We start from the raw sequence: 72,089 nt of genomic DNA, 5'->3' as shown, positions 1-72,089 counted from the left end.
TCAGTTTTCTTTAGGGTCCAACTCTCACATCTATACACGACTACTGGAAAAACCATAGCTTTGCCTATAGGGACTTTTGTCGGCAAAGTGATGTCTCTGCTTTTTAGTGTGCTGTCTAAGTTTGTCATAGCTTATCTTCCAAGGAGCAAGCATCCATTAATTTCATAGCTGCAGTCACAGTCCACAGTGATTTCAGAGCTCAAGAAAATTGTCTGTCACTGTTTCCACTTTTCCCCATCTATTTTCCATGATGAACAGATAAATTCTCTTTCATTCTGAGAATGCATTGACATATACAGTGTACGCTAGCAATCCATAAATGTGCCATATGAACAGATCAGAACTTAAACTTGGAATTTTGAGAAATTTTTGAGAAAAACTAAAAAAATATTTTTATGTAGGTAACTTGATTTATAACATATACATTTCATGTGTACAGCATTATATTACTATTTCAAGGTGCTTACCTCCAAAAGTTTTATTTCCCTCTATCACTGTATACTTGATCCCTTTTACTCACTTCTCCCCTCCTCTTTGATAACCAGTACTCTCTTTTCCATGTGTTTGTTTTTGTTTCGCTTGTTAATTTTATTTATGTTTTCAAATAATTACCTTAGTTTTATTGATATTTTATATTGTCTTTTTAGTAATTTATTTGTGCTCTGATTTTATTTTATTTTTCAATTAACTTTAGATTTCACCTGTTCTTATTTTTCTTGTTACTTTAGTTTAAGGTTAGACTGTTTGAGATTTTCTTATTTCTCAAGGTAGGATTTTGTAGGTTGCCATCTTTGCCCCCCACTAGCTGCTTTTAAAATTGTCATTCACTTTTGACAATTTTAATTTGTGTGTCACAGAGAATTTTTTTTGCATCAAGGAACTAGATGTTAGCTTGCTGAATTTTTATATCCACTTTCTTTCCCAGATTTGGACATTCTCAGTTATTATTTGTTAAAATAAACCCTCTGCTCTTTTCCCCTCCCTTCTCCTTATAAGATACCCAGATATTCCCTTCCCTAAAAGTTTCAGAAAGACCTTGTAGATTTTTTTATTTTTTTTACTTCTTATTTATCTTTCTTCTACATGTATCCTTTCTAGCTTTCTCTTCAAGCTCTCTAATTCCCTTTTACACAATATGCTCTATTTCCAATGCTTTTAATGCATTCTTCATCTATTAGTTACTCAGTTCCAGAATTTCTGTTTGGCTTTAGATTTTTAATCTCTTCAATAAATGTTGCCATTTGTTCATTAATTTTATTCCAGTGCTCACTGAATTGCCCTTTTGAGTTTATTGGTCGCTTACTGAATTTCTTAATGACACATATTTTGAATTCCGTATCAGTTACACTGCAGTATTCTATGATTTTAAGTTTGGTGTCTGGAAAATTGTCATTTTCTTGCTGTGATACAGTGTTACTGTGGTTCTTCATGGTTCTTGCTGAATTACTTCTCTGCTGGTGATTTGAAGTTTCTATTGGCAGTTGGAGTTTTTCTCTTGTTTTCCAGCAGATGGTGCGATAGCATAAGGTTTTAGTTTCTCTTAGCTGTGCTGTCTTTGGTTGGAGAGGGACACTTTGCATCCACTACTGTCTTTGTAAGAGGTATGACTCCGTGTCTTTGCCATCACTTCTTGCCCTCTGGGGTTCTGGCTGTGTTGCTTCTGCCAGAGCCACTGTCAAACACCAGGATGGTGGGCTATATTCCCTTGCCTCTGGAATCCCCTGAGTTGCAGGCACAGTCTGCCACTGATTGTGGGGTAAGGAGGATCTTTGGAGGGGAGCCGGTGCTGTTCAGAAACCTCTACTGTACCTGTTGTTTTAAGGTTTGAAGGCTCCGCTACCGTGGATGGAGTTCAGGAGCCTGGGGGTGGGCATCTCAACATCTGAGCGAATGGGATCCCAGACCCCATTGCCACTGCTGCCCTAGTTATCTGTGGCTGTGGGTACCACAGAGGGTCGGCATGTGTGCTGCCTACCTTGATGCTCCTGGGTTCTCTAAAGCTGCGGGCTCAGCTGTCATGGTCAGAGGGACGAGACTGTAGGCACTTACTCCATTGTTCCCTTGGTTGTGTCTCCTCTGTGTGTTCCAATTCACCCATCTTTACAGGCACTGATGTGTGGAATTCTCCAACATCCTGGTGTGTTGTTTAGAGGAACCTTTGTTAAGCTGTGGTGTTTTTTTGTTGTTGTTGTTTTACTGTTCATATATTTAAGGAATAGAAAAAGGTGGCTTTCCACTCTATACACTGCTGACTTCACTCCTTGAGAAGAACTTCTCAAGTCAGTAAAGATGGAAGTAGAAAATTCATTTACAATTAATTCATAAAAACCACATCTTTTTAATGGAGTTTATAATACTGAATAATAGCACTGTTTGGGATAAAGTAAAAATCACCCAAGACTAGAGTTTGTCAACAAAGATCATGTAATAATGAAGCACTCACTCTATTTCAGCAACTCTACAGCCACATGAGGAAAAGCATCACAGATGTAGAAATGTACAATATAGTTTAACAATCACTATGTAGAAAAAATATATATAGAAACTATAAAGCACAGCTGTTGAGTAACTAACCCCATTTTTGTTGGTCATTCTCAAAAACACATTTGCACAGATACTCTAGAGTTGATTCCCTTTATATTAAGCCAATATAAGTCAAATTGCAAAAATATGTTAGAAGTTATTTCCTGAGATTTCTAACTAACCTCACTTAGATGTTGCACTATATTAATCCAGATCATATTGAATTTTATCTCTAATTCATCATGCTTAAATGAACCATCAGTTTCATATTTCAAAATATTTAGTTGATCATCAGTAAATGTATTTACATGCAGATGTTTTAATTGTGAATAAATTATCCTGATTAAAAAAAATATATATCCTATATATGTGACAGTAATAGTATTCTTGTGTAATAATTCATTTTTTATTAATATATTTATACCTTCATTCCAAAATATTTATTAGGCAGATATAATATTAAAAGCACTTTCTACAAGCTGAGTGCAAAAGTGTCCCTGAATTCTATGGAATTTAGGTGTAAAGGGTAAAGTGCACAAAATAAGACACAAATAAATGTGTATCAATGCATACTTTGAAAGAGATTTATTAAAAACTTACTTTAATGTAAGTGATGATGGAAAAATATCCATCTTTTGTTCCTACAATGCTTTGGCTTTGGTATGCTTTACTGAGTAATCAGTCCAAAGAGGCTGAGTTCAAATTCATTGAATTTATTCATGCAGTATTAAATTTACACAAATATCAACAGGATTTTGAGAAACAGAATGTGGCCATACTACAATGTTGACTTCAACTCTTCCTCTCACATTAAGTTGCTGAATATAGTAAATAAAAATAAGGATTGCACATAACAGTTAATGTAAGTATGCATCATATGTTACACGGGACATACCTATGTGAAAAACATTATTTGTTGTTTACCTGATATTCACATTTAAATAAACATCCTGTATTTTATCTGGTAAACTCATCCCCATAGTCTCCAAACTAAAGTAGCTGCACAAATCACATATCATTTGGTCCTACCTTAGGAATCCAGGTGAATTTCTTTTTAAGTTTTTCTTATCAATATTTACCTTGGTCCAATGCATTAATCTAGTATATGTCAGCAATGCATAGACTTTTCCTTGGACTATAAGAAAATCTAGGGAAGTTGTATCCTCTGTTCAAACCATGAACAGAAAATTAAGATTAACCTGAATGAATTCCATGGCCAAGGTAAAGAGCATTAATCACTTCAGCCAAAGAAAGGTAAAAGAGTAGAACTGTTTTGGAGAGATCTCCATATTTATTAAAGATTCTGTTGTGGTGCTTCTTTAAGTCTGTTATGACCATTCTTGAGGTGCAAGCTACCATGTTTTTCAAGGAAAGAAGGAAGTGAATGTCTGATTTCCAAACAAGAAATACAGACCCAGGAGTATTCATGATATCCCTGGAATGAGAGAATCAGTAAGTTTGGAGAATGCCTAAGTGTTAGTGTTAACCACTCAGTCGTGTCTGACTCTCTGCAATCATGTAGACTGTAGCCCGCCAGTATCCTCTGTCTGTGGGATTCTCCAGGCAAGAGTACTGGAGTGGGTTGCCACTTCCTTCTCTAGGTGATCTGCCAGATCCAGGGATAGAACCTGTGTCTCTCAAGTCTCCTGCATTGCAGGTGGATTCTTTACCACTAAGCCACTAGGGAAGCTCTGGAGAACCCGTAACGTGGCATCCAGTGATTCAGAAACATAGATTGGAAATACCTGACATGGGGCCTTCTAGACAGCTGATGGGCCTCAGAGGCCCCTGTTCAGTCAATAATGGAGTCTAGATCTTGGATTTAGAAAGCATGTGTACTTTGTACTGTTTGCTCACATATTCAGCAAGGCAATATTTGTTTGCCATGGAATGATATGCAAAGGAGTGATCAGACAGGTGTCTTGTAGATGTGCAGAAACTCAGGCCATCACCTCCTGTTTGTGAGAGACTCCTTGAGAAGGCTAGGTCATATCATGATCAGAACTGTCTGGTAGGGGACGAAATACTTAGTGGTCACTATAATTTGAGGTTCATGAAACACTGGAAAAATTTCTCCAGATGTTTTCCTTAGTAAGGGGCAATACACAAAGATTACTCATGCTCTCCCTCACCTGTTTCTGTCAGGGTCTAAGATATTTCCTCTCCATTGAAAAGTCTGTTGTTCCCTCTCCAAATCACTAAATTTATTTCTCATTCAAATAGCTAATTTTTCACAATCATCCCCTACTTACACCTACATTTGGTCTGAATAGATCAGTTATGATTATTTGGAAGGGCATTTCTATAAATCATTCAGAGATCCATTGTGACTAGTGTAGGAGGAGAACTCAGTGAGCGGTGCATTCAAGATGCTATTTTCATGATCTAAGACCATTCAATCCACCGAGAGAATCAGACGAAGAACCAGAATTATGTTTTGAATAATTATGAATCTTGTAAGGCCCCTTTAGGCCAGGCTGCCACTAGTAAAATGTAGCAACTAGTCCTGTTTGGGGATGCTGTTAAATAAAAGTGTGCTATTAAATACAGCCTGCTAGAACTGGACATAGAACAACAGACTGGTTCCAAATAGGAAAAGGAGTTCGTCAAGGCTGTATATTGTCACCCTGTTTATTTAACTTATATGCAGAGTACATCATGAGAAACGCTGGAATAGAAGAAACACAAACTGGAATCAAGATTGCCGGGAGAAACATCAATAACCTCAGATATGCAGATGACACCACCCTTATGGCAGAAAGTGAAGAGGAACTAAAAAGCCTCTTGATGAAAGTGAAAGTGGAGAGTGAAAAAGTTGGCTTAAAGCTCAACATTCAGAAAACGAACATCATGGCATCCGGTCCTATCACTTCATGGGAAATGATGGGGAAACAGTGGAAACAGTGTCAGATTTTATTTTTCTGGGCTCCAAAATCACTACAGATGGTGACTGCAGCCATGAAATTAAAAGACGCTTACTCCTTGGAAGGAAAGTTATGACGAACCTAGACAGCGTATTCAAAAGCAGAGACATTACTTTGCCAACAAAGGTCCATCTAGTCAAGGCTATGGTTTTTCCTGTGGTCATGTATGGATGTGAGTGTCGGACTGTGAAGAAGGCTGAGCGCCGAAGAATTGAGGCTTTTGAACTGTGGTGTTGGAGAAGACTCTTGAGAGTCCCTTGGACTGCAAGGAGATCCAACCAGTCCATTCTGAAGGAGATCAGCCCTGGGATCTCTTTGGAAGGAATGATGCTAAAGCTGAAACTCCAGTACTTTGGCCACCTCATGTGAAGAGTTGACTCATTGGAAAAGACTCTGATGCTGGGAGGGATTGGGGGCAGGAGGAGAAGGGGACGACAGAGGATGAGATGGCTGGATGGCATCACTGACTTGATGGACGTGAGTCTGAGTGAACTCCGGGAGTTGGTGATGGACAGGGAGGCCTGGCGTGCTGCGATTCATGGGGTCGCAAAGAGTCAGACATGACTGATGGACTGATCTGATCTGATCTGATCCTAGGCTGAAAATTTGGAATCCCAGACTTTAAAAACTGATTTAGATAACTCATCACCAATTTTGTTTTAATAAATAATTAGGAAGGAATCTGGAAATGAATTAGTTCTGTGGACATCCAAATTAAATGACTAGACTGCCTGACCTAGATATGTTAAGGGAGTTCACGTCAGGGTTCATTTTAGTTGCTTTTGAATCATGGAGCATGGCAGCTTCCTTGAAAACTTTGACCATGGTTATGTTGTTTTTTCAGTGAAAGGCATGCTCTGGTCAGATTGAAAGCAGCACTGGTTGCTGAAAGCATGACTTTTTCCTTTCAGGGTTATAATAATATGCCAGAGTTAACTGGTCAGACTGAACCAGTGACACTATAACCTAGAAAACAAGTCTGTAGCAATGAGTTCTAAGAAAGTGTAAGAAAGTTCTGATGAAGTTTTCTGTCATGACTCAAAAGGAACCATGTGCCATTAGTGTGGCCTCCAGAGCCACAGCAGGTGGCTCACAGATGAGAATCTCAGTGCTATATAAATAATTCTTAACTTCAGCCCTCCACCCCCCAAAAAACTTCCCCAGCCGTAATATTTAAATCAGACAAAAACTGAAGAGATGTTATAAAAATGTGACAGCAGGGGGGCGGTCCTAAGATGGTGAAGGGATAAGACAGGGTAACCACTTTCTCCCCCACAAATTCATCTAAAGATCATTTAAATGCTGAACAAATTCTACAAAACAACTTCTGAATGCTGGCAGAGGACACCAGGCACCCAGAAAGGCAACCCATTCTCTTTGAAAGGAGGTAGGACAAAATATAAAAGATAAAAAGAGAGACGAAAGAGTTAGGGATGGAGACCCGTCCCTGGGAGGGAGTCATAAAGGAGGAGAAATTTCCAAACACCAGGAAACCCTCTCACCAGCGGGTCTGTGGGGAGTTTCAGAATCTCAGAGGGCAACATAACCGGGAGAAAAAAAAAAAAAAAAAAAAACCCCACAGATTACGCACCTAACCCCAACTCTCAGTGGAGAAGTAGCCTAGATGCTTGCGTCCACCAGCAGCGAGTGGGCGCTGAACAGGGAGGTGCGGGCTGCATGCTTAGGGTAAAGACCAGACCAGAATGCCCTGAGGACAAGCTGAAGGAGCTAACATGAGATAGCAACCCAAACTGTGGGATAGCGAAAGAGAGAAAGGAAAAAAAGAGAGAGAAAGAGAGCAAGAGAGAAAACTTTCTCACGAAAAGCCCTAAGGCACAACCTGGCCCGCTCACAGAACAAAGGACTAAGCGAATACCAGAGGAGAACCAGCCAGCTGCGGACCAGCCCCTCCCCTCACTAGAGGCAGAGAGGCAGGCAGGTGACAGCCAGAGCCGGAAGGGAGGGTCAATCTCGGCTCCAGAGATGGCATCCTCCGCCAAACTGTGAGCAGGCTCCCAGTTGCTAACCAGTGTTTCTGGGATCCTGGATGGTCGACATCCACCAGGAGGGCCGCAGTCAGAGATCATCTATCTCCCTGCAGGAGACACACAGCACACCTGAGACAGCGCTCCAGCTGCACACCCAGGAAACTGAGCAGCTGGGACAGAGGAGGTGATAAGACACACTGCCACACCTGGGGAGTGTGCGCTCGCCAGGCACCTGGTCGCCTGAGCTGCTCAGACCTGCTAAGTCACTTCAGTCGTGTCCGACTCTGTGTGATCCCATAGATGGCAGCCCACCAGGCTCCCCCATCCCTGGGATTCTCCAGGCAAGAACACTGGAGTGAGTTGCCATTTCCTTCTCCAACGCATGAAAGTGAAAAGTGAAAGGGAAGTCGTTCAGTCGTGTCCAACTCTTCGCGACCCCATGGACTACAGCCTACCAAGCTCCTCCATCCATGGGATTTTCCAGGCAAGAGTACTGGAGTGGGGTGCCATCACCATCTTGGACCTGGGAAGGGCACAAAACGCAGGGCCCACTTTAGACAGTTCCCCTGCAGAGCAACCTGGAGCCTGAGCAGTGTAGACTGGGAAAGCACACACGCCATCAGTGGGGGCAAACCCAGTGTGGCCAGATACTGCGAGCACACGCCAGTGATAATTGTTTGCAGTGTTTCTCCCTCCCCACAGCACAGTTGAACAAGTGAGCCTAAATAAATGAGCAGCTTTGCCCCTTTGTGTCAGGGCGGAAATTAGACACTGAAGAGACTTGCAAACAGAGGAAGCCAAAATAAACAATGAAGAGGGAATAGCTTTGGAAGAGACAGGTGCAACAGATTAAAATCCCGAGGTTAGCATTGACTACATTGGAAGGGGCCTATAGACCTTGAGAAGAAGTATAAACTGGAACAATGAACTATCTGAAATGGAACTGACCCCACACTGCCCTCAACAACTCCAGAGAAATTCCTAGATATATTTTACTTTTAAATTTTAATTTCTTTAATTTTTAAGTTCTTTATTATGCCTTTAATTTTCATTTATAAAACATACCATTACCTTGCAAAGACAAGACCCTATTTTTAAAGCAAATTTCACATATATATATTTTATAATTTTTGTGATTTTTTTTAATATTGTATGTTTGAGAGTCTAAACTCTAGATTTTTAATCTTTGGTTTTGGTATTTGTTATCAATTTTGTACCTTTTAAGAATCCAATCTTCAGTACCCATTTTTACTTAGAAGTGTGATACTGGCTTGATTGCTCTCTCCCCTTTGACTCTCGTTTTTCTCCCTCAGGTCACCTCTATCTCCTCCCTCTCGCTTCTCTTCTGTACTTAACTCTGTGAATCTTTTCAGGTGTTTCAGGTTGTGGAGAACACTTACGGAACTGATTGTGGGCTAGATTGGTCTCTCTCCTTTTGACTCCCCCTCTTCTTCTCCTGGTAACCTCTATCTCCCTCATCCCTCTTCTCTTCTCCATGTAACTCTGTGAACCTCTCTGGGTGTTCCTCACTGTGGAGACTCATTTCACCATTAACCTAGATGTTTTATCATTGGTGCTATATGGATGGAGAAGTCTTGAGGCTACTCTAAGAATAAGACTGAAAGCCAGAGGCAGGAGGCTTAAATCCAAATCTTGAGAACCCAAGAAAACGTCTGATTCCAGGGAACATCAATCAACAAGAGCTCATCCAAAAGCCTCCGGAGAGAAGAGATCCAGCTCCACCAACCAGAACACCAACTCAAGCTTCCCTAACCAGGAAACCTTGACAAGCCACTCGTCTAACACCACCCACAGGCAGCAACCTCCACAATAAAGAGTATTCACAAACTTCCAGCATGCAGAAAGGCCATCCCAAACACAGCAATCTAAAGAAGATGAAAAGACAGAGAAATATTCAGCAGGTAAAGGAACATGATAAATGCCCACCAAACCAAACAAAAGAGGAGGCAATAGGGAGTCTACCTGAAAAAGAACTCAGAATAATGATAGTAAAAATTATCCAAAATCTTGAAAACAAAATGGAGTTATAAATAGTCTGGAGACAAGGATTGAGAAGATGCAAGAAATGTTTAACAAGGACCTAGAAGAAATAAAAAAGAGTCAATCAATAATGAATAATGCAATAACTGAGATCAAAAGCACTCTAGAGGGAACCAACAGTAGAATAACTGAGGCAGAAGATAGGATAGGTGAGGTGGAAGATAGAATGGTGGAAATAAACGAAGCAGAGAAGAAAAAAGAAAAAATAATTAAAAGAAATGAGGACAACCTCAGAGACCTCTGTGACAATGTTAAATGCCCCAACATTTGAATCATAGGTGTCCCAGAAGAAGAAGACAAGAAGAAAGCTCATGAGAAAATACTTGAGAAGATAATATTTGAAAACTTCCCCAAAAATGGGGAAGGAAATAGACATCCAAGTCCAAGAAACCCAGAGAGTCCCAAACTGGATAAATCCAAGGCAAAACACCTGAAGACACATATTAATCAAATTAATGAAGATCAAACACAAAGAACAAATATTAAAAGCAGCAAGGGAAAAACAACAAAAAACACACAAGGGGATTTCCATAAGGATAAAAGCTGATCTTTTGATAGAAACTCTTGAGGCCAGAAGGGAATGGCAGGACATACTTAAAATGAAGAAAGAGAAAAACCTACAACCCAGATTACTGTACCCAGCAAGGATCTCATTCAAATATGAAGGAGAAATCAAAAGCTTTACAGACAAGCAAAAGCTCAGAGAATTCAGCACCACCAAACTAGCTCTTCAACAAATGCTAAAGGATTGTCTCTAGACAGGAAACAGAAAAGATTTATAAACTCAAACCAAAATCAACAAAGTAAATGGCAATGGGATCATACTTATCAATAATTACCATAAATGTAAATGGGTTGAATGTCCCAACCAAAAGACAAAGACTGATTGAATGGATACAAAAACAAGACCCCTATATATGCTGTCTATAAGAGACCCACTTCAAAACAAGGGACGCATACAGACTGAAAGTGAAAGGCTGGAAAAAGATATTTCACGCAAATGGAGACCAAAAGAAAGCAGGAGTAGCAATACTCGTATCAGATAAAATAGACTTTGAAATAAAGGCCATGAAAAGAGACAAAGAAGGACACTACATGATGAACAAAGGATCAATCCAAGAAGATATAACAATTATAAACAAATATGCATGCAACATAGGAGCATTGCAACATGTAAGGCAAATGCTAACAGGTATGAAGGGGAAATTAACCATAACACAATAATAGTGGGAAACTTTATTACCCCACTCACATCTATGGATAGATCAACTAAACAGAAAATTAGCAAGGAAAAAAAACTTTAAATGATACAATGGACCAGTTAGACCTAATTAATATCTGTAGAACATTACACCTCAAAACAATGAATTTCACCTTTTTCTCAAGTGCACATGGAACCTTCTCCAGGATAGATCACATCCGGGCCATAAATATAGCCTTGGTAAATTCAGAAAGATTGAAATAATTTCAAGCATTTTTTCTAATCACAGTGTGGTAACATTAGATGTCAACTACGGGGTTGGGGGGGGGACTATTAAAAATACAAACATATGGAGGCTAAACAACATGCTTCTGAATAACCAACAAATAACAGAAGAAATCAAGAAAGAAATCAAACTTTGCATAGAAATGAATGAAAATGAAAACTCAACAACCCAAAACCTATGGGATTCAATAGAGGGGAAGGTTCATAGCAATATAAGCTTACTTCAAGAAACAGGAGAAAAATCAAATAAGTAACCTAATTCTATACCTAAAGCAACTATAAAAAGAAGAAATGAAGAACCCTAGGGTTAGTAAAAGGAAAGAAATCATAAAAATTAGGGCAGAAATAAATGAAAAAGAAACAAAGGAGACCATAGCAAAAATCAACAAAGCTAAAAGCTGGTTCTTTGAGAAGATAAATAAAATAGACAAACCATTAGTCAGACTCATCAAGAAAAAAAGGGAGAAGAATCAGATCAACAAAATTAGAAATGAAAATGGAGAAATCACAACAGGCAACACAGAAATACAAAGGATCATCAGAGACTACTATCAGCAACTACTTGCCAATAAAGTGGACAACTTGGAAGAAATGGATAAATCTTAGAAAAGTATAACTTTCCAAAACTGAATCAGGAAGAAATAGAAACTCTTAACAGACCCATAACAAGTACAGAAATCAAAACTGTAATCAGAAATCTTCCAACAAACAAAATCCCAGGACCAGATGACTTCACAGCTGAATTCTACCAAAAATTTAAAGAGCTAATACCTATCCTACTCACACTCTTTCAGAAAATTGAAGAGGAAGGTAAACTTCCAAATTCATTCTATGAGGACACCATCACCCTAATACCAAAACCTGACAAAGATGCCAAAAAAAAAAAAAAAAAAGAGAAAGAAAACTACAGGCCAATATCACTGATGAAGCTGGATACAAATATCCTTAACCAAATTCTAGCAAACAGAATCCAACAGCATATTAAAAAGATCATACATCATGACCAAGTGGGCTTTATCCCAGGGATGCAAGGATTCTTCAGTATTCTTAAGTGAATCAATGTGATACAGCACATTAACAAACTTAAAGATAAAAACCATATGATTATCTCAATAAATGCAGAGAAAGCCTTTGACAAATTTCAAAACCCATTTATGATAAAAACATCCAGAAAGCAGGCATAGAAGGAACATACCTCAACATAATAAAAGCCATATATGATAAATCCACAGCAAACATTATCCTCAATGGTGAAAAATTGAAAGCATTTCTCCTAATGTCAGGAACAAGACAAGGATGCCCACTCTCACCACTACTATTCAACATAGTTTTGGGAGTTTTAGCCACAGCAATCAGATAAGAAAAAGAAACAAAAGGAATCCAGATTGGAAAAGAAGAAGTAAAACTCTCACTGTTTGCAGATGACATGATCTGTCCTCTACATAGAAAACCCTAAAGACTCCACCAGAAAATTACTAGAGCTAATCAATGAATATAGTAAAGTTGCAGGATATAAAATTAACACACAGAAATCCCTTGCATTCCTATACACTAACAATGAGAAAATAGAAAGAGAAATTAAGGAAACAATTCCATTCACCATTGCAACAAAAAGAATAAAATACTTAGGAATAAATCTACCTAAAGAAACAAAAGATGTATATATAGAACACTATAAAACATTGATGAAAGAAATCAAAGATGACACAAATAGATGGAGAAATATGTTTCATGGATTGGAAGTATCAACATAGTGAAAATGAGTTTACTACCCAAAGCAATCTATAGATTCAATGCAATCCCTCTCAAGCTACCAATGGTGTTTTTCAGAGAACTAGAACAAATAATTTCACAATTTGTATACAAATACAAATACCAAAAAATACAAATAGCTAAAGAAATCTTGAGAAAGAATGAAACTGGAGGAATCAACCTGCCTGACTTCAGACTATTCTACAGAGCTACAGTCATCAAGACAGTGTGGTACTGGCACAAAGACAGAAACAGATCAATGGAACAAAATAGAAAGCCCAGAGAAAAATCCACACACCTATGGACACCTTATCTTTGACAAATGAGGCAAGAATATCCAATGGAGAAAAGATAATCTCTGTAACAAGTGGTGCTGGGAAAGCTGGTCAACCACTTTTAAAAGAATGAAAGTAGAACACTTTCTAACACTATACAAAAAATAAACTCAAAATGGATTAAAGATATAAATGTAAGACCAGAAACTATAAAACTCCTAGAGGAAAACATAGACAAAACACTCTCTGACATAAATCATAGCAGGATCCTCTATGACCCACCTCCCAGAGTAATGGAAATAAAAGGAAAAATAAACAAATGGGACATAATTAACAGATGGCTAAAAAACACATGAAAAGATGCCCAACATCACTCATTATCAGAGAAATGTAAATCAAAACCACAATGAGGTACCATCTCACACCGGCTAGAATGGCTGCTAACAAAAAGCCTACAAACAATAAATGCTGGAGAGGATGTGGAGAAAAAGACACCCTCTTACACTGTTGGTAGGAATGCAAACTAGTATAGCCACTGTAGAGAACAGTGTTGAGATTCCTTGAAAAACTTAAAACAGAACTGCCATATGACCCAGCAGTTCCACTGCTGGGTATACACAAAGAGGAAACCAGAATTGAAAGAGACAACCTGTACACCAATGTTCATCGCAGCACTGTTTACAGTAGCCAGGCATGGAAACAACCTAGATGTCCATCAGCAAATGAATGGATAAGAAAGCTGTGGTACATATACACAATGGACTATTACTCAGCTATTAAAAAGAGTGCATTTGAATCAGTTCTAATGAGGTGGATGAAACTGGAGCCTATTATACAGAGGGAAGTAAGTCAGACAGAAAATCACCAATACAGTATAAGTTCAGTTCAGTTGAGTCGCTCAGTCATGTCCGACTCTTTGCAACCCCATGAATCGCAGCATGCCAGGCCTCCCTGTCCATCACCTACTCCCAGAGTTCACTCAGACTCACGTCCATCAAGTCAGTGATGCTATCCAGCCATCTCATCCTCTGTCTTTCCCTTCTCCTCCTGCCCTCAATCCCTCCCAGCATCAGTCTTTTCCAATGAGTCAACTCTTCGCTTGAGGTGGCCAAAGTACTGGAGTTTCAGCTTTAGCATCAGTCCTTCCAAAGAAATCCCAGGGCTGATCTCCTTCAGAATGGACTGGTTGGATCTCCTTGCAGTCCAAGGGACTCTCAAGAGTCTTCTCCAACACCACAGTTCAAAATCCTCAATTCTTCGGCACTCAGCCTTCTTCACAGTCCAACTCTCACATCCATACATGACCACAGGAAAAACCATAGCCTTGACTAGATGGACCTTTGTTGGCAAAGTAATGTCTCTGCTTTTGAATATTCTATCTAGGTTGGTCATAACTTTCCTTCCAAGGAGTAAACGTATTTTAATTTCATGGCTGCAGTCACCATCTGTAGTGATTTTGGAGCCCAGAAAAATAAAGTCTGACACTGTTTCCACTGTTTCCCCATCTAATTCCCATGAAGTGATGGGACTGAATGCCATGACCTTAGTTTTCTGAATGTTGAGCTTTAAACCAACTTTTTCACTCTCCTCTTTCACTTTCCTCAAGAGACTTTTGAGTTCCTCTTCACTTTCTGCCATAAGGGTGGTGTCATCTGCATATCTGAGGTTATTGATATTTCTCCTAGCAATCTTGATTCCAGCTTGTGCTTCTTCCAGTCCAGCTTTTCTCATGATGTACTCTGCATATAAGTTAAATAAGCAGGGTGACAATACACAGCCTTGACATACTCCTTTTCCTATTTGGAACCAGTCTGTTGTTCCATGTCCAGTTCTAACTGTTGCTTCCTGACCTGCATACAGATTTCTCAAGAGACAGGTCAGGTAGTCTGGTATTCCCAACTCTTGAGGAATTTCCCACAGTTTATTGTGATCCACACAGTCAAAGGCTTTGGCATAGTCAATAAAACAGAAATCAATGTTTTTCTGGAACTGTCTTGCTTTTTCCATGATCCAGCGGACGTTGGCAATTTGATCTCTGGTTCCTCTGCCTTTTCTAAAACCAGCTTAAACATCAGGAAGTTCACAGTTCACATATTGCTGAAGCCTGGCTTGGAGAATTTTGAGCATTACTTTACTAGCATGTGAGATGAGTGCAATCGTGCAGTAGTTTGAGCATTCTTTGGCATTGCCTTTCTTTGATTAATGCATATATATGGAATTTAGAAAGGTGGTAACAATGACCCTATATGCAAGACAGCAAAGAGACACAGATGTGAAGAACAGACTTTTGGATTCAATGGGAGAAGGGGAGTGTGGGATGATTTATGAGAATAGTATTGAAACATGTATATTATCATATGTGAAATAGATCACCAGCCTAGGTTCGATGCATGAGACAGGGCACTCAGGGCTGGTGCACTGGGGTGACTCTGAGGGATATGACAGCGAGGGATGTGGGAGGGGGTTCAGGATGGGGAACACATGTACACCCATGGCTGATTCATGTGAATGTATGGCAAAAACCACCACAATATTGTAAAGTAATTAGCCTCCAATTAAAATAAATTAATTAATTAAAAAAAAATTTTAGAGACGTTGCCAAAAGCCCCTCTATAAGGGGTGCCCAAGTTTTCATTCCCACAAAATATATGAGAGTGGCTATTTCCCCATAAAAAAAAAAAAAAAAAAAAACATTGTGAGAGCAAAATGTTCCAGATTGAGACAGAGTTCTCAGACAAGTCAACTTTTGGCAGGAGTTGCAATTCTTAAATGTACTGTTAGATCTTCCATCAAAAAGTCTTTTATGTCCAGTTTGTAATTATAAGTTCCTCATGTATCTCTGGAGAAGGCAATGGCAACCCACTCCAGTACTCTTTCCTAGAAAATCCCATGGACGTAGGAGCCTGGTAGGCTGCAGTCCATGGGGTCGCTAAGAGTTGGGCACCACTGAGCGACTTCACTTTCACTTTTCACTTTTCACTTCCATGTATTGGAAAAGGTAATGGCAACCCACTCCAGTGTTCTTGCCTGGAGAATCCCAGGGACAGAGGAGCCTAGTGGGCTGCCGTCTATGGGGTTGCACAGAGTCGGACATGACTGAAGTGACTTAGCAGCAGCAGCATGTATCTCTAGTCAGAAGAGGCTAGCATTGGTGGGCCCAGATGTATGCTTAAATTAGAATGGATTGTTTACAGGTGAAGTGCCTGAGCTTGGGAAACCTGAACATTTTGCAATGCCAGTTAACATGCCAACTCCTTGGTCAGGAGGGAGACATTTTTCTTTTATCGTATAGTAAATATGCCTGTCCTTTGTGCCACAGAAACACACTATATCAATCATCCAAGATCATTTGCTATAAGATTTTTCTTGAAAAGATAGTTTGGTCCAAAGGCTTCCATGTTATGATAGAAACAAAGGTTAGCAAGATGTGAAGAAACATGACAGAGTTGTAGAGAATTATCTCCCAAAATGCCATTCTCGTGGTAACATGAATTCCATAGAATCAAGATTAAATGACTTATTAAACAGTTTATTGCTTCATAAATGTGTTGTCAGTATCTTGTTGCCCTGAGTATATTCATTATTTTCAGTATGCTTGCATATACCAGAATCTAACTCTGGGTCTCTTGTAAGGATTAAAATGCAAGTGGGTTGTAGTAGGTTCTTACTACAGCCTAAATTGTGACACTGAGAAAATAGAAAAGAAATTAAAGAAATGTATATATCAGCTTGGAACATGATATTACCTTGAAGGCTACTGCTTCAAAATAAATCATCACAGGCACACAGCAGATCACTGAGCAAGGGTATCCTTTCACAGTATTTCTGTGTAACTTGTTACAGTCAAGTTTTTCTGCCACTATTTTATACTCTTGGCCATTTTAAGCATATATACAGTTGTCCAGTATCTGAATTTCAAGTATGTGAGTTTTCACACTAGCCTTCTAATTTTATTTTGCTTCATATATCATAACAGTTTTATACTTTAAGCAAATATAGAAATTTGAAATATAGGTCTGAGAATTATTTAGAAATGAAAAAACTAAACTATTTGTGTGTTAAAATGATTTAATATGGGTTTTGTAGATAGGAATAAAGGGTGAGAGTGATACATTTCTTGTAAAAATTGAAAAATATTTTGATAACATTAACAATAGCTAATATTTATTTGGTAACCTTTAATGTTTTATGTACATTACTATGCATTTCCCATCTTAATTATTTACCACAACACTATAAATTAGCTATCATTTTTGTATTTTAAAAATGAATAAACTGGGTATATGCTGCTGCTGCTGCTAAATCGCTTCAGTCGTGTCTGACTCTGTGCGACCCCATAGACGGCAGCCCACCAGGCTCCCCCGTTCCTGGGATTTTCCAGGCAAGAACACTGGAGTGGGTTGCCATGTCCTTCTCCAATGCATGAAAGGGAAAAGTGAAAGTGAAGTCGCTCAGTCGTGTCCGACTGTTCGCTACCCCATGGTCTGCAGCTCTCCAACTGGGTATATAGTTAGATGCATTAAAAGATAAGATTAGTGGGAAGGTATATGGTCAAATGTATAGGTGAGTTGGGGGTAAGTGAATGTATGTGTAGGTTTGTAGACACGCAGATAAATGAATGGATGGCGACAAGGATGGATGGATGAATGCATAGGTTGGTGGGTGGATGGATGGGTGGGTGAATGGATGGGTGGATACTAGGGGAGTGGACCGGTGGATGAGTGGGTGGGTGGAAAGAAGGAAGAATAGAAGAACGGGAGAATGGAAGTCTGGGAGGGTGAACGGTGGGAGGCTGTGTGGGCACATAGATGGCAGGTGGGTGAGAGTAGATGGATAAATTGATTCTTCTCAAAGATGTTGTATCTTTAAATAAAGTTGCCAATTGGTGGTTCCCTAGCTGAGTACAACAACTAGCATGTCTTATTTGACTCACTCCATACTCTTAAACATTGGCTCTTAATCTTAGCTAAGCATTAGAATCAATTGGGGAACTTATAAAAATCCTCCTGCTCAGGCACCATCACCCACATCAATTGTGTCACATTCTCTGGGGATGATACCTGATGTCACTATTTTTTAAAATTCTCTCATGATTAGAATACAGCCAAACTTGAGAACCAATATAAATACAAAGGAAGAAAATAAAGTAAATGAAGAGATTAAAAGACTCTTCAAATATAGTTTTGTGTGACTCCAAAGTGAAAGTGAAAGTCATTCACTTCTGTCTGACTCTTTGCAACCCCATGGACTACAGGGACCATGGAATTCTCCAGGCCAGAATACTGGAGTGGGTAGCCGTTCCCTTCTCCAGGGGATCTTCCCAACCCAGGGATTGAACCCAGGTCTCCATCATTGCAGGCAGATTCAATACCAGCTGAGCCACCAGGGAAGCTCCTGATTCCAATATGTATGCTAGTACTGCTTTCATATATATACATACATATACATATACATATATATATATATATATACACACATATATACATATTTATAAATTTAAAAATATATGATTTCAGTAAATGTAAATATCATTTTAAAAATATTACTTAAATACATTTTATTTCATTCAATAGTTGATAATCAATTCTTCAAACATGATTTTCATGCCACATTAATCAACATTTATTTTCATTTTAATAAACAGAAAAATCATCCAACCTTAATAAAAATAAAAAAGAAAGGTAATTTCTAGAGTAACAATTATAAGAACAATTGCCATTTCAGTGATGCAGGGCTCAGAAGGAATCTTTAATGCACCTAAACCTTAACTACCAGAAACTGTGCTTCTCAGGTTAAGTATCAACACAGAGAATCTGATTTCCAAACATGGATCAAATATCCCTCTGCTTTTAACATCTGGGAAACTAGGAAACAGAGAGGAAACACAGATGCTAGGCAAGCACTTCTTTACTTTGATCAACATCCTCATTCAGAGAAAGGCTGAGTGTATATTCCAATAATGTCTGTTGTATAAATAGTCATGTAATATAGGGCAAACTGAGAATAAGTGAAAGAGCAAATATGGATATGATCAAAAGTATTCTATAAAAATGTAACAAATAGTTATTCTGAAATAAGAGTTTCAATTGTTATCTCTATTGGAGAAGGAAAAGGCAACCCACTACAGTTTTCTTGCCTGGAGAATCCCAGGGATGGTGAAGCCTGGTGGGCTGCCATCTATGGGGTCACACAGAGTCAGACACGACTGAAGTAACTTAGCAGCAGCAGCAACTATTGCAGGAAGACAAGATTGTTTTAAAAGTAATCTTGTAGTAAAAGAAATATGTCTACAGGCTGTATTCATAAAACCAGTACAGGTGATTAAAGGACTGAGTATCTATGATCTTAGGATGCCCTCATGCTGCCACTGAACCAACTGCAATGTCTACATTTCTATTTCAAAATAGAAGATTAAAAAAAACACACACACACACACACACACACACACAGTGGGCCAACTGACTTCAATGGAATTGTTTTGTATCTTGGATGATTAACTGTATCCTGATTTTTCAGATCTCCAAGTATAATCTGTGTCTGTCTGCTCATATAGACCTGAAATAAGTGGATTTTAAAATTTTTGGAAAAATCTTAAAAATTACTATCAAATATGTTGTTATAATCCTTGTATGAGTCAACTGAATTGAATGCTGATTTTAGGACCATACTATCTGGGTTCAGGTATTTTTTTCTTCTTTGCCAATATATTTGTTTGGACAATATATACATATATATTATCACTTTGTGCCTGAGTTTCTTCATCCCTAAATTGGGATGATAACAGTACTATTTTAAAGATGTACTGTAGGTACAGATTTTGTTTCTAAAAAAATTTCACTATAAAGTAATTATTTTATTTCCTGAGAAACTTTGTGGAGCTTCTAGTTCTTAGAAACTGAATGCATTTAATCCAACTATATGTGTAAAAATAGCTTTTTTTCAAATTCAATCATGAAGACTAGAGAATAAAATGTATAATAACTCTCATGGTTCCTCGAGGAGAGGTATATTTATTTCAATTGACTGAATCTCCCAGAGGGCATAGCAGAATACAGAATTCATTTGCTCGATTTTAAGAAGCCCTCAACAGAAAGGATTTTAAGAATTTCCCTCTTACTTTGTAACTGAAAAAATAACTTGGATGGGGAAAACTTGAATTCCTTGAACACTTGACTAGAAAATCTGAGATCACAAATGAAACAGGTAATCATGTTTGTTCCTTAAATCCTGCTCCAAAATTATTGCTTAATATTAATCTTTTGTAGCAAATATATTGCTGCTGCTGCTGCTGCTAAGTCGCTTCAGTCTTGTCCGACTCTGTGCGACCCCATAGACGGCAGCCCACCAGGCTTCCCTATCCCTGGGATTCTCCAGGCAAGGACACTGGAGTGGGCTGCCATTTCCTTCTCCAATGCATGAAAGTGAAAAGTGAAAGTGAAGTCGCTCAGTCCTGTCCGACTCTAGCAACCCCATGGACTGCAGCCTACCAGGCTCCTCCGTCCATGGGATTTTCTAGGCAAAAGTACTGGAGGGGGTGCCATTGCCTTCTCCGATAGGTTCAGTTTTTATAATGTAACCTAGTACATGACAAGCACTTAGTAAATATTTGTCAAACAGATAAATTAATTAATCTTTGAAGTTCCAAAGTTTTATGAATAAGTAGAGCATGTATTAGAAAATCCATTTATAAACAGCTAATTTCAAGTATTAATTTTCAACAATCCTTACACTTCTTTCTTTGAAGTCAACATTGTTTATCATAAAAATATAATGATAAAATAAAGGACTTATATTTCATAAGTTTTAAATATATTTATACACATATGCAGATATTTAATTAAATTTATGGACAAATAAAATATCTTGAAATCATTTGCTGAAAAAATCACAAAACATGCTCCAGTATTTTACACAATATTCATGGCATATTTGGTCCATGATAGCATATATTTAAATATTATGTTATTGAATATTTACGTAGAATATTCCCAATGACAAATTTTAATATTGAGTTTTTTTCAGAAAGCAAAAAATTAAATATCTTACATGCCAACACCATAATTTCCAAGTATAATACAAAGATTATTTTAATGTCAATTCAATGGTTCATTGTCATGATTATTCTTTGAAATGAGATAATCTTTGTAAAACATTATTATTACTAAATTAATTTCATGAAGAGCCACAGCAGACAACCCAAGACAGTATGGATTGAAAACATGTTTGGAATATAATTTTATTTATTTTATATATATAAGTGGGTGATAAAATGTGTAATACTTGCTCCTACAAGGAAAACTATGACTAACTTAGTGTATTAAAAAGGAGAGGTAGTATCACTCTGCCCAAAGGTCCATATAGTCAAAGCGATGGTTTTTCCAGTAGTCATGTACAGATGTGAGAGTTGGACCAGAAAGAAGGCTGAGGAACGAAGAACTGATGTTTTTGAATTGTGGTACTGGAGAAGGCTCTTGAGAGTCTCTTGGACTGCAAGGAGATCAAACCAGTTGATCCTGAAGGAAATCAACCCTGACTATTCATTGGAAGGACTTATGATGATGCTCCAATACTTTGTGCACCTGATGCAAAGAGCCAACTCATTAGAAAAGACCCTGATGCTGAAGAAGATTAAAGTCAGGAGGAGAAGGGGATGACAGTGGACTAGAGATGGATGGATGGCATCACCGACTCAAGGGACATGAATTTGAGCGAACTCTGGGAAATAGTGAAGAACAGAGGAGACTTGTGTGCTATAGTCCACAGGGTCACAGTCTGACATAACTTACTGACTGAACAATGAGAGCCAGGTCAACCATATGTTATTTTTCATAACTATACAAATGTATTTATTTATTTTTTCTAATTTTATTTTATTTTTAAACTTTACATAATTGGATTCATTTTGATATTTGGCAAAACAAATGTATTTATTATACTCTTTTGAACACTCCTTCAAATAAGATAACAAATTTTTAAGTTCAGTTCAGTTGCTCAGTCGTGTCTGACTCTCTGAGACCCCATGAATGGCAGCACACCAGGCCTCCCTGTCCATCACCAACTCCCAGAGTTCACTGAGACTCACGTCCATCGAGTCACTGATGCCAACCAGCCATCTCATCCTCTGTCATCCCCTTCTCCTCCTGCCCCCAATCCCTCCCAGCATCAGAGTCTTTTCCAAAGAGTCAACTCTTCACATGAGATGGCCAAAGTATTGCAGTTTCAGCTTTAGCATCAGTCCTTCCAATGAACACCCGGGACTGATCTCCTTTGAATGGACTGATTATTATTAGCATTATATAAATAAATAAAGATAGGTTCTTAGGTTATCTGACTCTGTATCCTCACTTTGAGAAAAATACACCCAAAAGCCTGATAAATACTGATTGATCACAGCAGATTTTGACTGTGAGAATCAGATTAGCAACATGCCTGGCTACAAAGGAATATGAAATTTAGTGATTATCTTACATGATGTACCATTAGTGTTTACTTAGTAATATTAATTTCTCTGTCCTACAAATATTATCACTGCCTCTGCAGGATACAGTGTGTCCACAGTGGTCAGCTGCTTGTCCTGTGGGAGAATGCCATATCAAGAACTCCAAATCTAAGGCTGAACATTTCTTAGTAGCAATAATTTGATAAGTCATGGAAAGGGTAGCCCTTTCTATCTGACCATAAGTAGCATCTACATTAACTGCCATGACTGCTCGGTGCCTTCCTGAACTTACAGCTTCTCCTTATGATGAATAGCTCAAAATGTGGTTGTTTGGTTGTACTGTTATATAATCATCACCTTTGTCTAGTTCCAAAATGTTTTCATTACTCCAATAGAAAATCACATATTCAATTTGCAGTCAATCCCTACACCTTCCTCCTTCCAGCCCCTAGAAACCATCTAATTGATTTCTGTCTCTAACCTATTCTGGATACTCATATATCCAGTGGAATATATCCAGTACAATATACAAGTGGAATCATACAATATATGGCCTTTTGTGTCTGTGTTTTATCATTTAATATAATAGTTTCTAGTTTCATCCACACTGCAGCACATATCAGTACTTCATTATATTATTTGATAAGTAATGTTCCATTGTATTGCTAACCAAACTTTTAGAAATGGATACCTGATTGAAATATCAAAGGTGTTTTTTTGGGATTAGGACTGCAGTCCAAGTTTGAAAAGCACTTGAATGGGGAGACTGAAAAGACTGAAAAATGGGGAGAGGCTGGCAAAAACACACACACACACACAAGGTTGCAGCTAGTTACATGAGTTGTTTATCAAGAATTATAACTGGAGGTGACAAGAAGTAAGAGGTAAGTGTATCTGTTAAGTAAGGATAAGCAGGGGCCCATATTGTTGCATAGTTACAGGGGGAAACCTTGAGACTCTAAGGTTGAGGCTGGCAGGTATTCTGAATACAGCTGGTGGTGTCCTTCTATCTGGTATAGTTCAAATAAAGTTAAAGTTCTCAGTGGCAGAGATGCTATTGAGGCCAAATTTTCCACGGCCATCAGATTCTATTTGTGTATGCTTGAATTGTGAATGGGCTTTACAGGTGGCTCCATGAGGTTGCTAAGAGTCGGACACAACTGAGCGACTTCACTTTCACTTTTCACTTTCATGCATTCGAGAAGGAAATGGCAACCCACTCCAGTGTTCTTGCCTGGAGAATCCCAGGGATGGGGGAGCCTGGTGGGAGGCTGTCTATGGGATCGCACAGAGTTGGACACGACTGAAGCGACTTAGCAGCAGCAGCAGCAGCAGAAGGGAAAGAAACTGCGTTCAATGAAGGAGACCTGGGTTCAGTCCCTGGGTTGGGAAGATATCCTGGAGAAGGGAATGGCTAATGATCAAACTGCCAATATTCGTTGAATCATCAAAAAAGCAAGAGGGTTCGAGAAAAAACATCTACTTCTGTTTTATTGATTATGCCGAAGCCTTGACTGTGTGGATCACAACAAACTGGAAAATTCTTAAGGAAATAATACCAGACCACCTTACTGCCTCCTGAGAAATCTGTATGCAGGTCAAGAAGCAACAGTTAGAACTGGACATGGAACAGCAGACTAGTTCCAAATTGGGAAAGAAGTACGTGAGGGCTGTATATTGTCACCCTGCTTATTTAACTTATATGCAGAGTACATCATGAGAAACACTGGGTTGGATGAAGTACAAGCTGGAATCAAGATTGCCAGGAGAAATATCAATAACCTCAAATATGCAGATGATACCACCCTTATGGCAGAAAGTGAAGAAGAACTAAAGAGCCTCTTGATGAAAATGAAAGAAGAGAGTGAAAAATTTGGCTTAAAACTCAACATTCATAAAACTAAGATCATGGCATCTGGTCCCATCACTTCATGGCAATAGATGAGGAAACATTGGAAACAGTGACAGACTTTATTTTTTTGGCTCCCTAATCACTGCAAATGGTGACTGCAGCCATGAAATTAAAACACGCTTGCTCCTTGGAAGAAAAGCTATGACCAACCTAGACAAGCATATTAAAAAGCAGAGACATTACTTTGCCAATAAAGGTCTGTCTCGTCAAACTATGGTTTTTCCAGTAGTCATGTATGGATTTGAGAGTTGGACTATGAAGAAAGCTGAGCACCGAAGAATTGATGTTTTTGAACTGTGGTGTAAGAGAAGACTGTTGAAGAGTCCCATGAACTACAAGGAGATCCAATCAGTCCACCCTAAAGGAAATCAGTCCTGAGTATTCATTGGAAGGACTTAATTCAAAGGAAGTAATTAAACAAGGAATACATGAAATGTCTGTTTCCCTCCTCTAATTGTCTTTTATTACAGTTGTCTTAGCTAAAAACTTAGGTTGAGGGAAAATTAGTTTTCCTCCCCTCCACTGGCAGGTCTGCTTGTTTTTGCCTTTCAGCCCCAGTATTTTCCCTACAGTATAGCCAGACTCACATTTCTAAAAGCATAAATCATATATTTCTTTCCATTAAAAGCTTGCAATAGCTTCCGATAAGTCTAGAATTGAATCCAATGTTTTCATTATATCTCTCAAAGCGCTAAATGATCTGACATCTATCCCCGCCTTGAGTTGATTTATGCAACACTGATGCTTGTGGCACTTCCAGCCACACAGACTATCTTCTTGTACCAAACCTGCCAGTTGCTTACTGATTTAGGTCCTTTACACTTGTTACATCTTCCTTCTTCCTTTTACAGTTTCAAATGGCTCATGTTTTTATGTCATTCGTGTCAAAATTTCAATTTTACTTCCTCAAAGAGAGCTTCAGTGATAACTCTTTATAAAATGGCATTCCATCACCACCAGTCTCTCCTTTCTTTTTCTCCAGTATTTAACAATAGTTGACATTTTTCTGTTTAATCATACTTTTTTCTTGTTTATAACTTGTTTATTTCATCAGCCCACACATGACTCATGAGAGAAAGGACTTTATCACACTCTTATTAATAACTAAAAGAGTGACTGTCACGTGGAAAATACCAAATGTTTTAATAATAAGTCATTTACTAATTTTAAAACCACTCTTGAACTCTATTTCAATATCTATAGGTAGAACACATTTTAAAGCAATATTTGTGGTAAGAAATAGTATACTTAAAGTGGAGCTTTTTATTACTGACAACAAAATAATTGTCTCTAGACAGTTCAGAGAAAGAGAAATGAAATCATTTTTCAGTTTATAATATACTTTTTTTCACTTATAATAAAAAATGAAAATCTAAACTCTAAAATATCCTATTTCTTACCTATTAGCATGGCAGAAATCCAAGTGTGACAATATGAGGAAATAAGAATACGCATAACATTCAGGCTTGGAATGCAAAATGATTTAACCCTTATGAAAGGCAGTTTGCTAACAAATAGCCAAGTTATTTATACACATACTTAATAGCATTTACTCTATTTGTAATGACAACAGAGTAGCAAGAGCCCAAATGTACTTCACTAGAGGCTGAATCAGAATCCTTGATACATTCATAAAACAAGTAGTAGGAAAAAGCACAACCATTAAACAAAGAGAAATATTTGTGTAAATTACTATGAAATGATAACCAGGATATTTAATTAAGTGATGAGAATAAAAATATAAATAAAGCAAAGTTTATTATGCTATGATTATTCTGAAAAAGTAGTCATAAATACAAATTTGATTACAAGAACACGAAAAAATAAGTCATGAAATAAAAGAGATTTGGATCGAAGATACTATGACAGATGCTAGGCCTCTTTAATTATAGTTTTTTAAACAACTGTATACAAATTAATATTTTATGCAAGTATATAGGTAAATTAAGTTTAAACTGAAATAACTAAAAGTTGAATGCAAGATGTTACCCTACTCATATATCTAGTTGGTAATATAACCACAGAGAAGAGTTATTCCAACTTACCTTAAAATATGTATTTTGTTTTTATATACCTAATATGTCTTAGGGACAAAATAAGCTATAAAAATATTATCAAACTACTTAGAGTAGGCCTATTTTTTTGTGATAACTTTGGTATTATTTTTATGATAATTATTACATGTATTTTTGGCTCAGCTGGTAAAGAATCTGTCTGCAATGCAGGAAACCTGGGTTTGATCCCTGGGTTGGGAAGATCCCCTGGAGAAGAGAAAGGCTACCACTCCAGTATTCTGGCCTGGAGAATCCCATGGACTGTATAGTTCATGTGGTCACAAAGAGTTGTACACGACTGAGTGACTTTCAATCCATCAATCTGATCAAAGAAATGAATAGTTATGTTGCTGTTATTAAGAATTCAGATATTTGAGAAAGAAGACATACATGTACTGTCTTCTATAAATAAGGTTCTAAAAGATGGAATTTTAAAGAAAAATGCAAGAAGTATAGCACAAAAGTTAGGCACAATACAGAGATTTCAAACCAAATGTCTATAAACTACCTGCTGCTGCTAAGTCGCTTCAGTCGTGTCCGACTCTGTTTGACCCCATAGACGGCAGCCCACCAGGATCCCCCATCCCTGGAATCCTCTAGGCAAGAATACTGGAGTGGGTTGCCGTTTCCTTCTCCATATAAACTACCTAGTTTCATAAAATTATATAATGGCATTTAACACAGCATTATATGAAAGCTTGATATATTTTATATATATTATAGATAAATTTATATTTATAATAAATATATTCCAATTTAATACAAATATTTCCCCAAAGAAAATTGTTGTTTTGTTACTATGATGTGTAATTTCCTGACAAGTTGCTGTCATGACTATGAAGTCTCCATAGAAAATTTCCATATGACTCTTAATCTTCCTGACATATTTCAGTGTGTATGGGTGAGTTCCTTTGCTGTCTACCTTAAAGTATTACAATCTAGTTAATCAGTTATATTATTAATACAACATAAAACAAAAAATTTTAAAAAAGCAAAACAAATTATGTTGTCTTGCAGCATTTCTAAGTATAAAACTTATGATCTAGTAGGATAGAAACACAATTATAAGAAGCTATTACAAAAATATTGTGACTGCATGCTGCTGCTGCTGCAGCTAGGAAATCAGTCCTAGGTGTTCATTGGAAGGTCTGATGTTGAAGCTGAAACTCCAATACTTCGGCCACCTGATGCGAAGAGCTGACTTATTTGAAAAGACCCAGATGTTGGGAAAGATTGAGGGCAGGAGGAAAAGGGGATGACAGAGGATGAGATGGTTGGATGGCATCACCAACTCAATGTACATGAGTTTGGGTAAATGCCAGGAGTTGGTGATGGACAGGGAGGCCTGGTATGCTGTGGTTCACGGGGTCTCAAAGAGTCATACATGACTGAGCAACTGAACTGAACTGATTTAAGAAAAATTATTGGATTCATTGCCCTTTGATGTACTTGTCAAGGCTAAGATTTAGTTACTGAAGACATAATTGGAATTCATGGTTGCTAAACAGAAAAGCTGAGGCTGTCATAGTTCTCTGTTATCTCTTGACCTCAGATTTTGTTTTTTTTCTCAACTCTTTTCACTGCTTCACTTGGTCTGTTATATAGCATAAGTAAATATATGCACACAATACCTATGTATATAATAACTGCTGCTGCTAAGTCGCTTCAGTCGTGTCTAACTCTGTGGGACCCCATAGACGGCAGCCCACCAGGCTCCCCCTTCCCGGGATTCTCTAGGCAAGAACACTGGAGTGGGTTGCCATTTCCTTCTCCAATGCATGAAAGTGAAAAGTGAAAGTGAAGTCGTTCAGTCATGTCCTACTCTTAGCGACCCCATGGACTGCAGCCTACCAGGCTCCTGTGTCCATGGGATTTTCCAGGCAAGAGTACTGGAGTGAGGTGCCATTGCCTTCTCTGGTGTATAATAACACTAGTATGTATATACACAAGTATATGTACGTGTGTATGTGATGTATATGGTAAGACACCTCCTGATATGGTCAGTGATGGAGTGCCAAGATGGATTTCTGTTGTAGTTAAACTGGGTACTCAGGTGGTATTGCACAGGTCTGATTTGCTCAACTGAAGGTCATACAGGTCACACCAATGAAAATTCTCATCCTTCTCCTATGCACAGTTAGAGGTGTGTTATTCATAGAGAAAGTATCAGTCTTAAGGTCATAATGGTATGCATTTTCATTCTGAGCATTTTTGAGAAAGTCAATCACAAAATACTTTCTGAACTTTCAATTCACCTATTACCCAACCTTGCATTTTTTAAATTGTAAAACAGCTAGGCAATCTAATTCATGACTGCTCATGGATTATGTTGATTCTGACCTCAGACATCTTTTTTTTTTTTTTTTAATTTCTGGCAAGTGAATAAAATCTATAACTCAAACTGTTACACTGCAATTTCCATCCTGAATTGTCTTTCAAGGTGCTCACTGACTGTACCTGTATAATAGCAGCAGTCCACTTCCTGGTTTTGCTATCCTATCATTTGCAGTCCTCATGAATTTTTTCCTGCTTGGGTCATTTACTCATAGAGAACCTCCCATTGCTAGAGCTGTGGGTTGAAGAGCTAAGCAGTGCAAAAACAGACACATGAGGAAGTGAGTCTTCTGCACATGAAATTTTTTATGGTCTCTGTGATTTTTCTGCCTAGGTTATGTTCCCATGCATATATATTTCACTTGATAATGGAGCTTCATTGCCATAAACAACTTTATGAATAATTTGACACATTTTTTGTGAAGAATAGTATATGCTAAACTTTTCTAAAGAGTGAATTCTGAAATCAGACTTCTTAAATTATAGATTCATTGACATATCAGACAGGGCATATTTCTTAATTTTACCCTACATTAATTCCCTTGAGTATTAAATAGGTATATAATATTAATCTTTTAGACATTATTTATTAGGCAATACAGTGAATAAAATTTATTACTTCCCGCTTTAATAGTGCTTAGCACCAAGTATACACCCAGTGGATATTAACTCTTATTAGGACACCTGAACACACATTAAACACACACAAATACCACATATACTTAGATTAAATAATCAATGAAAATCAAAGTATAACATACCTAGAATAAAAGAATAATAACATATGAATTAAATACTGATTAAATTCATGGATTGAGGCTAATAAAATAGAAATAACTGATAAAAAGTATCAACAATAGCAACAAGAATTCCCTGCTGGCTCAGCAGTAAAGAATTTGCTGGCAATGCAGATGACCCAGGTTCCGTCCCTGGGATGGGAAGATCCCTGGAGAAGGAAATGGCAATCAGATCCAATATTCTTGCCTGGAAAATTCCACGGATAGAGGAGCCTGGCGGGTTATGTCCATGGGGTTGCAAAGAGTCAGACATGACTAAGCAAAAGCACCAAGAGCAACAAAGGACTGAAATTTAAAAAAAAAAAAAAAAGTTTGTTAATTACTTTTTTAAGGGCTGCTATACTTATAAGAATTGATGCTTTTGAACTGTGGTGTTGGAGAAGACTCTTGAGAGTCCCTTGGACTGCAAGGAGATCCAACCAGTCCATTCTGAAGGAGATCAGCCCTGGGATTTCTTTGGAAGGAATGATGCTAAAGCTGAAGCTCCTGTACTTTGGCCACCTCATGCAAAGAGTTGACTCATTGGAAAAGACTCTGATGCTGGGAGGGATTGGGGTCAGGAGGAGAAGGGGACGACAGAGGATGAGATGGCTGGATGGCATCACTGACTCAATGGACGTGAGTCTGAGTGAACTCCGGGAGTTGGTGATGGACAGGGAGGCCTGGCATGCTGCAATTCTTGGGGTCGCAAAGAGTCGGACACAACTGAGCGACTGATCTGATCTGATCTGATACTTATCAACAATCACATAAATGCAAATTAAAACCAAAGGAAAATGATTCACACTCACCAGCCTAGGAAATTTTCTATATCTTGGCAATACCCTAAGTGATAATGAGGCTGTAAAACAATAAAAACTCTTTTGTACTGAATGTAATCTGGTACAACTAATCTGAAGAAGAATTTGGTAGTTAATTTGGTAATTAATAAAAGTCATTAAGTCATAAAACAATTTTGTTTCTAAGCAGATGTTTAAATGAACTCTTTCACTTCTGAGAAGATATGTGCAAACATGTTTACATAACTATTATAAAATCAAAATTAAAAATGGAAAGAGTGTAAGCAAAATCTTATTCTTGAGGGTGTAAACAAATGTTGTAAGAGATAAAAGCAGATGCTTGTGTATTGTTAAAACCAAATGCAGGATAGAATTGTCTCTGGGCTGTAAGTAGCTACCAAAGGTGAGGATGTAAATGGAGAGTGATAGTCACAGAAAGCCCTATTGTTACAAGTTTATTTATTCGACTGGTTGTTGAGTACATAGTTATTTGTTGTATTATTAATAGCTTCATGTAGAGTTTCACGCTGTACTGCATTTTAATAGAAAGAAAAGAATGAGATTTCCTGAAAGGAAATATATAAGGAGTGTAAAACATTACCTATGAATATTTAGGAGCTATTAAATTTAACAAGAGGGAGAACAAAGAAGCATCAAACACACTGCCTAAGAATTTCCCATAACTGTTACAAATGCCACAATTTGTATGTGTTACAGCTAAATCTGAAATTAAGTTTTAATCTTTCATATTCTTCCTTTTTGCAATCTGTTAGGGAAAAAAATCTTATAGGGTATCATTGAAAAGAAATCTGTTTCAACAAAAATCAAATTAAGCTACAATGATTCATTAAACTCTTTGGAAATAAGACAGTCTTATGACTCATGAGGACAGCTTACAATAAAATATGTGAGATAGATGCTGGGAGCAGAGAGAGACTTGGTTTATGTGAGTGGAGGTCACAGGTTGTATGGATCATGGGAGGCTAGATGTTACAATGTTTAACAGACACCCTGAAAATGTACTGCTTCCTCATGAGCAAATTCATTGTGGGTTGGTAAGGAGGCTCTTGTTAACATAATCAAATTTAGTGGCTAGTGGCAACCATAGATGGTCACAATGTTCCTTACTGTAGCACTGAAAACATATCATGGTGAAATTACAGTGTTACTCTTAAACCTGGAAATGATGTTATCATTTTTACTAACAATTCATTCAAAAAGCAAGTCACGTGACTACACTGAATTCAAGTCAGAGCAGAAAAATACAGTACCTCTAAATAACTGGAGCAAGAGAGTCAATATATATGAATAACCCTAATGATACTATAGTGGCAATAAATTGAACCTCAGATACAAGAGATGCAAGTAAAAATCATCTTGCCTTCAAAAGTTTCCATACAATTTACTACATAAAATGTATATTTACTCAATATTTTCAAATATATAAGGTTATTTATAAGTGAAAAACTTAATGGGGCAGGTTACATTGTTAGGTCTGTATAAGCTATTAAGTCATTCCCTCAATTTCATTCTGATATCAAAAGTTTTTACTACTTCTCTACCAAATATATGACAACTCCATGATGGAAGTCAAAGCTCCTGAAGGCACCTTGAGAATCTCCAGTCCTTTAAGAATGGATGGATAATGAGAACGAGAGATCTAAGGAGTTACAATCTATAGTGAAAGACAAGTATTAGGCAATATGTAGGCTGAGAAAAAAAGAGAGTATATGGAGATACAGTCTAATAATTTCTAAAATAAAAGTTATTTGCATATTATAAAGAGCTATTTTAATTAATTAATCCAGGAAACTTATGCCAAAAATCATATATTTTCTATGAATATTCAAAAATATAAATAGCATATGAGCAAATAAAATAGCCTAGGATTTCTTTAAAAAGCTACTAAATAGACTCAATATTGTATGTTTTATTTTTCCATGCAGAAATTCCTATGCATGCATTATTATAAATTTTTTCTTAAATGCTTATTACTTTAACATTTATATATAACAAAGATCTCAACATTCAATATAAAAAAGATTAGAAGAATGGAAAACAAAGATAACAAATTACCTGAAGCAAATTTAAGTGTCTTTATGCCTGTTAGTAAAATTATATATAATTGTACAAACCATATGGTAAAATACTATCCAGTCATTAAAAACAAATTGAGGCTATTCTGTTTGGCTTTTATCTTGAATGAAAAATTATTGCCAATTTGAGTAAACAAGGATTTGTTACTCTGATTATAGGAATCAAGTGGAACAAATAAACTTTTTAAAAATTTTTTACCAGTTGTCTGAACTTGGCAATGCAAAGTGGTAAATTTTTCAAAAACAAAACTGAAGTAAGCAAAACTTAGTTAATATTCTTTCATACATATTACACAACACTTTCAGGTGGAATTGATTTATCAATTTCTCTAATATGTAAAAAGCTGAAGACAGTATTTTACAGTGTTATATGTCAAGGACACACTATGTGTTTTAATTATGAAGACCGAATAAATTAGGCTCATTTTAAAACTATTTTTGCTAATCTTATATGAAACTTCCATTTCTATTTACGAAAAAAAATCTTACCCCAAGTCAGAAATTCATTAACTCACTCAAACACCATTCTCTAATGCAAAGCACAATTCAGGTTGAAAAATGAGGAATTCATCTTTGTCCTTCACTTTACATTATGAGCATTGCAGTTATACATGAATTTAGACATTGAATTTTTAAATATTCTGAGATTATTTACTACTTTCAAATAATCAAATTTCATGATGATGGAACTTTAAGTGACTTTATTGTTCAGCCAGCAGTTAAGTCATCAGTAAGCCACTGAAAAGTAAAATTAGCCTTCTAGTTTCAGAATTCAAGTTATGGAGTTTGGAAAGTGGAAAGTGAAAGTGTTAGTCATTCAGTTCTGTCATACTCTTTGGCCCCAGTGGACTGTGTCCACCAGGCTTCTCTGTCCATGGACTTCTCCAGGCAAGAATATAGGAATGGGCTGCCAGTCCCTTATCCAGGGGATCTTCCTGACCCAGGGATCGAACCTAGGTTTCCAACATTGCAGGCAGATTCTTTACTGTTTGAGCTACCTGGGAAGCCCCCTTACAAATTTTCCCCAGAATTCTTAGCTTACATAAAAAATCCAAATTATTAAATATAAAGCAAAAGATAAATATACCTTTTATGGAAGTCCAGGGAAATGAGATTTTCACATGTACCCTGGAACATTTGCAAGCAGATCCAATAATATCTGAAGGGACTATTAGCAATTATATACTAGTTCTTTTTTGCTCTAATTATCCCCAATAATTATCTAATTATCCCCAATTGTGTCTTATTACTCGATGGACGTGAGTCTGGGTGTACTCCGGGAGTTGGTGATGGACAGGGATGCCTGGTGTGCTCCGATTCATGGGGTCGCAAAGAGTCGGACACGACTGAGTGACTGAACTGAACTGAATGCATGCTATTTCTTTTTCACAGTTAAACTACCCAGAGATGAATAAATAAACTAGTGAATTTTCATGCTCCAAGTAATTTAGTAAATTAAACTGAGTGAAAGGCCTTTACTAATAAGTTGCAGTAGTCATAGGATACAGTTAAAACATGGAGCATTATATATATATATATATACACACACACACACACATACATATATATATTTACATACATACACACTGATGCCCTGTATTCCATATTTATTTCTTAATAAAGAAATTCAATGAGGTCTTTATCTAGTCCATAAACCTTGAGAGTGACATACAGTGTTTAACTGTAAGAAATCTATAGTAATAGTGGAGCAAAAACAAACCAACAAAATATTCAGCACTATGCATAACACACTCTCCTAGGCAGAATTTTTCCATTCTTGGGTATAATGTTCACAGTTATGGAAAACAAATCTACATTTCCTTATGTCACAAATCAAGAAAGTCAGTTCAGTTCATTTCAGTTGTGTCCGACTCTTTGCGACCCCATGAATTGCAGCACGCCAGGCCTCCCTGTCCATCACCAACTCCCAGAGTTCACCCAAACCCGTGTCCATCAAGTTGGTGATACCATCCAGCCATCTCATCCTCTGTCATCCCCTTCTCCTCTTTTCCCTAATCCCTCCCAACATCAGAGTCTTTTCCAATGAGTCAACTCTTCGCATGAGGTGGCCAAAGTACTGGAGTTTCAGCTTTAGCATCAGTCCTTCCAATGAATACCAAGGGTTGATCTCCTTCAGAATGGACTGGTTGGATCTCCTTGCAGTCCAAGGGACTCTCAAGAGTCTTCTCCAACACCACAGTTCAAAAGCATCAACTCTTCAGCGCTCAGCTTTCTTCACAGTCCAACTCTCACATCCATACATGACCAATGGAAAAACCATAGCCTTGACTAGATGGACCTTTGTTGGTAAAGTAATGTCTCTGCTTTTGAATATGCTATCTAGTTTGAGGACAGTTCAAATTACAACTACTAAAATCACTGTTTATTGGCACATATACATTTTATAATTTACCATAATACAGAGATTTTTGTGTAGAAACCATTAAAAATATGCCTACCAATAGGTCAATGAGATTTAGTCAATGACATCAACTATTGATTCCATGCACAGTGGCTGATTATATGGGACACACACACACTCACATACACACATAAGCTTTCCAGTTGGCTCACAGGTAAAGAATCCGCCTGCTAATGCAGGAGGTGCAGGAGACACAGGTTCAATCCATGAGCAGGGAAAATCCCCTGAAAGCAGAAATAACAAACCACTCCAGTATTCTTGCCTTAAAAATATCCCACAGACAGAGGAGCCTATCAGGCTACACTCCATGGAGTTGCAAAGTCTCCGATGTGACTGAGCACACATGTGCATACCAACACATACACACAAACACATATCTCACAAATTTAAAAATTAGAATTAATATTATTTCTTTAAAAATCTCTTATAATACAGTTTAAATTAAATGTGTAAGGACAAGTTATTACTATTTTTAACATTCACACTATTTCTATTTATAAACAGTATTCATTTAAGTGAAAATAATGGAAATTAGTTAATTAAACAAAAGTCAAATGGGAACTGCTGTTGTTATAGAAACATAAACTGTTTCTGAAATGGTCTACTTAACAAGCTATCTGAAAAGTAAAAATTTTACTCTTCATCCTTTGTTCAACCATCTATATCAAATTAGAAAGTATTTTTCTGCTTGATTTTACTTACTTTGATTTTAAATAAGAATACCATATGATATTATTCTGCATTTGACACATTTTCTAGTTAAGGATCACATTCATTTTTAATATTCTGTGGTACAAAATTTCATCATGCATTAGTAATTACACAGGGGACAAATTAATGTAGCATCTGTCTGTGTGGCAGCCATTAAGTGACAGTTTAATTGTGGGCTACTTTCACTATTCATTGTGGATAATTTCTAAAACATTTTTACAATCAAGGCTATCATGAGCAGAATGTTCTGGAGATCATATATGATCTATTTCTCTCTCTCTATAACAACTAATAATTTCAGTGTTCTTGAGACCTAACCACTAATTTACATAAATGAAGCTTACTTTATGTTATGATTGGTCATTTAAGTAACCATTTTCTAGTAATTCATTGCTGAGCTTGAAGAAAATGACACCATTCTATCTAGCTTCCTATCTATAGATAGAGATACCAGGAAATATACCTGTAATTTTATATAATGACATTTCATTTCAGAAAATAAGCAAACTTATACCAACCTTAATATCTTGATTTGTGAAGAAATATTGTCTTGATCCTTAAGACTGTTATTAAAAATATATTATAGACTGAGGAGCTTATAAACAACAGAAGTTTATTTCTCACAGTTCTAAAGTCTGGGAAATCCAAGAAGAAACACTCGCATGTGGCATTCTGGTGAGGACTTTGTTGTGATTCATTGCCTGCACATTCTCACCATGTCCTCACGTGGTGGAAGGGTGAGAGATCTCTGTGGGATCTCTTTTGTAAGGTCACTATCTCATTCATGAGAGCTCCATCTTGATGACAGAATCACCTCACCAAGGCCCAACACCTCTGGCTATCACATTAAGCATTAGAATTTCAACATATGAATGGGGGGGTGATATGAATATTCAAACCAAGCAGATATCAAAGTAAGATTTTCAAAAAAAACAAAGAAAGGTAGACCAATAATTGAAAAATATTTAAGGCAACAATACAATTTTGTTTGAGAAAATAGATTTTTATATATGCAACAACCTATATCATTTATTTGGAAATACTCGTTCTTGACTTCTGACTAGTATTCTTCACCTGATTTCAAAGAAACCTATCAGAATGAAGTATTTCCTGAAAATGACTGCTATCACTTTGGTGCAATGACAAAAAAATGTATATTATGAAGAATAAACATGAATCATGAATTATGAGTTACACCAAAAAAGAAATTTACAGTAATAATACCTTGGGTTTATTTTTTTTAAGTATTACACAGAAAATATTTTATTTTAAAAGAAGTATTTTATTTTACAAATAAAAATACATATAATATAGATGTTAGAATGTTGGTTAGAAACCATCTGGATAGTTAGTGTCACCATATAGTGTAAAACCAAACCAAACCAGTGAGAGAGAAAGAATACTAACATGAGAAGGAGAAAGAAGAAGAAGAAGGGGAGAGAAAGAAGAGATGGAAAAAGTGGGGGCTGGATGAAGGGGGAATGAAGAGAAGGAAAGAAAGAGGAGGAGTAAGAGATAGATGAGAAAAAAGAAGGGAAGAAGACAATTCTTTGTTCCCTTTGGGGAGTAAGGAAAACCGCATGCCTCAAATTGAAACTATATTAATTATTTAGGTATTTTTGTTTAAAGAAATTTGTATGATTGTATGAGTGAGAAGCAATCAAAATAAAAGCAAAAAAATGATGTTTTTTTTCTATCTAGGAAAATATGAATATTATATTAAATCATTTCTGACATAATGCAGTGGATGAGTAATCAATAAATACAGTTTATGATATAGAAGAAAAAGCACAGTAAATTTATATAGGAGATATGAAGAATAATATAATATAAAGCTTTTAAAATATAAAGCTAGTTGCAATTTTCAACTCATAAGCATATATCTCAATGTAAAACACATAAAAAATCTTAAAGATTTGTAACTCATTTTTATACCCTGTTTCCAACTCAAATAACTTTAAAGAAGTGTTTTCAATGTGCAAAAGATCAAGAACAAATCAAATTTGTAGTCAAACATCAAGAGAGATTAATACAAATGCAAAATAGGCTGAATCTATTGAACACAGAAACCTAGTTATCAGGGAATTAACTAAGTATACAACAAAACTTTTCAGAACAAGTGAGATTCCTAGAAAATTACAGTAGATAGGATAAGGGAGAACATCCTTACAAGGACAAAATAATTGAGTTTTCAATATTTACCAACAGCTCAGGATCTGCTGATTGATAAAGAAGCTGTACAGTAAACAAGAGACTTGATTAATATTGTCTACTTAGTGTGTGTTCTGATTAATATCTGCTCCATACCCAAAGCAGTGAAATGTGAAACAGAAAAAAATATATTGTGGAGCTAGAATTTAATGTATATATTTCTACGATATATTGCTGTTCTACACACACACACACACACACACACACACACACACACACACACTGCTATGAATTAAAAATGGAACCAAAAACACAAAGTGACTTTTGGCATGTAGATAAGGCAATGAGAGATAGATAGTGAGGTTCTCTAATGTATTCTATGTGATCATATGCTCCTTTGATCCACTCTCACCAAAAGATACATTTCTATATAATGAGCCACATACATAGCTGAAAATATTGCCTGACTTTCTAGACTGTGGAAAGTAGCAGGTTTTAAAAGCAACAGAGATAAATGTGTAGTTAGATACTTGTTGGCATTACCAGTAGATCTGTGGATCCCCATGGGATAGCAAATCCATAGGTACATCATACCTATTACTACTTACTAGTTTTGAGGTAGAGATCTACATAGCTAGTGGAGGTTTCACAGTTAAAAGTCCTTATTTACCTTAAAGAGTGGGGCTGGAATGCAGCATTCTGAAGACTTTTTCTCTTAAAATGATTCTCCTTCTACTTGTATTTTACTATGAAGAAATAGTTTGCTTTGAGTATAATTACCAAAACTGGAAACTAAACAAAACAAACATTAGATTCCATACTTTTGACAAGTCCTACATGGATTGCCCAGACCTGCCAAACAGAAGTATTCTATATCCAAACTGTCCATAGTAGTCATATTTGACTAGTACAATTAATAAATCAGATTTAAAATTTTAAATTTAAATTTCAACATCCTATTGGCTAGTGATCACCATATCAGGAACTGAAGATCTAAAAACTTACATTTGAATAAAGGGGTAGATGTGTTAAGCCATGCCCATGGGGCAACACAAGACGGGCAGGTCATGGTGGAGAGATCTGACAGAATGTGGTCCACTGGACAAGGGAATGGCAAACCACTTCAGTTTTCTTGCTTTGAGAATCCCATGAACAGTATGAAAAGGCAAAATGATAGGATACTGAAAGAGGAACTCCCCAGACAGTAGGTGCCCAATATGTCACTGGAGATCAGTGGAGAAATAACTCCAGAAAGAATGAAGGGATGGAGCCAAAACAAAAACAATACCCAGCTGTGGTTGTGACTGGTGATAGAAGCAAGGTCCGATGCTGTAAAAAGCAATATTGCGTAGGAACCTGGAATGTCAGGTCCATGAATCAAGGCAAATTGGAAGTGGTCAAACAAGAGATGGCAAGAGTGAATGTCGATATTCTAGGAATCAGCTAACTAAAATGGACTGGAATGGGTGAATTTAACTCAGATGACCATTATATCTACTACTGCGGGCAGGAATCCTTCAGAAGAAATGGAGTAACCATCATGGTCAACAAGAGTCCAAAATGCAGTACTTGGATGCAATCTCAAAAATGACAAAATGATCTCTGTTCGTTTCCAAGGCAAACCATTCAATATCACAGTAATCCAAGTCTATGCTCCAACTAGTAACACTGAAGAAGCTGAAGTTGAACGGTTCTATGAAGACCTACAGACATTTTAGAACTAACACCCAAAAAAGATGTCCTTTTCATTAGAGGGGATTGGAATGCAAAAGTAGGAAGTCAAGAAACACCTGGAGTAACAGGCAAATTTGGCCTTGGAATACGGAATGAAGCAGGGCAAAGACTAATAGAGTTTTGCCAAGAAAATGCACTGGTCATAGAAAACACCCTCTTCTAACAATACAAGAGAAGACTCTACAACATGGACATCACCAGATGGTCAACACTGAAATCAGATTGATTATATTCTTTCAGCCAAAGATGGAGAAGCTCTATACAGTCAACAAAAACAAGACCAGCAGCTGACTGTGACTCAGATCATGAACTCCTTATAACCAAATTCAGACTCAAATTGAAGAAAGTAGGGAAAACCACTAGACCATTCAGGTATGACCTAAATCAAATCCCTTACAAATTTCTTACAGTGGAAGTGAGAAATAGATTTAAGGGCCTAGATCTGATACATAGAGTGCCTGATGAACTATGGAATGAGGTTCATGACATTGTACATGACACAGGGATCAAGACCATCCCCATGAAAAAGAAATGCAAAAAAATAAAATGGCAGTCTGGGGAGGCCTTACAAATAGCTGTGAAAAGAAGAGAAGTGAAAAGCAAAGGAGAAAAGGAAAGATATAAGCATCTGAATGCAGAGTTCCAAAGAATAGCAAGAAGAGATAAGAAAGCCTTCCTCAGTGATCAATGCAAAGAAATAGAGGAAAACAACAGAATGGGAAAGACTAGAGATCTCTTCAAGAAAATTAGAGATACCAAGGGAACATTTCATGCAAAGATGGGCTTGATAAAGGACAGAAATGGTATGGACCTAACAGAAGCAGAAGATATTAAGAAGAGGTGGCAAGAATACACAGAAGAACTGTACAAAAAAGATCTTCATGACCCAGATAATCATGATGGTGTGATCACTGAACTAGAGCCAGATATCCTGGAATGTGAAGTCCAGTGGGCCTTAGAAAGCATCACTACGAACAAAGCTAGTGGAGGTGATGGAATTCCAGTTGAGCTATTTCAAATCCTGATAGATGATGCTGTGAAAGTGCTGCACTCAATATGTCAGCAAATCTGGAAAAGGTCAGTTTTCATTCCAATCCCAAAGAAAGGCAATGCCAAAGAATGCTCAAACTATCGCACAATTGCACTCATCTCACATGCTACTAAAGTAATGCTCAAAATTCTCCAAGCCAGGCTTCAGCAATATGTCAACTGTGAAATTCCAGATGTTCAAGCTGGTTTTAGAAAAGGCAGAGAAACCAGAGACCAAATTGCCAACATCTGCTGGATCCTGGAAAAAGCAAGAGAGTTCCAGAAAAACATCTATTTCTGCTTTATTGACTATGCCAAAGCCTTTGACTGTGTGGATCACAATAAACTATGGAAAATTCTAAAAGAGATAGGAATACCAGACCACCTGACCTGCCTCTTGAGAAATCTGCATGCAGGTCAGGAAGCAATAGTTAGACTGGACATGAAACAACAGACTGGTTCCAAATAGGAAAAGGAGTACGTCAAGGCTGTATATTGTCACCCTGCTTATTTAACTTATATGCAGAGTACATCATGAGAAACGCTGGACTGGAAGAAACACAAGCTGATATCAAGATTTCCGGGAGAAATATCAATAACCTCAGATATGCAGATGACACCACCTGCATGGCAGAAAGTGAAGAGGAACTAAAACACCTCTTGATGAAAGTGAAAGTGGAGAGTGAAAAAGTTGACTTAAAGCTCAACATTCAGAAAACTAAGATCATGGCATCTGGTCCCATCACTTCATGGAAAATAGATGGGGAAACAGTGGAAACAGTGTCAGACTTTATTTTTGGGGGGCTCCAAAATCACTGTAGATGGTGACTGCAGCCATGAAATTAAAAGACGCTTACTCCTTGGAAGGAAAATTATGACCAACCTAGACAACATATCGAAAAGCAGAGACATTACTTTGCCAACAAAGGTCCGTCTAGTCAAGGCTATGGTTTTTCCTGTGATCATGTATGGATGTGAGAGTTGGACTGTGAAGAAGGCTGAGTGCCAAAGAATTGAGGCTTTTGAACTGTGGTGTTGGAGAAGATTCTTGGACTGGAAAGAGCTCCAACAAGCGCATTCTGAAGGAGATCAGCCCTGGGATTTCTTTGGAAGGAATAATGCTAAAGCTGAAACTCCAGTACTTTGGCCACCTCATGCGAAGAGTTGACTCATTGGGAAAGACTCTGATGCTGGGAGGGATTGAGGGCAGGAGGAGAAGGGGACGACAGAGGATGAGATGGCTGGATGGCATCACAGACTCAATGGACATGAGTCTGAGTGAATTCTGGGAGTTCGTGATGGACAGTTAGGCCTGGGGTGCTGTAATTCATGGGGTTGCAAAGAGTCGGACAAGACTGAGCAACTGAACTGAACTGAACTGTGCTTTATAACTTCAGACCAATGTGTAAGATTTTAAGATGCATCTCAGGTCTTCAGTTTTAGTAATTAGAATCATATCAATCTTTATGGTGTAAAATACCATAAAGCGAGAAAAATATACAAAACAACTTCTAAGACTCATTGAAAATGACTAGAATAGGCAGTTTGAAGGTCTAAGATATCTAGATATCTAAGAAAAGAGTGACAAATGAGAGCAGAGAATTCATATTTTTTTAAGACATTGATTTTTTTGTTGATTAATGGCTAAAGGAAATAAAGAAAAAGTTGAGAAGAGCAACGGGATGTTTGCAGCAGTCTCTCTAAGCTGGGGATTTACCATACGTCTTCAAGGTTTTTTCACGGAGGTTGAGATTTGAAATGAGAAAATGTCCTAGAGAAGGTGCCTAAAGCACTTAACATTATTTCTTCTCATTTTCCAAAACTTAAATGGAGTACAGGAACATGAACCTTCCCCAAATCAAAGATGAATCCTAAACACAGACAAAAACCTTAAGATCCAGAATGAAAGTGCTTCAACTATATATTTTATTGAAGAAAAATGATACAGTATAACAGAGGTATGAAAAATAGCTAAAGGCTGCATCAAAATAAGGGTTAAGAAGAAGCCAAGTGTAAATTTCAGCCTCCCTTTGAAGGAACAATGCTGCAAGAGTTTTCTCTCTTGGATGGAGAACTACTGGTATTCATGGAACAACTCAGAATCAGGGAACCCAAAATAAAGTCACATCCAGAATTCATAGTACCCTGCTGTCTAGAAGGTATATTCTTGCTATGCAATAAGCCTTCAGTGGCAGAGCCCATAGAATACTCACTGAGAACAGGTGCATATCATCAATTTCATGGTTATCCATAAAAAAACACTGTCAAGCTTGTACAAAGCACCCCATATTTCTTTAGACCCAGGGTTACAGAACACATGATTAATCAGAAAATTTTATGTCTTCACCAGGGGTCTGTGGCATTGAGATACATATCACATTTCAATAAAACAGCTCAGCGAAAGTGTAGGCCAGCTCACTTACCTTTCCTGCACACTGGAAGAATAAGAAGCTGAGCAAAGATTTCAGCAGATTCAGAATATGGCAAACTGGAAGCACCCTGAAACGTAACAGGATTTCTATTTTGAACCTACAGAGTTTGCTTCCTGCTAAGATGCAGTAGTATCCATATTTACTGTAAATTTACTTCTCTGACACTCAAAAATGACAGTGTCAATGCAAATCAGTGATCCTAAAGACACGGCAAGCAAGCATTGTGAGGCGAGTACTCACCCAAATTTACTGCCTTTAGAGAATTTTCAGGAGTAGATCAAGGAGGGAGAACCAGGTAGTCTAGTTGACATCCTAAGTAGAGAAAATGGAGCTGATGATGAGAATAGGACAAGGAAGCTAGAATTTAAGGAAGACTAATGTAGAGGAGAGAATTACACAGAGAGAGAGAGATCCAGGCATCTTCAGAGTCTTCCTTCGTTATTCATTAGAGTACTGATCAGAATACGCATGTGAGAAAACAAGTTGAGTCTGGGGAAGAGCCACCCAAGCCAATTAGAGCTAACATTTTTAAAGCATCCACAAACAGCTGGGTACACCACTTTTTTTTTTTTTTTTTGTAAATAGCCAGAGAGCAAAACCTTTTGACTCACAGATCACAGAAACTCAACAAACGCCAAGTACAAGAACTATAAAGACAGCTATACCAAGCCACGTCATGATGAAATTACTCCAAACCAGTATTAAAAAGAACATCTAAAAGCAGTCTGAGTTTAAAAAGACACATCACAGTACACAGAAGAACAAATATAAAGATGACCTTGCAGATAAGCCCCTCTGGACTAATTTAATGTCCTGTTATTGCTTTTCGATGAGAATGTATAGCAGTAATTGATGTGTTATACTCCTGTAATTCCCCATCTCATAAGTGTCAGAAAGAATTATATTGATAGGAAAGGGCTGCATATACAGAATTGCATCTCTGATGACCCATTTCAACTCTATGAAACTGATTTGTTTTGTTTTGTTTTTTTAATTGTAACTTCTGAAAGCAGCCTTCTCACAGGTATCTCTTGGAGTCTGGGCTCCTAGCCTCCATAACAGGACTCAGCTATTAGCTTATGAATGGGGTAATTTTACAATCAGAATGCCAGATCCAGGAGACCTTTTGATTCTCTGACCTGCTATTTAAATTCTTGTGTGGGAATGGCATCAGCCTACAGCACTTTGTTTTTTTAGCATAAAAGTAGATTAATCTGCCAACCATAACCCTTTTGAAAATAAGGCTTCTGTCTAGCACAAATCTGTCTACTGTACTGTCATTCTACTGAGAAGTAATCCCCCAACACACCCAAGACAATGGATCCATGAAAATGTCAATATATTGAAATACCTATGAATATTCACTGAATTTATTTTCACTCCTTGGCTTTAATTTATCTTTATGGAGCATCCAGGATATCTAACAGACATCCAAGTAACAACAAATTCTTTTCACCAGAATCACTTGGAATGTTATCAATTTAAAGATCCAGTATGTTGCTATATAGAATGTCAAGTCAATCAAAATGCTAAAGACTGTAATAAGGCAGATAGCAGGATAGGTAAAATAATCTTGAGGATAAGACAGTGATGTGCTCCTGTCTTTTTATTGGAAAACAAATTGCTTCTGATTCTCCCTGCTGAGTATTTGAAATAATACATTTATAGAATCAGTGATTACATATTTAAATAAATCAGTAGCTGCATATTTCATTGACTTATTCTGGTGAAGACCCCATATCCAGCAGAGTGAGTCAGTGAGGACAAGACTTCATTGTGTAGGTAAACACCATCATTTGCTTTGACCCATTTGGCTTTCACAGACAGCCAATAGGTGAAGACATAGAAATGCACTGGTGTGGGAAGAACTGCTATTTTTAAGTAGCTCAATGGTCTTTTTTAGACAAGGGCTGATGAGAAGAGATGTTGGAGAACTTGGTTTCCTGATGGTAATGGAGTTGATAAGATCCCCCCCCTACACACACACACAAAATAAATAAATAGTGGAGGCCAGGTGTTGGTACTTAATCAGATAAAGTGAAATGAATTCAATTGTTGTAATAAGTAGAGATACAAAACTGACAGGATGGCTTGACCCCCAGAGAGCTACGGAGATATTTAATAGAACATGGACTTCCCAGGGATAAGAAACATTAACAGTCAAAAAGGATAATGCTATGTGTAAAACACAAAATGCATTCAGGTAGATGATCAGGAGGCAACAGGCAGCACTGCCAATAAACTGGCATAAACTTTTGCCGTTTTTAAGCTTGAACCACTAAGAAGCTCAGAAACCCATTGACTGAAGGGAAGTCTTTCTCTGAGAAAGGATGCTGAAACACTGTAGCAAGAATGAACAATAATAATTCCTCTATTTGTTCCACCAAGTACCCTATAGCTATTTACTCAGGCAAACATACATAAGTAAAAAGGAAATACCAAAACATACTGGATACTGGATTTAAGGACTCAAAGCATCATCATTTCACCCTTACTAGAGTAGGAGTTTACAGTACTTAGATGATCAGTGGAGCTTAGTTCTATGTCCAATTCTCAGTGAATATGGTGAATCTACGGGTGTACTTTATGGCACTTTTCCCAGTGCCTGAATATATAATTGGAATGGGCACACTTGTAAAGTGGCAGAATGACTACATTGGTTGCTTGGTCTATTGAATGAGAACTATTAGAGTGAAGAAGATCAATACAGAAACTAAGTTTTTAGTTGGCTAAAAAAGTAAAAATAATAAGTTTATCCTTACAGGAAGGCAATGCTTAGTTCAGTCACTCAGTCATGTCCGACTCTTTGTGACCCCAGGAATGGCAGCACGCCAGGCCTCCCTGTCCATTACCAACTCCCGGAGTTCACTGAGACTCACATGCATCGAGTCAGTGATGCCATCCAGCCATCTCATCCTCTGTCGTCCCCTTCTCCTCCTGCCCCCAATCCCTCCCAGCATCAGAGTCTTTTCCAATGAGTCAACTCTTCACATGAGGTGGCCAAAGTACTGGAGTTTCAGCTTTAACATCATTCCTTCCAAAGAAATCCCAGGGCTGATCTCCTTCAGAATGGACTGGTTGGATCTCCTTGCAGTCCAAGGGACTCTCAAGAGTCTTCTCCAACACCACAGTTCAAAAGCCTCAATTCTTCGGCACTCAGCCTTCTTCACAGTCCAACTCTCACATCCATACATGACCACAGGAAAAATCATAGCCTTGACTAGATGGACCTTTGTTGGCAAAGTAATGTCTCTGCTTTTGAATATTCTATCTAGGTTGGTCATAACTTTCCTTCCAAGGAGTAAGTGTCTTTTAATTTCATGGCTGCAGTCACCATCTTCAGTGATCTTGGAGCCCCCAAAAAATAAAGTCTGACACTGTTTCCACTGTTTTCCCATGTATTTCCCATGAAGTGATGGGACCGGATGCCATGATCTTCGTTTTCTGAATGTTGAGCTTTAAGCCAACTTTTTCACTCTCCAATTTCACTTTCATCAAGAGGCTTTTTAGTTCTTCTTCACTTTCTGCCATGCAGGTGGTGTCATCTGCATATCTGAGGTTATTGATATTTCTCCCGGCAATCTTGATTCCAGCTTGTGTTTCTTCCAGCCCAGCATTTCTCATGATGTACTCTGCATATAAGTTAAATAAGCAGAGTGACAATATACAGCCTTTACTCCTTTTCCTATTTGGAACCAGTCTGTTGTTCCATGTCCAGTTCTAACTGTTGCTTCCTGACCTGCATACAAATTTCTCAAGAGGCAATGCTTACTGCCCCCTTAAATTACTTTATTCAGGCACAGTGATCTCCTCCAGATCGTCACTTAAATCACCACACTGGCACGAAGAAAAACCTAACAGATCCCTATTGAACAAGAGGACCATTTTGTGTTTCACACCAGAAATACACTTAAACACTAAGGATAAAATTATCTATCTTCTGCTCTTTCCCCGTCATAATATCTTCCAAATATCTAAGAACATCCGCATTTTGAGTATATATCTGAAGGGTATAAAAACATGGAAAGTTTTCATAAGACATACAGTTGGTGGAGGACACATGAAATGTTAAGAATGCGTTATATCAGAAGAAAATTTAATGTTTCTAGTGGGACAACCAAATAAGCTCTCCAAAGTAGACAATCTTATAACATCCTATGCCTTACACTACTAAGAAAGAATCATAATACTAGAAAACCTCTTTGGGTACTAGAAGTGATAATATATTCTATACTTGAGAATACTACCTCTACCAATTTATAGGAAAAACAAAAGTGAAAGTGTAGGAAAGACAAAAGTTAAAATGAAGTTGCCCAGTCATGTCCGACTCTTTGAGACCCCGTGGACTGTAGCCCACCAGGTTCCTCCATCCATGGGATTCTCCAGGCAAGAATACTGGAGTGGGTTGCCATTGCCTTCTCCAGGGATCTTCCCAAGCCAGGGATTGAACCCAGATCTCCCGTATTGCAGGCAGATGCTTTAACCTCTGAGCCACCAGGGAAGCCAACCTAACTTTAAATATTGCCTAAAGTAAAAAATGATTCTGCTATGGGTGTAGTCCATAGTGTAAACAGACCAGTTGTTTGGGCCAAAGTATCAGCCAAACACTATGGTTATAGAAGAATCTGTGATGAGATATGATACCATGTGGCAATGATGGAAACATCCAAGACGAGAATCACAAAATATATGTCTAGGGTAATGGAGCAAAGCCATGCCATCTGCAGTGGAAAGGTTTGTATCATTAAAAACACAATCTCCTTACAGTATACTGGACTCGACATAAAATATCAAGTGGCCATGATACTACAGTGGTGTATGCTCATGAGCTGGATTCTTTCACACTCACTACATCAAAAGATATGATACTTTGAGTAGCAATACATCATAAGATAAAAGTGGTACATCTATAGTCAAGCATGTGAAAAGCCAGAGGGCACAAGCAAGATTCATATTTAGGTGGTCCAAATTCCCGTGTTATTCTCAAAATTTCCACAAACAAGTTCCCCTCAAGTCACACTTTTGACCATATGGAGTTGGTATGTATGACAAACTGATGAAGTAAAAAGGTAGCTGAGCTTGGTTCATGCATTAGTCAGCTCAGGATGTAGCTTCAAGTTAAAAATGGGCTGCTTCACTATAGCCTTACATAAGAGTGCCTCAAAAACTCAATAGTGGGGTTAATTCTGTGAATGAAGAGAGCTTTGGGAAGTCTACCTGGTGTCTAATGTTTATGGAAAGAACTTTCCGGAATTAAGACTATATATAAATGTCAGTTCGGTTCAGTTGCTCAGTCATGTCTGACTCTTTGTGACCCCATGGACTGCAGCACGCCAGCTTTCCTGTCCATCACCAAGTCCTGGGGCTTGCTCAAACTCATGTCCATCAAGGCAGTGACGCCATCCAACCGTCTCATCCTCTGTCATCCCCTTCTCCTCCATTTATAAATATACTGAGTATGTTTATGTATTCTTGAGAACTGGCAAACAGATGTGTAGAACAAAGAATGGAAAAGCAGGAACATATGAATGCACATATGGGGATAGGAAAAAATTGAAATAAATTTGTATTGAACATAAACTCCCACAAAAACACCATTTACCATAGGAAAGCAATAAATGGCCAGTAGAAAGAATTATAATACCTAATCAGTTAAAACAGGCAAAATGGGTGCATGTTAATGTCCTTTCCTTAGGGAAAGACTTCACCCAAGGAAAGGACACTCATACATATGCCCAACCACTTTGCCTCAAAACTGAACAACTTTCAATAGGCATCCTAGTTTCAGAGATCTCCATAGCAACAGTTAAGACCTTTGTTGCAACTGCATCATGATTTGGCTCGGAGGTGCTGCTCTCTGATCAGTCCCCAATTATATTTTTTCATACAAATTTGAGTATTTCCTGTTTACTTAGTAAATCTAAACATTATTGTTACAATTATTTTTCTAGATAATCAATGTCTTTCTGGCAATTTAGCTCACTTTTATTGTTCTTTTCACATTATTCTGTCTTCTTTTTTTAAAAAGAGGGAACATTCCTTTATCTTCTATGTGTTTTCAGTGAGCGTTTGAGATGTCTTTATGTAATATATTTTCTGTCATGAATTAGATATTCAGAGTAATTTTAAATCTTAATCTTCAGGATAAAATGTATTTTGTGCATGAAAGTATAAGGGAAACCTATAGAATGGGAAAATATCTACAAATCATTTATCAAATGAGTGGTTAATATGAAAATATACAAAGAACTACTATAACTAAACTGCAAATATAACCTGATTTAAAAATGGGCAAATAAATACACAATTCTCCAAAGATGAACAAATAGATAACAAGCATATGAAAATATGTTGAGTATCACTAATAATGGTGAAAATACAAATCAAAATCATAATTATATATTACATTACACCTATAAAGATGGCCACTATCAAAAAAATAAATTTATAAATAATGGGTGTTGGTGGGGATGGCAAGAAATTGGAACTCGTGCACTATTAATGGAAATGTAAAATGGTGCAGCCACTATGCAAAACTACATGGTGATTTCCCAAAAAATTAAAAATAGAACTATCATAGGGTCCAGCATATTTTTCAGCCTTATAAAGGGAAGATAATTCTGGTATAAGTGACAGCATGGATAAACCCTGAGGACAGTATGCTAAATAATATGAGTCAGTTACAAAGACACAATTATTTTTAAAGGATCAGTATATTTGCATTAATAAGGTTGTTAATTAATAGTTGTATTGCAGCATTCAATTCCTTACCATGATTCTGGAAGGTTCTTTACTCTTTTTTTTTTTTTTTTAAATAGAATCATCATGTACATAGAATGAAATACACAGATCTTAAGTGTACAATTTGATGAATTTTGACAATTATATAAGCTCACTTGCTGCTGCTACTGCTGCTAAGTCGCTTCAGTTGTGTCCGACTCTGTGCGACCCCATAGACGGCAATCCACCAGGATACCCCGTCCCTGGGATTCTCTAGGCAAGAACACTGGAGTGGGTGGCCATTTCCTTCTCCAATGCATGAAACTGAAAAGTGAAAGTGAAGTCGCTCAGTCATGTCCGACTCTTAGTGACGCCACAGACTGCAGCCCACCAGGCTCCTCCATCCATGGGGTTTTCCAGGCAAGAGTACTGGATTGGGGTGCCATCGCCTTCTCCGATAAGCTCACTTAACCCCAACCAATACATATATAGCTTTTAAATCACACACACACACACAATAGTTGTATGTGAAACTAAAGTAGATTCTAGATATCTTTAAAAAAAAAAACAAAAGCCCCACAGAGTGGTTGAATCATGCAGGATGCTGAGTAATTGTTTGCTATGCAGGGACTTTCTGGCTTCTGTACTATAAATGCCAAGATACAATTTCTGTGTCAACTCAACCATCCCCACAGGTTTCCCATAAGTCCTCTTGCTGGATATACTACCCATCTGAAAACCTTTTCTCTCTCATTTTGTTCATCATAATCTACTAAGAGTTTATGTCCATTGTCTGACTCTTCAAGAAACTGAAAAAAAACATCTGAAAAGAGATAGCTGTCACTCTGGATTTTATATCTCCATGACCTCTCATTAACACCTAACCCACAGCTGAATTTCAATAACTATGCTGTTGTTTCATTTCTAAGTTGTGTCTGACTGTTTTGCAACCCCCATGGGTTTTAGCCCACCAGGCTCCTCTGTTCATGGGATTTCCCAGGCAAAAATACTGGATAGGGGGGGTCCTTCTCCAGGAGATCTTCCAGACATAGGGACCAAACCCACAGCTCCTACATTGACGGGTAGATTCTTTACTATTGAGCTACCTGGAAGCACTAACCTATAGCTGAATCTCAGTGAATATGTACTGAATGATAATAATTTAAAGAAATGAATTGCATAAGTACCTTCCAGAGTTATCTAAAAGATCAGATATTAGTTAACAATAATGATCTCAGGATTCTTCAGGTCCACATTGTATGGATTTGCATTCAGAATCTGTGGCAAAGTTGAACCTTCTATTCAAATTTGTCAAATTTTACAACTAGTTGTTTTCTCTTTTCCCATTAAGACATTACCGAGTTTCCGTTTTGTTTCTTGACTTTCAAGTTAAGGAAATAAATTTACAGAAAAGTTTAATTTGCTTTATGAGATTCCCTTTTATAAACATTTAAAAATAATGCCAGTAATGCCAGGATAGATACCTGAGGTGATTGGGCCTGAATTTTCTCCTTCATCACCAAAGACTAAAGAAAAAACATGTTTTTATAATTATCACATTCAATATACTCTTTGTATGACACACAATTTAAAATTTCTATTAGAAAAGCCTTCTATACATAGGAAAATTTCATTATATTTCCTTAGTTGTAATTACAAAAAGCATCCAGTCATGAAAATATTTCTGTGGCATCAAAGTATAATGCAGGAAACTGTATGTATGAAAACTGTATTTTAATAAATTCTTTAATGTGCCAAAATGATAGAGAAAATATGGAACCTCCTCTTCAAATTTGTCAGATAAAATGTATTACTACAATTTTTAATTTGAATTTATTTTAAAAGTTTGTACAGTGAGGTCTCTGCTTTCTTTCTTTATATTGAGTACAATGACACTTTATTTATAGTCTATGTTCAGTAAGTTGCCAAACAAAATATATTTTTATAGATATGAAAGCATAAATGGCCCTATGTTGCAGTGAATTTTCTTCTGATACCTGATAAATAAATAACTTATCTAACTGAGAAACATTCTGCCATGTGGTCTCAGATTTGAATACATATGCCAAACATTGAAACAAGGCTGTTCTAGAGGTTAATAAAATGTCTTCTAAAGATAGTTTACAGATTTTTTCCATCTCTATAACCTAGGTTATTAAAGTTGTAAGTAAAGAAAGGTTTCACCAAGGCACCTCTGGTATTATGTATCATCCTGGAAGTTAGGATCAGTTAAGGTTTCATTCTGACACTGCCTGAATGCTGTAGCTGGGTTATCAGTGGCAGGATGGGACTTCTCATCCCTCCTGGGTGTAGCTGACTCCAGTTGATTCTGGTAGATGTAGATATGGCATATCTCTTTTATACTGTCTTTGTCTGTCATTGCTGCACTCTTATCTAGTTTAATTTCCTATTTTTGTATTTGTGTGACACAGTGATTTTATCTCCAAGGGAAAAAAAGTTTAGAATGTAATAAGGTTATGTTCACTATCTAGGTGAGGTTATACTGGCCACTCTGATGGAAATTTGAACAGTTTCAGTATTCACCAATGTACTGTCAGGCTGATTACAAGTTTATATCATTGTAAAAATCAAAAGTATATGTTACCCATGGGGAACTATAGGCAACTACAGATTTATCTTAATGTGTATGATGTTTAGATAGCAATGCTTAGAATATAAATAAGTTGCAAAACATCAAAATGTTTTATATTCTGACATTTTAGAAAGGCATACATGTTTTTATTTCATTAGTATAATTTTTAACTGAGTTGAGATATAGAAACTTGTGATTCTTTTCTTTTCTTTTCATATATCTCCTCCCTTTTGAACCTCCTTCCCATCTCCCTTCCGAACCTCCTTCCCATCTCCCTTCCTACACACTCCCCTAGATTGGTTCAGAGCCGCTGTTTGAGTTTCCTGAGCCATACAGCAAATTCCCATTGGCTATCTATTTTACACATCTTTCCTGGAAAATTCCATGAATGGAGGAGCCTGGTAGACTACAGTCCATGGGGTCGCAAAGAGTTGGACATGACTGAGCAACTTTACTCAATGTAAGTTTCCATGTTACTCTCTTCATACATCTCACCCTCTCCTCCTCTCTCTCCATGTCAATAAGTCTATTCTCTATGTCTGTTACTCCATTGCTGCCCTGCAAATGAATTCTTCAGTACCACTTTTCTATATTCCATATATATGAGTTAGATGGGGAAACAGTGGAAACAGTGTCAGATTTTATTTTTCTGGGCTCCAAAATCACTACAGATGGTGACTGCAGCCATGAAATTAAAAGACACTTACTCCTTGGAAGGAAAGTTATGACCAACCTAGATAGAATATTCAAAAGCAGAGACATTACTTTGCCAAAAAAGGTTCATCTAGTCAAGGCTATGGTTTTTCCTGTGGTCATGTATGGATGTGAGAGTTGGACTGTGAAGAAGGCTGAGCACTGAAGAACTGATGCTTTTGAACTGTGGTCTTGGAGAAGACTCTTGAGAGTCCCTTGGACTGCAAGCAGATCCAACCAGTCCATTCTGAAGGAGATCAGCCCTAGGATTTCTTTGGAAGGAATGATGCTAAAGCTGAAACTCCAGTACTTTGGCCACCTCATGTGAAGAGTTGACTCATTGGAAAAGACTCTGATGCTGGGATGGATTGGGGGCAGGAGGAGAAGGGGATGAAAGAGGATGAGATGGGTGGATGGCATCACTGAGTTGATGGACGTGAGTCTGGGTGAACTCCGGGAGTTGGTGATGGACAGGGAGGCCTGGCGTGCTGCGATTCATGGGGTCGCAAAGAGTCAGACACGACTGAGCGACTGATCTGATCTGATCTGATCTGATATTTATCTTTCTCTTTCTGACTTACTTCACTCTGTATAACAGGCTCTAGGTTCATCCATCTCATTAGAGCTGACTCAAATGCATTTCTTCTTATGGCTGAATAATATTCCATTGTGTATATGTACCACAACTTCTCTATCCATTTGTCTGTCAAAGGACATCTATGTTGCTTCCATGTTCTAGTTATTGTAAACAGTGCTGTGATGAACAATGGGATACATGTGTCTTTTTCAATTTTGGTTTCCTCAGGGTATATGCCTAGAATTGGGATTGCTGGGTCATATGGTGCTTTTATTCCTAGTTTTTAAAGGAATCTCTATACTGTCTTCCATAGTGGCTGTATCAATTACATTCCCAGGAACAGTACAAGAGCATTTGTGATTATTTTCTGAACTAATATTTTAAATGCCATTTACTCATTTTCTATTTCTCAATAAATTATTTAATAAAATAAGTTTCAAAAATGAAATTTATATTTGCATCAAAGGAAAAACAACAAAATTACGGTTTTAGGAGGGATCATTAGTTTTAAATAGAATCTTGAGAGTCCCTTGGACTGCAAGGAGATCCAACCAGTCCATTCTGAAGATCAGCCCTGGGATTTCTTTGGAAGGAATGATGCTAAAGCTGAAACTCCAGTACTTTGGCCACCTCATGCAAAGAGTTGATGCTGGAAGGGATTGGGGGCAGGAGGAGAAGGGGACGACAGAGGATGAGATGGCTGGATGGCATCACTGACTCGATGGACGTGAGTCTGAGTGAACTCCGGGAATTGGTGATGGACAGGGAGGCCTGGCGTGCTGTGATTCATGGGGTCTCAAAGAGTCGGACACGACTGAGTGACTGAACTGAACTGAACTGATTGTGTTTAAAATAGAAAAACTAAATATTGGTTAAATTATAGCTGTAAAGTATGTTTGAAACAATGATATAAATTAATATTTAAACAGTAACTGTAAATTTTGAGATCAATAACAATAAAAATGTGAAAGGAATATTAACAAATATTTCATATTTAAGGAAATTATATTTAACAAACCATCTACATGTTACACTTACTTATAATTAAAGAAATATGAATAAAACTATAGCACACAGTGAAATTTTAATGTAAAGAAAATGAAAGAAAGTGAAGTCGCTCAGTTGTGTCTGACTGTCTGCAACCCCATGGACTGTAGCCTACCGGGTTCCTCTGTCCATGAGATTTTCCAGGCAAGAATACTGGAGTGGGTTGCCATTTCCTTCTCCAGGAGATCTTCCCAACCCAGGGAATGAACCTGGGTCTCCCACATTGTAGGCAGATGCTTTACTGTCTGAGCCACCAGGGAAGTCCCAAATGTAAATTTGGCAACAAAAATAATAATACGTAAAAATTAAAAAATGAGTTTTATAGAATTAAAGTTATAAATGCATGAATAATACCCAAATTGCTATATCTTCTTTACAGGATAATTCTGTAATATATATTTAAATAAAAATAAAAATACACATGCATTTGAATGATAAGTTCCGCTTTATGTCTTTAACTCTATTGGCATAATCCCACTTATGTCAAAAGAAAAAACATATTGATTTTTATTTTCCTGGGCTCCAAAATCACTGCAGATGGTGATTATAGCCACAAAATTAAGACACTTGCTCCTTGGAAGGAAAGCTACAACAAACCTACACAGCATATTAAAAAACAGAGACGTCAATCTTTGCCAATAAAAGTCCATACAGCCAAGGCTATGTCTTTCCTGTAATTGTGTACAGGTGTTTGAGTTGGACCATAAAGAAGGCGAGCACCAAAGAACTGACGCTTTCAAATTGTGATGCTGAAGAAGACTCCTGAGGGTCCTTTGGACTGCAAAAGAGACCAAAACCAGTCAATCCTAAAGAAAATCAACTATGAGAATTAATTGGAAGGACTAATGGTGAAACTCCAATACTTTGGACACCTGATGTGAAGAGTCGACTCATTGGAAAAGACCCTGATGCTGGGAAAAATTGAAGGCAGGAGGAGAAAGGGGATGAAAGAGGATGAGATGGTTGGATGGCATCACCGACTCGCAGGACATGAATTTGAGCAAGCTCCAGGAGTTGGTGATGGACAGGGAAGCCTGGCATGCTGCAGTCCATTGGGTTGCAAAGAGTCAGGCACAACTGAGCAATTGAACTGAACTGGATTTAGACAGAAAAATCTTTAGAGATCAGATTAAAAATATTTATTGAGTTTCTACTAGTGATTCAATTATCCTCTGGACTCTCAAAGAACAAAATTTATGGACTGCCTTTCTCTTAAGGAGATCATTCAATGGACAAACAAACAACACAGTTTCAAAATATTATGTGAAACAATATGATAAACATACAAACAAAGGAGATAAAAAATAGATATCACATTTATGGTATTACTGTCCTTAATATATAATGCATATGGTACAATTTAGTTATTGTTCACTTGCTAAGTTGAAGAAGTTGAAATGCAAGCCAAAAGACTTCTCATCGCATCCTTAATATGGATTTATTTGTTGCCATGACATGTATGCATGATGCTCAGTTGTTTTAGTACTGGAGTGGGTTGCCATGCCCTTCTCCAGAGGATCTTCTTGACCCAGGGATCTTACCCACATCTCCTCCAACTCCTGCACTGTAGGCAAATTCTTTACCACTGAGCTACTAGGGAAGCCCAGGTCAAGAAAGCTGATAGAAGTGCAAGGGTATGCATAGGAATATTGGCTTTTTCAAATGAAAATTCAACAGATGTCTAGCAAAGTCCTTTCCTTTTATATAACAATAATAATTTATATTATTATAATATAATAATAATATTTATATAATCAATATATTTTTATATTTAAATATAATATATAATTATAATTTTATAATACATAATATATATTATATAATAATAATAATAATAATTCCACTATATATCATGTTATTACTCAGAAACATTTCCAGGGTGATTGGAATCTAGTCATGCAATGCCATGGTAGCTGCCATGACCTTCTTTGTGGGCAGCAGTTGGGAAAGGGCTATTTTTGTGATATTACTCATACAGATCTTCCAAACTCTAGTTAGAAACTTGTGCATATTAAATCCAGATACTCAACACAATGTATAGATATTAATACTTTCTGAATTATTTCATAACTGTTACACAGTCTATCAATCTTTCCTTCCACTTTGTCAGTCCTCATGACACACTTTCTCTCCATTAAACAATCTAATAATGAATATCTGTTAAGTGTAACAAGTGAAGTGTATATATGGCACTGATACTGGTTTTTGTATTTACAAAAAATTAACTAGATGAGAAAGAAAGGAATATACACCAGAATTTCAGTTTTACAGTAGTGGTATATGTATATGACTGCACTACACATTGTTTTGGAGATACATTGCTTAAAATTATCCCACAATATTTTATTCTTTATTCATCTTTTTATTTCATTTTTTAACTTTACAATATTGTATTGGTTTTGCCATATATCTTTATAAAGCCATTTTTTTGGGGGATTCACATACTATCACTTTACAAAATATTACCTTTTGCTTAACTTTTCCAAACCAGCATCTTTTGTTTGTATACACAAGAAAATCTCCTGGCATTCCTGGTTTCCACTTTAAAAACTCAATATTGAATTTGCATTTTTTTATTGTGGGTATCCTATAGCTTATATTTGCCTGAAATAAATTCTGTGGGTTATTTTTTGCTGCTAGAAAGAATGCTGTGATTTGCCTTGACTGGCAGTGATTTTTACAGTCAAACACCTGCATAGGAAACACCTGCAGTTACCTGGCTTTGGGAAGTAATAGACTTTTAAGCAGAAACTCTAGGGGTAAGCAGGAGGATTTCCAAACTCCAGGTGAGTAATCAAAGGGGGAAAAGACTTTTAAACAACATAACATCTATTATATTTTTATTTCTTTACCCAGATATAGACTGTGGATTGTTTTGTAAAATATAGCAATAAAGCTGCAAATAAGCAAATGTAATAACACAGTCAGTGTGATGATCTTGAAAAATGTTTAGGAATTATTAATAGAAATTTTGTCTTGACAAATGCATACTATGGAAAATTTCTTGGTTATCAATCATATCTAGATCACTGGACTTTTTACACATTCACATTGAAATCCAAATTTGAAACTAGAAAAACCAATGTAAATTGTAAATTGAATGTTTAATAAAACCATTAACATGACCTAAGGCAAAACCTTTCAAAGTCAGCACATATAATACATTAAAAATAACTCACTGAGATTGGGGAAAGAAAAGTTAATTTTAAGGTGCAAAAAGGAACTTTGTAGACTTCACAACACAGATAAAATATCATCTCTATTATATCCTGACTAAATACTAATTTTGTGATAATGAAAGAATATCACTAGTGATATTGAGTTCATGTGTCACAACAATGAAAGTATTACTAAGTTTAATATACTTAGCATATATTTAATCAGGTTGAAGAAAACGGAACTCTTTCCTCTAAATACAATAGACTAAAACAAACAGCATATAATGTGAAAATAACCCTCCAGCAAGATTTACTCCAGGGAAACCTTCCTTCTGTAGGCAGATTATTGTAGTATCTGGCTTGTAGCCTTGAAATATAATTTACAGATTAGCCTTTTAATTGGATATGATTTTATTTTATTTATTTATTTTTTATTTTTTTTTGCATATGATTTTAAAAGTGTGTTACACAGAACATTTCTTAAAATAATTCATTCTTCTTTAAAAATAGAACCACAAAATGAACTCTTGCTCTGACCATATGATCAAAATTCTAATAATCAATATGAGAATTAACCCTTACAAATTTTATAATGAAATACAGGATAGGTCACATCAACATGTAATAAATTCTGATATGTTCTTGAATAAACTCACAGTGACAAGAGGATAAACACACTTCTCTATATTCTAAAATATTTAAATGCCTTTTGTCCAACCTATGTTATAGCACATCCTTAGATTACTAGGGCTGGGAAACATGTAACCCAGTGCTAGTATACATAAAGAAACATACTGAATTAGAAATCAATTCTGTATCATCTATTTGGTTAACAGGCAGAATTATATAATCATCATACATTAGTCAAGAATACTATTTGTATATTAAAATAAGCTATAATATACTATAACTTGTATACAATACTTTATATACAAATATTTGTATACAAAGTATATAATACATTTTTTATTGTATACAAATTATACAATACTTTGGCCACCTGATGCAAATAACTGACTCCTTGGAAAAGACCCTGATGCTGGGAAAGACTGAAAGCAGGAGGAGAAGAGGATGACAAAAGATGAGATAGTTGGATGGCATCACCGACTCGATGGACATGAGTTTGAGTAAACTCTGGGAGTTGGTGATGGACAGGGAAGCCTGGCATGCTGCAGTCCATGGGGTCACAAAGAGTCAGACACGACTGAGTGAACTGAACTGAACTGAATTGATAATATATTTTACATACTATTATATATACTGTAAACTCAAGTTTTACAGTGTAATATACTGTATACCATAGCATATATTATACAAAGGTGGCACTAATGGTAAAGAAGCCACCTGCCAATACAGGAGACATCAGAGATAGGTTCAATCCCTGTGTTGAGAAGATTCTCTGGAGGAAGGAATAGCAACCTACTCCAGTGTTCTTGCCTGGAGAATCACATGGACAGTGGAGCCTGGCAGGGTATAGTCCACAGGGTCACAAACAGTTGGACACGACTAAAGCAAAGTAACACACACACACACACACGTACTACATACTATATATATAGTATGCATGTAGCACATACTATAAAGTATGCTATATACACCATTACTATATATCTTGGTGTATACACCAGTGGCATGAATACTACTTGGGAGCATTTAGAAATGCAGGCTCTCAGCCTAATTTCAGATCTACTGAAGTATAATCTGCATTTTTAACAAAGTCTTTTTGGTGATTCATATGTATACTAAACTTTGAGAAGCAGAAGCATACATTCTGCAATAAAATCTTGAGCCTGCGAGGTATACTTTATTTCTCAAAAGCAAATATATAATGCTTTTTCACTGTAGTGTTCTAGGTGAGGGAGGCTGATATAAAAACTATGCATGGGCATTTTTATTTTACATGCAATCCTTGCAATGCACTTATCAAAATAAAACTAGTTTCTGGTTGTTGTGGGGATTATTTATGGATATAGAGAAAAATGAGCAAATTTTGAATGCATTCTTATTGTTATTAGCTTTGAGGTGTGGAAAATGTAAGGCGTGACTAAATTTTAATTGAGAAATAGGTTTGAGAGTGATGGCGCATGCATGCTAAGTCACTTTACTCGTGTCCAACTCTTTGCAACCCCATCGGCTGTAGCCCATCAGGCTCCTCTCTCCCTCCATGCGACTATCCAGGCAAGAATAATGCAGTGGGTTGCTATTTCCTACTCCAAAGAGTGATGGACTCCTAGTTAAAAACATATGTATTTCACCTTATTGAGAATAGCAAAATGGGGACAGCCTGTAATTGAAACAAAAAGAGAAGACAAGCACTAGGTCACACTCCAAACAAGAGACCAGTCATAGTGACTTTAGATTTTTTGCATAACTTTATAATTTCTAGCCACTCTAATCTTATTTTAGTTAATTTTATATACTTGAATGATTTTAAATGGCCCTGAAAATTCCAGCCAGCTGCCATTTTTAGTATATAAGGTTTTGCTGATCTTATATGTGTTGTCTATGGCTCCTTGTGAATTACAAAAACAAATCTGAGTAGCTGAAATAGAGACTGTATGATCTGTGAAGGCTAAAATATATACTTTTCTTTACAGAAAAAAAAATTGTTGACCTATATGAGAAATTCAAATTATCTTCATTTGTTTTAGAACATTTCCTTTTCACTGTTTCAGTATCTAAATATCTTTCCTAAATATCTCTTAGGTTACCATCATAAACTTCTGATGGAACTCTACAAATGAATGATGCTTAAGGACAAAGGATCTTGGAGGTACATCATTATGTCCCTAAAAATACTGTTGTGTATCTGACGTTTAAAGGCTCACAAGGAAACATGTTGTTGTTCAGTAACTAAGTTCTGTCCAACTTAGCAACCCCATGGACTGCAACATGCCAGGCTTCCCTGTCCTTCACTATCTCTGAGAGTGTGCCTAAGTTCATGTTCATTAAGTCACTTGATGCTATCTAACCATCTCATACTCTGCTGCCCTCTTTTTCTTTTGCCTTCAATCTTTCCCAGCATCAGAGTGTTTTTCAATGAGTCAACTTTTTGCAAAATATTGGAGCTTCAGGTTTAGCATCAGCCCCTCCAATGAATATTCAGGGTTGATTTCCTTTAGGATTAACTGATTTGATCTCCTTTCTGTCCAAGGGAATATCAAGAGCTTTTTATAGCACCACAATTAAAAGCACTAATTCTTTGGCCTTCAGCCTTCTTTCAGATCTGTACATGACTACAGGAAAAACCATAGCTTTGACAATACAGATCTTTGTAGGCAAAATGATATTTCTGCTTTTTAATATGCTGTCTATTTTTGTCAGGCAAGGTTCAATGCTGTAAAGAGCATTATTGCATAGGAACCTGGATTGTTACGTCCATGAATCAAGGAAAATTGGAAGTGGTCAAAAAGGAGATGGCAAGAGTGAATATCAACATTCTAGGAATCAACGAACTAAGATGGACTAGAATGGGTGAATTTAACTCAGATGAGCATTATATCTACTACTGTGGGCAGGAATCCTTTAGAAGAAATGGAGTAGCCATCATAGTCAAAGTCAAAATGCAGTACTTGGATGCAATCTCAAAAATGACAGAATAATCTGTTTGTTTCCAAGGCAAACCATTCAATATCATGGTAATCCAAGTCTATGCCCCGACCAGTAACACTGAAGAAGCTGAAGTTGAAGCTCTATGAAGACCTACAAGACCTGCTAGAACTAACACCCAAAAAAGATGTCCTTTTCATTATAGGAGACTGGAATGCAAAAGTAGGAAGTCAAGAAACACCTGGAGTAACAGGCAAATTTGATCTTGGAGTACAGAATGAAGCAGGGCAGAGGCTAATACAGTTCTGCCAAGAGAACGCACTAGTTATAGCAAACACCCTCTTCCAACTACACAAGAGAAGACTCTACACAGGGACATCACCAGATGGTCAACACCAAAATCAGATTGATTATACTCTTGGCAAAGATTGGAAAAGCTCTATACAGTCAGCAAAAACAAGACCAGGAGCTGACTGTGGCTCAGATCATGAACTGCTTATTGAGAAATTCAGACTGAAATTTAAGAAAGTGGGGAAAACCACTAGACCATTCAGATATGACCTAAATCAAATCCCTTATCACTATACAATGGAAGTGAGAAATAGATTTAAGGGACTAGATCTGATAGACAGAGTGATGAACTATGGATTGAGGTTCATGACATTGTACAGGAGACAGGGATCAAGACCATCCCCAAGAAAAAGGGATGCAAAAGAAGCAAAATGGCTGTTTAAAGTGGCCTTACAAATAGCTGTGAAAAGATGAGAAGCGAAAAGCAAAGGAGAAAAGGAAAGATATACCCATTGGAATGTAGAGTTCCACAGAATAGCAAGGAGAGATAAGAAAGCCTGCATCAGCGACCAAAGCAAAGAAAAAGAGGAAAACAAAGAATGGGAAAGACTAAAGATCTCTTCAAGAAAATTAGAGATACCAAGGGAATATTTCATGCAAAGATGGGCTCAATAAAGAACAGAAATGGTATGGACCTAACAAGGAGAAGATACTAAAAAGAGGTGGCAAGAATACACAGAAGAACTGTACAAAAAAGATCTTCATGACCCAGATAATCACGATGGTGTGATCATTCACTGAGAGCCAGACATCCTGGAATGTGAAGTCAAGTGGGCCTTAGGAAGCATCACTATGAACAAAACTAGTGGAGGTGATGGAATTCCAGTTGAGCTGTTTCAAATCCTGGAAGATGTTGCTGTGAAAGTGCTGCATTCAATATGCCTGCAAATTTGGAAAACTCAGCAGTGGCCACAGGACTGGAAAAGGTCAGTTTTCATTCCAATCCCAAAGAAAGGCAATGCCAAAGAATGCTCAAACTACCGCACAATCACACTCATCTCACACGCTAGTAAAGGAATGCTCAAAATTCTCCAAGCCAGGCTTCAGCAATACATGAACTGTGAACTTCCAGATGTTCAAGCTAGGTTTAGAAAAGGCAGAGGAACCAGAGATCAAATTTCCAACATTCGCTAGACCATGGAAAAAGCAAGAGAGTTCCAGAAAAACATCTGTTTCTGCTTTATTGACTATGCCAAAGCCTTTGACTGTGTGGATCACAAGAAACTGTGGAAAATTCTGAAAGAGATGGGAATATCAGACCACCTGACCTGCCTCTTGAGAAACCTGTATGCAGGTCAGGAAGCAACAGATAGAACTGGACATGGAACAACAGACTGGTTCCAAATAGGAAAAGGAATATGTCAAGGCTGTATATTGTCATCCTGCTTATTTAAGTTATATGAAGAGTACACCACGAGAAACCCTGGGCTGGATGAAGCACAAGCTGGAATCAAGATTGCCAGGAGAAATATCAATAACCTCAGATACACAGATAACACAACCCTTATGGCAGAAAGTGAAGAAGAACTAAATGGCCTCTTGATGATAGTCAAAGAGGAGAGTGAAAAAGTTTTCTTAAAGCTCAACATTCAGAAAACTAAGATCATGGCATCTGGTCCCATCACTTCATTGCAAATAGATGAGGAAACAGTAGAAACAGGGGCTGACTTTATTTTTCTGGGCTCCAAAATCACTGCAGATGGTGATTGCAGCCATAAATTAAAAGACGCTTACTCCTTGGAAGGAAAGTTATGACCAACCTAGACAGCATGTTAAAAAGCAGAGACATCACTTTGTCAACAAAGGTCCATCTAGTCAAGGCTATGGTTTTTCCTGTGGTCATGTATGGATGTGACAGTTGGACTGTGAAGAAAGCTGAGCGCTGAAGAATTGATGCTTTTGAACTGTGGTGTTGGAGAAGACTATTGAGAGTCCATGGACTGCAAGGAGATTCAACCAGTCCATCCTAAAGGAGATCAGTCCTGGGTGTTCATTGGAAGGACTGATGTTGAAGCTGAAACTCCAATACTTTGACCACCTGATGTGAAGAGCCGACTCATTTGAAAAGACCCTGATGCTGGGAAAGATTGAGGGCAGGAGGAGAAGGGGATGACAGAGGATGAGATGGCTACATGGCATCACTGACTCAGTGGAGATGGGTTTGGGTAGAATCCGGGAGTTGGTGATGGACAGGGAGGCCTGGTGTGCTGCTTCATGGGGTCGTAAAGAGTCGGACATGACTGATTGACTGAACTGAACAGAACTAGATTTGTCATAGCTTTTCGTCCAAGGAGCAAATGTCTTAATATCGTGGCTGCAGTCACCATCTGCAGTGATTTTGGAACTGAAGAAAATAAAATTTGTCACTGTTTTCCAATTTTTCCCCATCTATCTGCCACGAAGTGATGGGATTGGATGTCGTGATCTTAATTTTTTGAATGTTGACTTTTAAACCACCTTTTTCACTCTGCTCTTTCACCCTCATCAGAAGTTCTTTAGTTCTTCACTTTCTGCTATTAGAGTGGTATTATATGCATATCTGAGGTTGTTGCTATTTCTCCTGGCAATCTTGATTCCAGCCTGTGATTCATCCAGCTCTCATTTCACATGATATACATGATATACTCTGCATAAAATTTAAATAAGCAGGGTGACAATATATAGTCTTTGTGGGGAGCCAGCATGGGAGTTCCCACCTATGACAAAGGTCATGCGGAGAGGCCTGATATGCAAAGGCGAGTCAGGGCTCACGGGGCTCCCCTGGATCTGCCTGAGCGTCTACCCCAAAACCAGAATCTGTCTGTTTTACTATTTTATGACTTTCACCAACTCCTCTGACATTAACGAAGGGCTATCCCCGACCACCTTTCTCTGAAGGAAATCAATTTAAAGCTCTAGTTAATAAGTCTCCTGGGCATAATAGGAGTGTTTAAATCCAAACCCCTCAGATGGCTCTCTAACTTGCCTGACAGGTTTAGCCGGTCTCCTACAGCTATGCATACGATTGTTTACAGTCTCCCAGCCGTGAGAGGCACAGGAAGCTTAAGATATTCAAATAGTATAGAGCCTCTGGGGAGTTAGAAATTGTTAGAATAGGACTAGTAGAAGATTTCATTGTTGAGCCAACGCTTGCTGCCAAGTTTCCACATCCCCTGTATTGTATCCTTGGAAGTGTATTAATTAATATAGTTGGTATATAGAAAAAATAAGTAGTGGCCATGGTGTTAACAACTTTAGACCCTTAAGGTAATAAATTCTTTCCTTTGTTGTAAGCCCACTGCACCTTTGCCCCATAGGAATGCAACTTTATCTAACACCTTTCGAGGATGGCACCAAACTTTAAAATAATTACTCTTAGAGAAAATAAGTCTTATGGTTGACAAACCTTTATCAGAGTCACAAAATGTTAACAGGCCTTCTGGCCAGAAGATGATGTAAATCACCTAAACCATTTGTATACGATAAGTTTGGAGAAAAGAAAGCCTGGTCTGGATAAGGATCGAAGACTGCTGACTTTGCATGATTTCACACCCCCTATTATCCTCTATGCACAACTTAAGGTAGGAATATAAGCTCCCTTTGAAAATAAAGCTATGGGCCTTGCTCAAAGCTTGGTCTCCCCGTGTCGTTTTTTCTTGTTTCTTTTTCTCTCCTTTTCTTTTCTGTTCTTCCTTCAGGACATTTAATTGGAGTGCGGGGGTCCTCTGGGACCACTTACTTGCCTGGGCTTCTAAGACCCACTCGAGAAGGTGCCTAAGGTGGGGCACCTTCAGCGATTCGAGAGGGCACCTGCGGCCTCCGTGGTCAGAGCAAACCTAATGCCACAGGTTTTATTGATTTTCTGCGTAAACCAGTTATAATGAGCCTCTAATCTCTGCTTTGCTATCCTTTAATCGCCAACACCGTCCTCCCAAGGGAATCCCTGGATCCAACTGGGGCTGGACCCTGGTAAGCCTTGGTGTATACTCCTTTCCCAATTTTGAACCAGTCTGTTGTTCCATGTCAGGTTCTAACTGTTGCTTCTCGGCCTGCATGCATGTTTCTCAGGAGGCAGGTACGGTGGTCTGGTATTCCCATCTCTTTAAGGATTTTCCACAGTTTGTTGTGATCCACACAGAGGCTTTCGAGTAGTCAATGAAGGAGCTGTTTTTCTGGAATTCCTTTGCTTTTTCTATGATCCAATGGATGTTGGCAATTTGATCTCTGGTTCCTCTGCCTTTTCTAAATCCAGTTTGCACATCTGGAAATTCTTGGTTCACATGCTGCTGAAGCCTAGCTTGAAGGATTTTGAGCATTACCGTGCTAGCATGTGAAATGAGTGCAACTGTATGGTAGTTTGAACATTCTTTAGCATTATCTTTCTTTGAGATTAGAATGAAAACTGACCTTTCTAGTCCTGTGGCCACTGAGGAGTTTTCCAAACTTGCAGACATATTGAGTGCAGCACTTTAACAGCATCATCTTTAGGATTCATGTGTGTATATATACATATATATGTACATTTGTGACAAATATTTAAGAATGCATTTATCGTTTTGTCATGCTTGCTGACATGAACATCCTGGTTCCTATCCTGGACTCATGTCCCAATAGGTGTTTCCGTGATTGGGGATCATTGCTATGCTACGTAGACAAGGATAGAGAAGGACTTTTTTTTTTTTTTTTTCTTTTTCTGTACTCTAGTAATTGTATAAAAAGTAAACTGATATGTAGAATCAAGGAAGTAAATTGGTGATCACCTGGAATCCATTTAGACAGGAGCTGCTAAGCTGCTGCTGCTGCTAAGTCACTTCAGTCGTGTCCGACTCTGTGTGATCCCACAGACGGCAGCCACCAGGCTCCCCCGTCCCTGGGATTCTCCAGGCAAGAACACTGGAGTGGGTTGCCATTTCCTTCTCCAATGCATGAAAGTGAAAACTGAAAGGGAAGTCGCTCAGTCGTGTCTGACTCTTAGCGACCCCATGGACTGCAGCCTACCAGGCTCCTCCATCCATGGGATTTTCCAGGCAAAGTACTGGAGTGGGGTGCCATTGCCTTCTCCTTAGACAGGAGAATGTGCCTTAAAAAAGCATCTTTGCAGATGATGGAAATTCTCTATGTCTTGGTTAATTTGGTAGTTTCATTGGCATAAGCAATTGTTTAAAACTCAGATAACAGTTCATTTTAAAGGCTGCAGTCTATTTTAGGCATGATCTCTTCATAAAGTAAGAAAAAATGAATTTCACTGTTTCATATGCACTTCAAAGTAATGCATAATATTCTCAGTTTCTGAGTACAGTTCTCTAAAAAAAAAATGTTTTTGTTTCTTATATACTCTCAGTGCTATATGATATCATATATCTTTCCTGATTTATTTCTCCTTATTTGGCATGGCTATATTTAAATTCACCTTTATAATTGAGGATTCAATTACCAATGCTTTTATTACAGTTGACCCTTGAACAATATTGATGGGTTTGAACTCCAGGGAACTATGGTAGTGGAAAATCATACAGATTATTAAGGTAATTTATATAATTCTATGCTTTTATACTTTGTTTCTCTTTGTATACTTTGTATACTTTGTATTCTCTTTGTTTCATGATTATATGTTCCTTATCTTCCTCTCTCCATTTGTTTATTTTGGAATGTTTATAAAATTATTATTTTTTCTATATATTTTGTATATATGTTGTTTTATGCTTATTGTTAAAATTGCAGTGGGAATTCAATTCAGCATTGTTTTATTACATTAAATGTATCATGGATTATAAAAATTGATTTTTCCATAAATATTCACTTAGAGTTTCCTACGTATTTATTGTTATTATTGCTCTTCATTTTCCCCCTCATCTTGAGGCTTCACTGCTGATCATTTTCATTTTAATCAAATAATTACTTTATTATTTCCTAGATTATATTGGTTGTTGCTTATTATCTTAAGTGTTGTGGGGCTTAAGTTGATGATGGTGTTTTTATTGTTGGCTTCTTTACTTAATCATTACTTAACTTTAAAGTATATTTTACACAGTACGAAATTTGATGCTAGTTATAGAAATATATTTGAAAATATGATTTCCTTATCTTCTGTATTTCATTTTATTCTATTGCAAAGTAGGCTGCCATTTTCATTTGGGAAAGTAGTTATTAGAAATAAGTAATTTTTTCTTTTTTACTTTTGACTACTACCTAAAATGTATTTTAGTCTCTACCACAGTTTTGCCTACTTAGTGCTTAGTCATGCTTTTCTTCATTTTTTTTTTTTTTTCTTTCTTGGATTCCTTAGTGGTTTTTTAAACTATAACTTATTGTGGTTTCTCCTGGAATATTATCAGCCACTGTCTCTTCAGATGTATTTTCTGCCTTATTATTTCTATCATCCTCTGACATTTAAATCACACATGTATTAGCTATTTCACAATGTTTTGCTTGATTTCTTATTATTTTCTATATTTTCCATCATTTGCCACTTTTGGGCTTGTTATACTGATAATTCTTTTTATTTGTATTTATTTATTTATTTTGGTTCTGGTACTTAAATTTTTTTTTTTAATTTAAATTTATTTTAATTGGAGGCTAATTAATTTACAACATTGTATTGGTTTTGCCACACATCAACATGAATCCTCCACGGGTGTACACTTGTTCCCCATCCAGAACACCCCTCCCACTTCCCTCCCCATACCATCCCTCTGGGTCATCCTAGTACACCAGCCCCAAGCATCCTGTATCCTGCATTGAACCTGGATTGGCGATTCGTTTCATATATGATATTATATATGTTTCAATGCCATCCTCCCAAATCATCCCACCCTCTCCCTCTCCCACAGAGTCCAAAAGACTGTTCTATACAACTGTGTCTCTTTTCTTGTCTTGCATACAGGGTTATCGTTAGCATCTTTCTAAATTCCATATATATGCATTGCTGCTGCTAAGTCACTTCAATTGTGTCTGACTCTGTGTGACTCCACAGACAGCAGCCCACCAGGCTCCCCCATCCCTAGGATTTTCCAGGCAAGAACACTGGAGTGGGTTGCCATTTCCTTCTCCAATGCATTAAAGTAAAAAGTGAAAGGTAAGTTACTCAGTTGTGTTCGACTCTTAGTGACCCCATGAACTGCAGCCTACCAGGCTCCTCCGTCCATGGGATTTTCCAGGCAAGAGTAGTGGAGAGGGGTGCCATTGCTTTCTCCTATATATGCATTAGTGTACTGTATTGGTGTTTTTCTTTCTGGCTTACTTCACTCGGTATAATAGGCTCCAGTTTCATCCACCTCATTAAAATTGATTCAAATGTATTCTTTTTAATGGCTGAGTAAAGAAAGGTTGGACTGGAAGAAACACAAGCTGGAATCAAGATTGCCGGGAGAAATATCAATAACCTCAGATATGCAGATGACACCACCCTTATGGCAGAAAGTGAAGAGGAACTAAAAAGCCTCTTGATGAAAGTGAAAGTGGGGAGTGAAAAATTTGGCTTAAAGCTCAACATTCAGAAAACAAAGATCATGGCACCCGGTCCCATCACTTCATGGGAAATAGATGGGGAAACAGTGGAAACAGTGTCAGACTTTATTTTTCTGGGCTCCAAAATCACTGCAGATGGTGACTGCAGCCATGAAATTAAAACACGCTTACTCCTTGGAAGGAAAGTTATGTCCAGCCTAGATAGCATATTCAAAAGTAGAGACATTACTTTGCCAATAAAGGTCCATCTAGTCAAGGCTATGGTTTTTCCAGTGGTCATGTATGGATGTGAGAATTGGACTGTGAAGAAGGCTGAGTGCTGAAGAATTGATGCTTTTGAGCTGTGGTGTTGGAGAAGACTCTTGAGAGTCCCATGGACTGCAAGGAGATCCAACCAGTCCATTCTGAAGGAGATCAGCCCTGGGATTTCTTTGGAAGGAATGATGCTAAAGCTGAAACTCCAGTACTTTGGCCACCTCATGTGAAGAGTTGACTCATTGGAAAAGACTCTGATGCTGGGATGGATTGGGGGCAGGAGGAGAAGGGGAAGACAGAGGATGAGATGGCTGGATAGCATCACTGACTCGATGGACGTGAGTCTGAATGAACTCCAGGCATTGGTGATGAACAGGGACGGCTGGCGTGCTGCTATTCATGGGGTCGCAAAGAGTCGGACATGACTGAGCGACTGAACTGAACTGAACTGAATACTCCATTGTACCACAGCTTTCTTATCCATTCGTCCACTGATGGACATCTAGGTTGCTTCCATGTCCTGGCTATTATAAAGAGTGCTGTGATGAACATTGGGGTACATGTGCCTCTTTTCATTCTGGTTTCCTCGGTGTATATGCCCATCAGTGGGATTGCTGGTCATAAGGTAGTTGTATTTCCAGTTTTTTAAGGAATCTCCACACTGTTCTCCATAGTGGCTGTACTAGTTTGCATTCCCACCAACAGTGTAAGAGGGTTCCCTTTTCTCCACACCCTCTTCAGCATTTATTGCTTGTAGACTTTTGGATCGCAGCCATTCTGACTGGTGTGAAATAGTACCTCATAGTGGTTTTGATTTGCATTTCTCTGATAATGAGTGATGTTGAGCATCTTTTCATATATTTGTTAGCCATCTGTAGGTCTTCTTTGGAGAAATGTCTATTTAGTTCTTTGGCCCATTTTTTGATTGGGTCATTTATTTTTCTGGAATTGAGCTGCAGGAGTTGCTTGTATATTTTTGAGATTAGTTGTTTGTCAGTTGCTTCATTTGCTATTATTTTTTCCCATTCTGAAGGCTGTCTTTTTACCTTGTTAATACTTTCCTTTGTTGTGCAGAAGCTTTTAATGGAGGAATCAACCTGCCTGACTTCAGGCTTTACTGATAATTCTTTTTAAAATTATGAATTTGAAATATGCCACTTCACCAATTAGTTCAATTGTTCACCATCTTTCATTAAAGCCATTCACTCGGTTGTTAATGTAATCTTTTGAATTTTCATTTATGGGCTTCCCTAATGGCTCAAAAAGCATTTAACTGAAATTCAGGAGAGAAGACACAGGTTTGATGCCAGAGTAAGGAGGTCCCCTGGAGACGGAAATGGCAACCCACTCCAGAATCTTGCTTGGGAAATTCCAGGGAAAAGGCGCCTGGTAGGCTACAGTCCATGGTGTCACAAGAGTTCAGATACAACTTATCAACTAACTAAACCACCACCACTATTTTCAGTTATGCAATTTACTTATTTCTATTATATACTTTTAATTGTTTGTTATAATCTCTATTGTGTAGGTTAATTTCTTATCATATTAATTGTAATTAACTTCATGATTGGCAACACCAATATTTAGAATTATTATGAATTTGTTCTATTTTGCTTTTTCCCTTTTTAAAATTCTTATTTTCCAATAGATTATTTTCTCATAAAAAATAGAATTCCAGACCACAGGAAAGAAAAATTCAAAATAATGTAAAATTCTAGATGATCCTAATTTTCACAAGTGTTTTTAATTTCAGGAGGCAGCTAGAATTAAGACAGATATTCTTAATGGACTCAGGTATTAAGATGGTTTGACTCTGGATTCAGTTATTGTGGTGGGTGGTCTATTTCCAAATCCCTACTACTCATAGAGTATGGCTCCTAAGGTCACTTCTAAAAGCCTGGTTATTTACCTAAGCCCTCCAAATTAGTGCCACAGATGAAAGCTCTAATCACTTACTCATCCTCTTAGTTAATAATTTTTCTGCTGGGATCTGCAATTGCCTTGAGAGGAAAAGGCCATTTTTTTTTTTTTTTTTGACTCCCTTTTCTTTCCAGATACTGGCTCTTTTTTCTTTCGACCTCTCTAAATCCTAACAAACAATGTATCTGTGTTATGTCCAACTTTCTGGATTAGTCTCTATGAGAATATTGACCTGAAAAAATAAATTTCCTACCCATTGCCTAATGCAGAATTTCTTAAAATTTAATCTTATTCATAATCTATCATTCACATTAGTAACTGCATTAATTACTGGCTTAATGACCTGGGTTTAAATAGTCTTTACTTTTTATATCATTATAAACATTGAGAAAGGGATTTACAATATGGTATAAATTAAAGAATATTTAACTTAAAGTGATTTGTCTCAAAATTTTACTTAAATTAAAACTCCTAAAATGAGACACCCATTTCCCATTTAGTATTTCTTCTTTTACAGAAAAGACTTGCTAGTCATATTATTCCATTTTGTATTTATCTCATAGGACTACTATTAATTGTGTTGTATGGTTTCCACAAAATGTGAAAAATATTACAAATTTAAAAATGGGTGTTATAATTGTTTAATGTTATTATCACTTCATAGTGCCTTTAAATATAATAAGAAACATTTTTCAAAGGCAGAAGTTTGCTTGTAAACTCTATTGATCACCTTGTTGGAACCTATGGTTATAGCAGAATGGAAATACATGCAACTTTATTTCCATTTGGGTCATGATTATCTGAGACACTCAGTAGATTTCTACCTTCCTTTGAAATAGGAGAAAGCACAATAAAAATTAGAAGAAAATGCTATTAAGTAT

Source organism: Bos indicus x Bos taurus, chromosome 12 (genome assembly GCF_003369695.1).
Source record: "Bos indicus x Bos taurus breed Angus x Brahman F1 hybrid chromosome 12, Bos_hybrid_MaternalHap_v2.0, whole genome shotgun sequence".
Classification (NCBI taxonomy): domain Eukaryota; kingdom Metazoa; phylum Chordata; class Mammalia; order Artiodactyla; family Bovidae; genus Bos; species Bos indicus x Bos taurus.
This window is presented reverse-complemented; position numbering follows the sequence as displayed.